Source organism: Pseudorasbora parva, chromosome 5 (genome assembly GCF_024679245.1).
Source record: "Pseudorasbora parva isolate DD20220531a chromosome 5, ASM2467924v1, whole genome shotgun sequence".
Taxonomy (NCBI): Eukaryota; Metazoa; Chordata; class Actinopteri; order Cypriniformes; family Gobionidae; genus Pseudorasbora; species Pseudorasbora parva.
In genome coordinates, this window is record NC_090176.1 from 2,655,719 (window position 1) to 2,727,807 (window position 72,089).

A 72,089-nucleotide genomic window follows, 5' to 3' on the forward strand; every position below is an offset into this window, starting at 1 on the left:
GACATGATGCTTGAACAATGCAAGCCAAGTGTACTGCACTTCAGGAAACTCCCCCATCACACAGGAGGAAAGAGATAATCAGCTCTCCACCCAGCAGATCTACTGCCAAAACATATGTACACATTCAGTGCTGCACATTGTTTCTGTACCCTTCCCCAGAGCTGTGTGCCTTTTATACAATCCTGTCTCAGAGGTCTAAAGACATTTCCCTGGACTGATAACTGTGGGACCTTATATGGATAGGTCCGTGCCTTTCCAAATCATGCCCAATCAACTTAATTTACTACAGGTGGATTTTAATCAAGAAACATCTCAAGGATGATCAGTGGAAACAGGAGCACCTGAGCTCAATTTTGAGTGTCATGGCTTCATGTTCTCATTATGGGGAATTGACTTGAGGAAATCAATAAATAATTTAATACATTTTGGATAAGGCTGTAACAGGAAATTGTGGACAAAGTGAAGCGATGTGAATACTTTCGGGGTTGACTGTATGTGCCTGGGCTATAACTCTAAATGGCTTAACTCTAGTGATCTAAAGCACACATCATGTGGGGGATTAATAAATAACAGATTGCAGGCTAATAAAGATGAGAAAAGAAACTCTGAAATCACCTGTATTTGATAATCATCATTGTCAAAACCCTCTATACTCTTATTTGTAAATGTAGAGGTCATCTGGATAACGGATGAATAATAAAGCATGACTTTAACACACGGTTCAGATGAATATCAGCCTGAACAAACAGTAAATAAAACATCTGCCGTCCCCCAGGATCAACACAAATGTCCGCATTCGGTCACACCACAGGGAAATGCACTGCAAACGAAACGACTGACATTCTCCTGCACACACAGATACCAGGAGCGAATTACATGGAAATTCAGCCTTGCAAGCTCTACGTAAAGTTGAAATGATAATTATCATTTTACGTGACAGCAATGACATCTACTGTTACTGTCGATATCTGATGTCAGCATAAATTGCTGTTGTCCTGTAGTTATGAAAAAGTATAGCAAATAAAATTCTTGTCGACATGCATCTGCTTGCATACTTTGCATGTAATAAAGGTGAATACATTGTTTGCATTTAAAATCATGATAATGTCCATATAGGTTTGTTAGCCAACACGACTCATCTCACTCACACGAGCAAACGCAGTGTTTATAACCGCGGCGTCTGCTAGCGTTTTATTGCTGTTGATATTTCCTAACAGCAATCTGAATTTGTAACACACGCTACTGCTGCTATTGTACTAAATGAATAGGAATAGCTGTAGCTTCTTTAGATTTGAGAACACGAAAGCTATTTCACTTAAAAGAGTTCAGCAAAACTTTTCTCAGTAGGCTATCCTTATGACAATTACACTGCCTGCTTGCTGCTGTATAAAATGCACATCTCTAGTGCTAATATGCTTAGTAATTCAGCTACCAGAGTATTTGAAGGTTGAGCACACAAACTCATTGGCTATGGATACATCAGGAACCAATCCGCTGTGCCCTAAAGAGGACGATGTGATTACGAGCAGGTAGTTAAAGGACCTATTAGCCTGTGTTCATGAAAGAACTTTGTATTTGCACTTGCACCATGGCGGATTCGCTATTTACATGGAAGAATTAGCAAATGGAAAGACTGATCACTTCTCAAGAGAGGAATCCTTTTATTTTTAATATTTAAACGTGTGTAATATCAGAATGCATGCGTGTTGTGCTCCGCCTATAGGCTCATATTACTAACGCACTCTTTAAATAAAGCCCTATTCGGACGGGATTAGATTAACATGGGGACGTGGGGGTAAATGAATTTTAACTCAGGACGTCTGTAATATTAATGGCCAATTCACACAGGATAAGACATCTCAGTAAAACTAGCAGAAGTGGGAGGAGTAACTCGGTAACCTCTGTGTCATCATGTGTGTATGACTTTGCTTCTGTTATCACATGAGCAAACACAACATGAGCCCCAGTCTGAACTCCGTCTCAGGCTATATATATATATATATATATATATATATATATATATATATATATATATATATATATATATATATATATATATATGTGTGTGTTTTAATAAACGATTAGGTCTAGTCTAATGATTCTGATTGGATTGTGTTGGTAATAGACACTTTCCTAGAGCTAAAATAAGTGTTGTGCCTCTAATAAGTGCTTTTGATCTTCTTTTTGCTTTAAAGGGATACTTCACCGTTTTTTCATATTAAACTATGTTATTCCCTTAACTAAGATGAGTTGATACATACCTCTGTCGTCTGAGTGCGTGCACTTAATCTCTCTGACGCGGGTTGATGATCTGATAGCATTTAGCTTAGCACACTAATCACAGTTCATTCCTATGGAACCAAACAGAGATCAAGTTAGAAGCAACCAATCAACTCCACGTTTCCCCTATTTAAATACAGTTACACGAATAGTTGGACGATCAAGTATGGTGACACAAAATAAAACGTTGCGCTTTTTTAACCGAGTTAAAAAGGAGAACTATAATGTATGGCGGAATAGCACTTCTGAGAGTACTTCAACTCGGCGCAGTAAAAAGTCCCGGCCGAAACATCCTCCCTCACATCTCCCCCTCCCTCTCTCATTTCCGTAAATAGAACCAACGTGACCTGCACGCCTGCATCAGTATAAGTAGTTTGAGCAGAGTTGACGAAGTACCAGTTTGTAGGAAGATAGTTTGAACAATCATGGTTATAATGTGCGTCGTAAAGGGTTGTGAGAACAAGGCGAAGGTATTTAGTGCCGTCATGTTTCACCGATTTCCAATTCACCACAAACGGCGGAAAGCTTGGTTAGCTGCTTTGAACATTGATGCAACAACACCGCTGGAGATTCTGAAGAAATGGCGTGAAGTGGCTAGGGAGAAGGAAGTCTGGGCAAGCGCCAATTTCTGTTCTAACAGACTTTGGAAGATGTACAATGTACTGTTTCATCGAGTGGACACATCCTGGCAGAGTTTTTTAATCGGCTGGCCGAGTAGTTAAAGTCAGCAGATGATGTAGTGGAACAGCTGATGATGTAGGCAGTGCAGGAACCCAATGGACAACCCAAATCTCCGATACCGTGAACCGTGAAGTGCCGAACCTGGTGAGTGTGATGATCCTCCGTGAGGAAAGCGGAGAGATTCTCCAGCCAAACTGCAGACTAGATCCACAGCAGATCAGGCAACACGCACTGGACTATACCTCTGTGAAATACATTTAATCATTTAGCAGACGCTTTTATCCAAAGCGACTTACAAAAGAGGAGAGCAATAGAAGCAACGAAACAAACAAGGTAACAGCCTGCAAGTGCTGTAAGAAGTCTCAATTAATCGACCACCGTACACAAACAATTAAAAAAAACAAACAAACAAACAAACAGAACATTTAACTGGATAGTTAAGTGCTAGTCTTTATTGGTCAGGTGCAGTTGGAAAAGATCCCTCCACTAGATGATAGACATGTCGTACTTCATCCCAGACTCATAAAAACATCATGATTCTACACAAAATCTACGCATTGAATCAGTTAAAACAAAAGCGGAACTGGTGTGCAAGTGAGCTGTTTTATCAGAGCATTGTCAACGTCAGCGAGTATTTGCATTAGATTACTATTACTATTATTATTTTATAATGGCATCAATAAAGCTTACCCGCAATGAAGTGTTGGGTCTTCTATTCGCGGACCCTGATTCTGAAGGGAAATATGAGATGACGGTGATTCTGAAACTGAAACTAAACCTAACATTACACTAAGCACAAACGGTGGATCATTTGCCCAATGTAGATGGACCTTTGCCCAATGTCAGTGGTGGGAATAATGTTTCCCGGGGTCAGAGTGTTCATCGCGAAGTTAGCAGGTGTGTTACGCTGCATTCACACCAAACGCGAATTGAGCGTCAAAATCGTGTCTACCGCGTCTAGTTTGACCCATGAACATTTTGAATCCATTCACGCGTCCTCAGCAAATTGGATACGCGTAGAAATCGAGTATTTGAAGCGAAATAGACGGGCGTAAAGGCGTTCCAGGTGAAATATGTCCCAAAACGCCACTCTGACTCTTTTTGTTTTCCAAAAAAAATAATATATATATTAGATATATAATAATATAATAATATATATGGGGGGGGGGGGTGCTGTTTCATGAATACTGAGATTTTTACACTGTTAAAGACTTGGATTCGCATCCTAAACAGAAAAAAATTCAAAAACTAATGTTTGATGTTTGATTAGGTATTTCTGTGTCAAAAATACTCCTTCCGGTTTCTCACAAATTTTGGAGAGTTTTTTTCGAGTGTGGGTCGGCTTGACTTCGACAGAGCGGAAGGTCCTTGTATGGGCCGTACGGGCTCTTCTCCCGGTAGGGAGCGCGCGCGTGACTAGAGCGAGAGAGGAAATGCATGGACCATAAACACTCTCTCAGCTGCAGATCCAGTCGTCCGTGAACACTTATGTTGTTATAGTCCGCGCCGCGCTCCACTTTATTCCTATGGGTGACATCAAGCATCTTCAACGCTTCAGCACAGCATTCCAGGAAGGCAGCGCTGCATTTGAACGGATTTGAACGCAGAAATGACGGGAAGCTTCACAACATCGCTTCAGTCGCGTCGCAAAGCGGATCTCCACGGTCACTGCTGTCACAGGACTTCACCAAATCATACCAAAGAAGTGTGTTTTTGACAGAGCGGTCCCAGCGATAAAGGTTCGGTCCTGCTTTGGAAGCAGCCGGTGAGTCAAACTGCTTCAAATGTCTGTGCTGTCGGCTATCGTCGCGTGAGTAAACATCAGTAAACGACAGGATCGTGTATTGTTAATTCATCAATGGAGCATGCGATCTATGGTGTGTGTTTAACTAATTTGTTTAGCTGACCACTATAGGTGTCAGTTTGTTTTTTATTGTAAAACCATCCAAACATAAACCTAGCGTTCTCACAAAGTGTGCTTCTTCATTCAAATGCGCTAACGGTTACTCCATTGTTGTTCTCTGTATAACGTTACACTAGTCTGACGTGCAAAACCGTTCTGCTTGCTACTGCTAAGGTTTAGTCGCATACAATAGTCCATAAACCGAATCATGTCCTCATAAACTGCGAGTAAAGACACACAAATGTTGACAGGCCACTAAATACAGTCCATACCACAGAGACGGACGTCCTGCTGTTGCTGTTTCTCCTATTCAATTTATTTCAGCCTCCGGATCTGATTCTGGATCATATCTGTATTAGTTGAATCTGGGTAGCGTTTTCTTCTCCACGCTTGAGGACGTCACCGCTTTGTGCGCACTCATCATTCTTTAGCTCCGCCCACACGATACGCCTCCAGGCGCTTGGTTTTTTCCGGAAAGACTCGGTACAGCCTATATTTCTTTTATAAATATAATAAAATTAAAGACTTTTCGGTGATATGAAGGAGGCAATACTACTCTATGGATACTCAAGATTGACATGAGATTGACTGAAACTGAGTGTTTCACCCCCCCCCCCCCCCTTTAAGCATTAACAGCCACACATGTGGTTCAGCCAACGCACTACTTGGATTATCTTCCCACTACATGTATAAATAAAATATAAAGTTATGAAACTTCACTTTGCCCTCAGTCAAAATGATTTGGTAGGCAAAAATAGATTAATTTTGACCAAAGATCGCCCATTAGATGTACACAAGACAAATTATTTGTCATGTTTAACCTCTACAAAGACATCCGAGCAAGCGGCAAACACCAGAAAGACTGGCAGAGGAAAGGCTGCTCTCGCAGGGGTTAACGAGCGCTGAGCGCCCGATGATCACCTGGATCTCACAACTCCAAAAATGCAAGAGCATTCTTTTTAAATAGGCCCTGTCTTTACAATTAAACCACATATTTTAGCTTTAAACAACTAAATTATCAAACATGAAAAGCATAAAAAATAAATTTAGTGACTAAATAACAGTATTTTTTAATTATATGCAGGGTTTCTCATCACGTCACTTTACCACGTGACAGCAGCAAGCAGGCTCCTCATTGGTTAACGGGCCGCGAATTGACGGCAAAGTTCAAATTTTTCAACTCGGGCGTAGACGCGAATTCGGTTCAAACGCGTGAATGCACAAAAAGCACCACTCATGCGTATCGCGCAAGACGCCTAATTAATTTCAAATTCGCGTTATTCACGCGTGAATGAGGCGGAAACGCGTCCATTGCGCCGCAGGACCTCCAGACGCGCATCAACGCGCCTTTCCATTGACTTAACATGGAAATCATTCGCTCCAGACACTCTATTTACGTTTGGTGTGAACGTACCTTTAGTGTTGGGAACGAGGCGGCTGCGGGAGATTTTTTGGCGTGCTCACAATGAAGCGCGCGTCTTCTCACTGTGCGCCTCTCCACGATCACGCAGATAGTATTGTGGTGGAGACTTTATCTAATGCCACTGGGTATGTTAGATGAGGTCGATGTATTCATAGAACAGTTCAGGGGCAACGTGGAGGCAGGGTGGGGAGTCAAAATGACAGTAACAGTGGTCGTGACTGTGCACACTCGGCCGAGTGCAAGGCAGATCTGGACGCGCTGCTCTTAGGAACAGACGCGGTGTGACAAGGGGCAGGGGCTATTATGCATAATATATAATGTATAACATATATGTGCCCCATATATGGAATCAGAGTGCCTACTGTATGTAGTAAATGGAAAATATCTACTGCAAAAGGCAAACCGCTACATGCATTCGGTTTGTTTCTACCATCTACCATTAGTAATGATTTACACAGTTTGTTTACTATTTACCTGAACATTCAGTGTTGTGCAATATAGCACACAGAAGGTGAGGGACATTTTGGGGGGAAATAATTGTTGCATTTTATCATTTAAACATGTGGCTTTTCATTAAAATTCTATAATCCAAGATTGCCACAACATTATGACGTCATAATATGCAAATTAGATGGGGAAATATAATCCCTACATACATTTTGGGTCATCCTTAATATTTCTCTAATTTACAGAAAGTTTCTATCTTTTTTCACTTTTAAGATATAGCCTTTTGAAATTAAGATATCAAAATTGAACGTTTTAGGAAAAAAACTCTGGTGCCTAAAGGGTTAAGATGTTTTTTTGAAAATGGCTACAGACTCGGCTGCTCAAACTGAGATCGGCAGGTTGTTCCAACTGGAAGGAACGGTCCACGAAAAGGTCCGTGAGAGTGATTTCATGCCTCTTTGGGATGGCACCACAAGCATCAAGAATGCAACCTTCTGGAGAGTGTTAGTCTGAACAAGCGAGTTTTGGCATATTGGTGCAGAGCCGGTGGTTTCTTTGTAAGCGAGGACCAGTGCCTTGATCAGAGCAATCCTCCATGAATCAGCCAGAGCGATACCCGTGGACTGGCAAACCACAACACAGGACCTACTGGAGAATGAGCACCCACCACACTGAACAATGAATTGCCAAATGATCTGACAAACACAAGACACCCAACAATGGGTATAAGTAGACCCATGAAATGAGTGGCAATGAGTGATAATCAGAGGCCACAGACATCTACACTTATGTACCACGACACAGTACAAGACGAGTCAGTGAATTCATGAACCGTGACACCTTTCAACAAAACATGCATGTTCAATTCAATATGGAAAACAGAAGCTCAAGTCAACTGACCTTTATTTGACTCTAGTGCTTTATACAATACAGATTCAACAATTCAACACAGCTTTACAGTGGTAACAGGAAAATAATGATTTAAGGCTGCTCTAAAGAGAAAATAGTGTCAGTGCTGTCAGATCAATACATTTACATTTATGCATTTGGCAGACTAAGCAAACCAGACAGAGGCAGGGAATCAACCAATGCAGCATTGAAGCTTCTGCAAGAGCAATGAGGTTTGTTCAACAGAGTTTAGCTCCAGCTGTAAGTGAACACACCTGAATCAACTAATAAAGGTTTTTGCATTTGCTGTTGTATAATCTGAACTAAGCTGGAATGAGGCGTTATGTCACTTGATAGACTTGCAGATAAACCAGTTCTGCACACGTCACACAAACACAGAACCAGGAAGCAGGAATCACATGAGTTCAGGGATAGAGATACTGAAGTGTGGTTCAGCTGGTGTGTGTTTGTGTGTCTGTATTCATTCAGTAAAATGACAGAAGCCAGATTTGCTCAGTATGAGTTGATGTGTTCAGTGTGTCTGGATCTCCTGAAGGATCCAGTGACCATCCCATGTGGACACAGTTACTGTAAGATCTGTATTACAGGCTGCTGGGATCAGGAGGATCAGATGAGAGTCTACAGCTGCCCTCAGTGCAGACAGACCTTCAGGCCAAGACCTGCTTTAGCTAAAAACACCATGATGGCTGAACTGGTGGAGAAACTGAAGAAGACTAAACTTCCTGCTGACTGTTACGCTGGAGCTGGAGATGTGCAGTGTGACGTCTGTACTGGAAGAAAACACAAAGCCGTCAAGTCCTGTCTGGTGTGTCTGAACTCTTACTGTCAGAATCACCTTCAACAACATGAGAGTTTGTTTAAAGGAAAGAGACACAATCTGACCGATGCCACTGGACGAATGCAGGAGATGATCTGCCAAACACACGATAAACTCCTGGAGGTTTTCTGCCGCACTGACCAGAAGTTTATATGTGTGCTGTGTACGATGGACGAACATAAAAACCACGACACTGTATCAGCCGCAGCACAGAGGACAGAGAAACAGGTATGAAATCACACACTGATCAAATAATGCTGACACTATTTATACAGACACCATATGATCAGGAAACATCATTCACACTGCAGACGTCAGCAGAAGTGAACAAGAGCTGGAGGTGGACTTACACCGCTGAGCGAATCTGTGCTCCGCACTGAATATAACAGGAAATATGTATATAATATATACTTACCTATTTATTAGATTTTGGTAATTTTACAGTTTATATGAATAAAATGTGATTTCCATTATGAATGTGTGGCGATCGATTTCTCAGATAATGATCAAGAGGCATGGGTACCATAACATTTATACATCTTTATTGAACAATAAAATAGTTGTTTAAAATGTATCTCAATAAATCATATATGACAGAGGGAGAATCCCACACACCGAGCAACACCCCCGGCTGTAAAACAATGATCAAACAGACAATCACAACACAAGAGTCACAACACAACACAAGAGAGGAGACAAGAGTGATTAAGCCAATCATTATATGGGGATTATTAGAAGGCCATGATGGACAAGGGCCAATGGGCAAATTTGGCCAGGATGCTGGGGTTACGAAGGACATCCTGGGATTTTTAACGACCACAGAGAGTCGGGATCTCGGTTTAACGTCTTAATCGAAGGACAGTGCTCTTTGTCAGTATAGTGTCTCCATCACTATACTGGGGCATTAGGACCCGCACAAACCACAGGGTGAGCGCCCTCTGCTGGCCTCACTAACACCTCTACCAGCAGCTCCTAGTTTTCCCAGTTAGTCTCCTATCCAGGTACTGGCCAGGCTCAGCCCTGCTTAGCTTCAGTGGGAAACCAGTCTTTGGCTACAGGGTGATATGGCTGCTGGTAAAGTGATTTTGGCGTGGAGTGGACGATTCATGGCCACGCCACGCCACACCATTCTGGTGAATAGTGAGATAACCACACGGGGAAGGTCAGCATGCCCTCTCCAAGCCCCAGCTCCAATACAGGAAAAGAAGAAAGCAAAAGAAAAAAAGGTTACAACATACAAACAAAAGAACCACAAATCAACAAACAATTAAATAAAACACAATAAATAAACCAAACAAAATAAGTCAATGGATACAATGCAAAGGCAACATTAACACAAAACAAATGGATCCAAAACAAAAACAATAAATGAAAACCAAATTAATAAAACAAACTAAATAGAAGCAAAACAACCATTACCAAATGCAACACAAACTCAATGGATACAAAACATGCATTTAACAAAATGGAAAACAAATACACGCTACAAAATAGAAGAGTAATAAAGAAAGAAAATGAACAAAAGAAGCACAAATAAAAAAATGCAACTCAAATTATTGAACTAAAATAAAGTTAAAGCAAAACAGCAGTGTTGAATGTGCAAGCCATGCTGAAATCACGATGTTACAGGATGCAGACTGGAATCAAAACGGGCAGGCTCACAGAATGGTTTAAACTCCTAAAACGCACAAAATAACTATAAGCAAATTACCTTTATAAGGGTGTTATACATACCAGTTGTGTTACCAGGTGTTATACAAGTTAAGAGTGGGTTATACATACCAGATCGTGCCAAACACATCATCTATCCGATCACATGCCGACGGCAGAAATCACATGCAGTTCGGCAGTACAGCAGAGCAGCGACAACAACTGTTAAGTTGTTGATCATCCTTGGGTCAACAAGCACTTACCCGAAACGCCAGCCCAACCAAAATCCCTGTTAACAAACAAGCAACAGCTAAAGGGACATTTAGCATCTACCATATAGAAAGCCACAGAGAAAACACTCACACATACACCTCGTGTGATGTACCGAAACGCCGGAAGTGCGATCAGCCGAGTATGACGCGATACCCGTTTACCATACCTCGCCTTATCTATGCTCCATCGCAAATTTTACCACCCAGCAATCGTCTGCAGCCGAGTATGACGCGATACCAAAGTTGCCCTGACACACCAAGCCGATGCTCGACATCCGACGGCCAACAGTTCGTCCGTTCTGCACAATGATGTCGTGCTGCTTCTTGCACATCACATAACAGCAGTTTGGAAGTGAAATCTCCAGTGGCACAGAAATGTTCATGAAAATAATGTAACACTAAACCATACACTGAATTTAACTGAGAGTAACCATGATAACTATTAGTTTACAGATATTGCACTTTGATAACATTGTATTGTGGAAGTAACACACAATAAAAATGTCTTTATTAATCGAAAATCTATTTATTCTTAAATTAAAACATATAGATGTGTTTATTTACCCTGTTAGTTAGATGTCAAATTGCAAAATAAGGGTTAGAATTCTACATCATCTTGTGTTTTGTGATCCTTTTTTACATAAAGAACTGTGAATGCAAATACCCAAAGTCAAAGTTTTTATTTTCCAATGTTCAGTACAATGGGCACAAAAAAGCTATATAGACAATAGCTATAAAAGTAGCTATAATATAGGTAGACTCAGCCAAGGGAGTACTGGGCCGTAGCTCAGCCGTAATGAAGCTGGGCTCCTCGTGGGTGCCAATCCAGGTGTCACTGTTGGTACCATCTGAGGGGGAACAGGATTCACTTTCAGACAAAGGTTCCATAAAGGACAACTCCGGCAAATTTTTAAGTTTATCTTGATCGTTATATCTTTGTGAGTACAGTCTATAGAAGAAAAAAAAAACGAACCGGATTGGTGCTTGCAACACGGAGTTATTACAGTTAATGCCCAGAGCCCCCCCCCAGCTAAAACGGCAGCTTTGGGGGCATGCATAGGGCCCTATAAAATCCGTTTTATTTTTTTCCCAAATTCCGTTTTTTCCGTTTTAATGTTTGCAGATTCCTTTTTTTCCGTTAAAATGTTTGGCAATTCAGTTTTTTTTACCCTTTACTGTTATTTTGGTGAAAAGAAGAGTGTGCTTTTAATGTTAATATAATAGAACATAAAACAAAAAATAGGAATGACCTTAAATTTATTGAGGTAACAAACATCACATTTACTTTATAGGACAAATACTGCATGATGCAACATAACACTGTACTTCAAGTACTTCAAATATTAATGGTTATTAGCTTTAAACTTTCTGGTAAAAGACATTATAGTAGTTTATATAAGTTAAAATGAAAGTGCTCCATTAGCTTTTTCTTTCAAATAAAAAAAAAAATCAAAAATAACTAAAAAAAAAAAAATCATAAGAATCATCTTTTACATACAGTACTATTAAGTAAAACATTTAAAGCTGAAAATGAACATGAAAAAAAATAACACATTACACCATGAAATCATGTAGTGAAATGTTCTGTGTTTAACAATCACCATTATGATATCCAGAGCACTGCCAGAAGTTTTTTCCCCCAACTTCAAAGGCCCCTTTAAATTATTAAAACTAGATGCTTATCTTAACTTTAAGGTTACTTTTATCATGTAAACTACACATATAGAGCATGTTAAATGCATTTGGAACAGAGGGGAAACCGGTCGCATTTGCAGCAGATATGCATTGCTGCCTAATGTGACCATTATAAATTAAAGCACGAGATGACAGGGGTCGAGAAGAACACCGAAAAATCTGACAGAATGGACAATATTTGTCTGTCTGTGCAATACACGAGCCGCGGTTTAGCTGCGCACGTGACCAATGCTGCCTGAGCACAATGAGTGCGCGGCTCCCACTCTCCATACGCAAAGCTTCTGCGCCGCGTGCAGTGTGAAACTGCCGTTAGCGTCGAGTTTCTTAACTTTTTAAGAAAGCAGAGCCGTGGAGACCAACTTCACCATACTTTCATTGTTTTGAAGGGCGAGCTGAAATCACGGGAGGGGTTGTGTCGCGAAGATTTGCTTCCCCCGGTCTGCACTTGCCAATTCCGCGATTCCGCAGAAATTATAGGGCCCTACATGCACGTAAAGGGTGTCTTTGTGCCTCTTAACAGACACAAAATGCAATTAAAATGTCTGTCCAACATGAACAGGGCTCTTACATGACAACGAGATGTGTTTAGCCACTTAGCCATTGTTTAAATTCACCTGTTTTAGCCGGCTAGCTGTGTCTCGACACCCAAAGCACTTTACATAGAAGGGGGAATCTCCTCAATCACCACCAATGTGCTGCACCCACCTGGATAACGTGCCGGCAGCCATATTGCGCCAGAATGCTCACCACACACCAGCTTATGGCGGAGAGGAGACAGAGGGATGAAGCCAATCAGGAGAGGGGGATTATTAGGAGGATTATTGTATCTGAACCACATAATTTTTTTTATAAATCATGAAAATAGCACTATTTGGCATTTGGCGTCATCAGAAATAAAACACACAATTACCCAATATGCTTACAAAATCTTTTAATAATATTTTAATAAAGGTTGTCGAATCTCAAAAAATGTTCATTGTATTAACTAAAAATTTTAATTTCAATGAATTCAAAATTGGCTGCTTCCATAAACCAACTTATTTTGGTACACACACAACAACCTAACAAATGCAGTCATTTCATTTTATATATGGACTACTGAAGAAAAAAAAAACTATTGCAAAAAAGGAAATCTTACCTGAAATGACAAGTTTATTTGCGATCTCACACCACAGTTCTTCTTTCCCCACACAGTTGACATAACATTTTTCCATAGTGTGATACAAAGCCGGTCTTTCCTAGATCCTGCTTATCAATTTGTCTTCACTTGCCTCTGTCCACACAGCAATATCTTATTTATGTGTATCGGAATGAGGAATATAAACAAATGAGACAGCTGTTCTGTGTTCCCTCTTGACTCTGTCGTTTACTTGCTTCGTCACTTCCGGGTTATTTTCTCGTGCACCGGTTCGCTAGCTGAAGAGCAAATCAGAACGATCATATGTCCCGACTGACCGACATGTGGCAACGTCGAATCGGCTGAAAAACAGCCGACGAGAACCAACGCCAGCCGACGGTGTGGAACCGTGCAGAAAACACAGAGGAAACTTAGTTGGCAGATGCAAAAAAACTTCCCGATGGCCGACCGTTGACTTGGTGTGTTCCGGCCTTTATAATCACTTCATGATTGTTACTTTACTTAAAGCAAATACCAATGATAAATATAATGAGTACATTATAACGCACTTTAGACATTTAAAAGACTTTCTTTGTGTCACTTAAAGTAGTAAAAGACTCCTAAGATCTAGTTTGAGACTCTGCAGATCTAAAGGAAACAATGTCAAGATATCAGACTTGAGAAAGTAAAATACATGAATGGGATTTACACTCTTTTACACTCTATTTCTTTATGACCACCATGTACCCATCCTCTGATGGCTACTTCCAGCTGGATAATGCACCATCTCACAAAGCTCGAATCATTTCAAATTGGTTTCTTGAACATGACAAAGAGTTCCCTTTCTTTCAGTCACTCCAAGTGACGTCAGTGACTGACGAAGGGGGGTTTCGCTTAGAAGCCTATCACCTTCGAGGTCTAAGAAAGCGCCCAATGGCAGTGCCAATGCCATGGGCATGCGGAATTTGCATAGCGGACTCCGCCCCACAGCGTGGGTATAAACAGGAAGTCGCTGGCATGATCGCATTATGTTTCTGCTTCAGAGCCAAGAGCTTCTCTTCACTCCTGCAAGTCCTCGAGACAAGCGGTTCTCCAGGGTGTTGTTGTAACGGCACGTTCCAGAGATCTCACATTGCCTGCCTGCTGATCTGTGCAGTGATCTGCAACAGCTGTGTGTTTTCCTTGGGCTCTTCAGCACTCTGCAGAGCTTTCCTCTCACAAAAAGAGTGTGGCACGTCTTTTTCAAGACGGTTTGCCCGCGCACTTCCGGTTGCAGTCGATATCCACTCCCGCCCTCTCGCACATCACTTCCAGCAAATGTTGGACTGAAGCGGCGGGACCGTCTGCTGACGCCCCATACGTTTCGTTCACACTCCAGATAGTGGCGAGAGGTCGATTGCCTCATCTCAAGGTGGGCTAGAGTCCTTTGGGGATGACGATTTGGCTATACCCCGCCTCACAGTGTGTTAGCACAGTAGAATCTGACCTAGAGTTGACAGCCATGTTTCTCGGGCAGCCACGGGCCTCGGGCTGGTGTGGAGCTCTGTCACGAGTGCTCGCGGTTGGGCGATTGGTTTTTGGGGGCAGCACCCGACAGCTGCGAGCCCCGCCCCCAATGCCATTTAGCTCCAGAGATCCATGAGGAGTACATGCGGTCCAGGAGAACTCTGGGTCTTCCCGTGACTGTTCGGTAGCCTCCTCCGCCTTCTCTGACCTCGATGGGGTCGCGGCCTAAGGGTACACTGGGATCCCTCCCCCAGTGGAGGACGCTCTGCTGCGCACCACGGTGTCCACGGAGTGCTTTGATCTGACGTGGTGAGGCTATCCTAAGCGCCCTCCCAAGCCTGTAGGCTCGTATACTTCGGTGGCGTAGTCCAGCAGTGAACGAGGATAAAGCTGATCCAGGGCTATGAGCTGCGTGCCGCCACTGACCCGGCCCCCCGGACGGTGAAGGTGACCACACGCCCCCTGGGTCAGGAGATGTCCACAGCTGTGGTCCGGGAAAGACTATTGGCCTCACCCGGTTGATATAGGAAGGCTGAGTAAGCCCGCCTCCTCAGTTCGCCCATATCCCGGGCTGGCCTTTTCGGCGACGCAGTCGAGGACTGCGCCCAACAGTTCTTGGCCGTCCCCAAAGCAGACTGAGGCATATTTCCCCCGGCTCAGTCGCCTCAGCCTGCATGTCGCAGAGGGCGCCCTCCCGCTGGGTCACGAAGACTATCAGGCTCGGCTACGCGATTCAGTTTGGGGAGTCTATGGTGGGTTTTACCATGGTGGGGCCATGATGTCATGCGTGCGGAGGTCGCTACCTTGCTGGTGAAGGCTGCGATCCAGTCTGTCCCTCCAGCCGAGATGGAGTCGGGGTTTTCAGCCCCTACTTCATTGTACCCAAGGAAACTGGTGGGTTACGGACAATCCTGGACCTGCGCATCCCGAACCAATCCCTTCACAAGCATCCGTTCAGGATGTTGACAGTGAAACGTCTTTTCGAATGCGTTCATCCAGCCGATTTGATTGCAGCGATCAACCTGAAGGACACGTACTTCCATATGTCCATCCTTCCTCGACGCAGGCCGTTCCTGCGGTTGCGTTTGAGGGGCGGGCATATCAGAATGCGGTCCTCCCATTCTGGCTGTCTCTGTCCCCTCGTGTCTTTAAAAAAAAAAGATAGCCGAGGCAGCAAGGGGTACGCATCCTGAACTATCTCGACGACTGGCTCTCATACTGAGTCACTCTCGGGAGCAGGTGTGCGAACACAGAGATCTTGTTCTCCAGCATCTAACCTTCGGGTCAACTGGGTGAAGAGCAAACTCTGCCCAGTGCAGATGATCTCTTTTCTCGGTATGGAGATCGACTCGGTCGCCATGTACGCATAGCTTACAAGTCACTGCTGACTTGCCTTCATCAGATCGAGGGCAAGAGTGCAGTTCCATTGAACTTTTTCAGAGGCTGCTTGGATTGCTTCATATAAGAACTCTTCAGCACTGGCTTCGCGATCGAGTCCCAAGATGGGCATGGCAGTCTGGCATGCTCCGGGTCCAAGTGACTCGGGCCTGCTTACAGACCTTCACCCTGTGGTCGAACCTCAGTTTCTTCGGGCCGGAGTGCCCTTAGAACGAGTTTCCCGGCATGTTGTAGTATCAACCAATGCCTCTGCTACGGGCTGGGGAGCCATGTGCAATGGACATGCTACCGCGGGACCCCAGCACCTCCTGCATGTCAATTGCCTAGAGATGCTGGCAGTACGGTTCGCCCTGCACCGCTTCCGAGCGCTGCTGAAGGGTCAATATGTGCTAGTCAGGACAGACAACACGGCCACAGTAGCGTACATCAACCACCAGGGGGATCTACGCTCCCGCCGTATGTCTCAACTCGCCCGCCATCTCTTTTATGGAGTCAGAAGCATCTGAGGTCCCTTCGTGCTGTCCATATCCCAGGAGAGCTGAACCGGGCAGCCGACGACCTGTCGCGGGTTCAGCCTCTCCGAGGAGAACGGAGATTCTATCCCCAGACGGTTCAGCTGATTTGGGATCAGTTCGGCGACGCACAGGTAGATCTGCTGCCTCCCACGACTCGTCCCACTGCAGCCTGTACTATTCCCTGACAGAGGGCACACACGGCACAGATGCACTGGCGCAAAGCTGGCCTCGGGGCCTGCGCAAGTATGCAATCCCCCCAGTGAGCCTTCTCGCACAGCTCTTGTGCAAGATCAGGGAGGACAAGGAGCAGGTCCTTTTGGTCGCCCCCTACTGGCACAACCGGACCTGGTTCCCAGAACTCTTCCTCCTTGCGACAGCCCCTCCCTGGCCTATTCCTCTGAGAAAGGACCTTCTGTCTCAGAAACGAGGCTCTGTGGCACCCGCGTCCCGATCTCTGGAAACTCCACGTGTGGCTCCTGGATGGGACACGGCAGGTTTGAGTACGCTCCCACCTGCGGTGGTCACTTCCACTAGGGCAGAATCTACTCGACACGCCTATGCGTTAAAGTGGAACCTCTTTGTCACCTGGTGTTCTTCCCGCCAAGAAGATCCCTGGAAATGCCTGATCGGGTCAGTGCTTTCATTTCTCCAGGGAGGGTTGGAACCAAGGCTGTCTCCTTCCCCCCTCAAAGTTTATGTGGCCGCAATATCTGCCCACCACGATCTCTTGGAGAACAAAAAGGTAAGTAAGTACGACCTGATCATCAGGTTCCTGAGGGGGGCAAGGAGACTAAATCCTCCTCGCGGCCCCCTCGTACCCTCTTAGAACCTGGCAGTAGTCTTAGATGCTCTGCAAAGGCCTCCCTTCGAGCCATTGCAATCAGTCGACCTTAAGTTCCTGTCAATGAAAACAGCGCTTTTGATCGCTTTGGCCTCTATCAAGAGGGTAGGGGACTTGCAGACATTTTCGGTTGATGATGTGTGTCTGGAATTCGGACCGGGCAATGCTCACATGATCCTGAGACCCCGGCGTGGATATGTGCCCAAGGTTCCCACCACTCCGTTCAGGGACCAGGTGGTGAACCTGCAAGCGCTGCCTTGGAAGAGGCAGACCCAGCCTTGGCACTGCTCTGTCCAGTACGCGCTCTCCGCGCTTACGTAGACAGGACGCAGTGTTTCAGGACCTCAGACCAGCTCTTTGTCTGTTATGGTGGGAAGCTGAAGGGAAAGGCTCTCTCAAAACAAAGGTTGTCTTACTGGATAGTGGACACCATTGTTTTGGCATACCAGCAGCAGGGGCGCCCATGCCCCCTTGGGGTTAGGGCACACTCCACTCGGAGTGTGGCCTCCTCATGGGCTTTAGCGCATGGCGCTCCGCTAACAGACATCTGCAGAGCTGCAAGCTGGGCGACACCGAACACATTCGCTAGATTCTATAATCTCAGAGTGGAGCCAGTGTCTGACTATGTACTCGCCTCGACAAGTGGCCGGTGATGGACCAGGCTCAAGTGTCTTCGCTTGCTCGCCATTCCACTCCACGGACTGGATACGTGCGACATTCTTCTCAGGTGAGCTTCTCCGAAAGCCCTGAGCTCCTCCAGTACTGTTGACGCCGACACCAGTAAATCTGCCCTATCCAGCCCAGACACTTGTGTCCGGCTAGGTGCCTCCGTTTGCATGGTTCCCCCTCTGGGTGACCCCCACATGTGTATTCCACCGTAAGCCTCCCTGAGCAGGTGTCTTTCCCTTGGCAAGGCCGGCAGCCTTGCCCCTCCTGGGGTTAAAAATCCACCTTCAACTGGTACCCAAGTGTTCTTCCATATGCAGCCCTTTCCGGTAATGTGTTTTTTTTTAGCATACTTCCAGCCCGGGAACAAATGCCGGGTCGCATTATCCGTGTATTTGCCGGAATCGCAGTGTGAAAGGGGCTTTGGATGTATAAGAGAACCTACAGGAGTGCAGTCCCAAGAAACTGCACCAAAGCAGGAGTCTGATTAGCTAATGTAGATAATATTGAGTGCCCATTAGATCAGCCTGTGGGTCGGCCAGTAGTTACTGGTTCTTCCTTTAGACACTCAACTCGTATGACAGCAGGCCAACACCCAAACCCTTTTTTTTTATCGACCCCAGGCTGTAGCACAGCATGTTTACATTAGTATAGCAGAGGTTAGGTTCTACGTTTGTAGAAGGTACGCTTGGCCTTTAAAAACAGGTCCTTCTCAAAAAATTAGCATATTGTGATAAAGTTCATTATTTTCCATAATATAATGATAAAAATTAAACTTTCATATATTTTAGATTCATTGCACACCAACTGAAATATTTCAGGTCTTTTATTGTTTTAATACTGATGATTTTGGCATACAGCTCATGAAAACCCAAAATTATCTAAAAAAAATTGCATATTATGAAAAGGTTCTCTAAACAAGCTATTAACCTAATCATCTGAATCAACTAATTAACTCTAAACACCTGCAAAAGATTCCTGAGGCTTTTTATTCAGAAATCAAGGTGCCAGAGTCTGGAGGAAGACGGGGGAGAAGGAAATGCCAACATGCCTGAAGTCCAGTGTCAAGTACCCACAGTCAGTGATGGTCTGGGGTGCCATGTCAGCTGCTGGTGTTGGTCCACTGTGTTTTATCAAGGGCAGGGTCAATGCAGCTAGCTATCAGGAGATTGTGGAGCACTTCATGCTTACATCTGCTGAAAAGCTTTATGGAGATGAAGATTTGGTTTTTCAGCATGACCTGGCACCTGCTCACAGTGCCAAAACCACTGGTAAATGGTTTACTGACCATGGTATTACTGTGCTCAATTGGCCTGCCAACTCTCCTGACCTGAACCCCATAGAGAATTTGTGGGATATTGTGAAGAGAAAGTTGAGAGACGCAAGACCCAACACTCTGGATGAGCTTAAGGCCGCTATCGAAGCATCCTGGGCCTCCATAACACCTCAGCAGTGCCACAGGCTGATCGCCTCCATGCCACGCCGCACTGAAGCAGTCATCTCTGCTAAAGGATTCCCGACTAAGTTTTGAGTGCATAACTGAACATAATTATTTGAAGGTTGACTTTTTTTGTATTAAAAACACTTTTCTTTTATTGGTCAGATGAAAAATGCAATTTTTTTTGAGATTTTGGGTTTTCTTGAGCTGTATGCAAAAATCATCAGTATTAAAACAATAAAAGACCTGAAATAGTTGGTGTGCAATGAATCTAAAATATATGAAAGTTAAATTTTTATCATTACATTATGGAAAATAATGAACTTTATCACAATATGCTAATTTTTTTTAGAAGGACATGTATGCTTCCCAGTGTACCTTGGTAATCCTGTGTTAGATAGGAGTCCTTCATCCATACTAGTCTTACGACAGGGACCTCATATCTACGCAGGGCACTGGAAGACAGCCGAGTGGCGTGATTGTATTGGACCCCCATTTGTCAGTCACTGACTTTACTCGGAGTGACTGAACGAAAGGGAACGTCTCGGTTACGTACGTAACCCTCGTTCCCTGAGGAGGGAACGGCGATGTAACATCCCTCTGCCACATCAGGGAGACCAATGACCCGGGAGTTCAGTCTTGGCTCCTCAGCAGGTAAACATAATGCGATCATGCCAGCGACTTCCTGTTTATACCAATGCTGTGGGGCGGAGTCCGCTATGCAAATTCCGCATGCCCATGGCATTGGCACTGCCATTGGGCGCCTTCTTAGATCTCGAAGGTGATAGGCTTCTAAGCGAAACCCCCATTCTTCAGTCACTGACGTTACATCTCCGTTCCCACCTCAGGGAACGAGGGTTACATACATAACAGAGACGTTCACTGTACAAAAATGGCCCCCACAGTCACCAGATTGCAACCCAATAGAGCATCTTTAGGAAGTGGTGGAATGGGAGCTTCGTGCCCTGGATTTGCATCCCACAAATCTCCATCAACTGTAAGATGCTATCCTATCAATATGGACCAATATTTCTAAAGAATGCTTTCAGCACCTTGTTGAATTAATGCCACATAGAATTAAGGCAGTTCTGAAGGCGAAAGGGGGTTAAACACAGTATTAGTGTGGTGTTCCTAATCCCTTAGGTGAGTGTATAATCCATTAAAACTTTAGTGGATAAAATTATCTTCATTGTGTTATAAATCACCATAATCTTGATAGTTATAATCACAAACAATTAGTACCATCGTTATGATTATTCATTAGTTGACAGAACATTTTATAAAGTTGTTTAAAAGGCATTGTGCAAATCAAGAAGGCAAGTATATCCTTATAATGGATTAAAAACACATGATAGCAACAAAATGATGCTCTAGTGTGCGCAGTATAAAGTGACGTCTCTGTCACTGGTTTGTGCTGCAGAAGCGGCTCAAGGAGACGCAGAGGTCGTTCCAGCTGAGAATCCAGCAGGGAGAGAAAGATCTTCAGCAGCTGAGAGAGGCCGTGGAGGCTCATAAGGTGAGTCTGGAGAAGAAGAGAAGTTTGAGGAGTCTCAGTCAAGACTCACTGAAGCCACTGTGTGATTGTGATGTGTGTCCTAACAGCGCTCGGCACAGACAGCAGTGGAGGACAGTGAGAGGATCTTCACTGAGCTCATCCGCTCCATTGAGAGAAGCCGCTCTGAGGCCACACAGCGGATCAGAGATCAGGAAAAGACTGCAGTGAGTCGAGCTGAAGGACGACTGGAGCGACTAGAGCAGGAGATCAATGATCTGAGGAGGAGAGACGCTGAGCTGGAGCAGCTTTCACACACACAGAATGATGTCCATTTCCTGCAGGTAACAGAGATCTAGAAGAACAAGAGACTCACAGAGGAACATTTCATGAGAGCAGAATGAACCGTTGATCTGTGTGTGCGGTTATTATATGATCATCAGTCAGACTCGCCACAAAACTCCTTAATCACTCCATATCACCTGAGGGGGGCGATATGTTAGATAATAAAACCATGTTTTTATTATATTAAAACCATGATTTGGTCTATTTGCCATTTCGATTTGATTCATTGAAAAAATAATCGGGCAACTAATCGATTATGAACTAGTTCACACTTACATCAAATTTAATACAGTAAAGATTATGCATATTTGGCGTGCTGTCCGGGGGAGGGCTCCGGGCTCGGAATTTGGCCCGAACCCAGAAAGGGAACAGCACTGCTGCGGCAGTGGTGAAATTAGCCAGAGAAACTGAGCTCCTGTGGGAGCAGAGGAAACAGGACTGATGCAGCTGAGGAGAAAAGGTTAGACAGACAAACGGAGAACCACATTCGTATGAGGGAAACAGCAATTACATTTAAATCTAGCATATTTTGTGTATGAGCCCAATGCAGTATCCTATTGAAATAACTATCTATATTTTCCCCTGAAATTGTAATTGCGATTATTACAATCACAATTTACATTGAATGATGTTTTGAATAGCTTTATACTAGGGGTGTAACGATATGTGTCGATATAAACCACGATACTTACCTTATCGATGAACTGGACCCACAAATATTCCCCCATTGCATCATTATACATTATATTTCATTATATATAGTGGTTTATTGTAGTAATGTAACTCACACTTTCAATGCAGGCAGCATTCTTTCCCGGTCGCTGTGACTCTCCTCTCCCACTACTAATCCACTATATACATATAAAAATAACCATCTAAAATGCTTTGAAATACCATACTACTAAACCAAAATGTGATCTGGTGATTTAAATGATGTTTGCACTTTCACTATAAAGAGTGCCACTTTAAATGATGTTTGCGCTTTGACATTGAGGAGCGCTATTCCAGCAGCGCTCGCGCTGCAATTTATCTGTGCAATCCGTCACAGTTCTAAATGCAAGAAAGCGTGTCAAAATGACTATTGCTAAAACGGTATATGTTTAGCTCACCTAAAAAAAATATTCTGCATGTACTCATGTTGTTTTCAAGCGTCTCGCAATCATTTGAACGTCCGTGTTTACTACAGTATGTGCATAGTGTTAAATATATTCATTAAGCCATCGTCCCTTCATTAGACTTAAATTTGGATTAGACACTCAATTAGTTATTTTTACAATGCTTTTATGATAGTTATTGGATCTTTTTGATACAAAGTTTGAGAGGAATGTACAGTCCCACCGCTGGCCGTCTTGATGCCCTAGCGTCAATACTTTATGATGCACTGGGAATGGACTTTAATGTACTGGGAATGGGAAAGGGACAGAAATCACAGGTTTTATGACAAACATCTTCATTTGTGTTTACAAGCTAAAACGAAACAACGCTGCTTTTAACAATTACATAATCTTAACATCAAATCGTAAACACGATTAGAAATTTGATTAGAATTGTGCAGCAATACCACGGATATCGAATGACCATGTCAAGCCAGCTTTACTCCAGTTAATTTCACCTGTAGTAAGCTAGTTTGGCCAGTAGGAATGTACTACAAACTTTGGACCGTAAAAAAGCCTTTAGGTTTAATTATCTGAGCTTGCTCCACTTGTGTTCAATTAGGTTTAATTATCTGCACGTGATCCTCCCGAAATTTTGTTAATAAAAACTTCACTTAATAGTACTACAGTATTGTTTCTTCACTCTCATTTATGCAACAGTTGCCTAAGTGCTTTATTAAAAGTTAAATGAGCCAAAATTCAAGCATATAATAAATTATTTAGTAATACAATTTCACATTCATAGTGAATTAAATTAACAAAAGCAAAAATATCACATATTAATGCCTTTTAATCACACAAGTCTTAGACCTATTATTCTGTAAATAAAAAAAAAGGCTTTAATGACATTCCTGGTGTTTTAAACAGTTTAGAGTTCATTTTACTCAATATAATACTGCTAAGATGGAGACTGATGCTCTTGATCAGTATAACGATGTGATTATGTGAGAGAGATGTCGGTATATTACTGACCTCTAGATTTTATATCCATATTTATGTGAATGGATCACATTCATGTTTATTTCACCATTATTCATTTGTTAAATAGATAATTTAAAAACACTAAATATTTGGATTTATGATCACACTATTTCTAATAAGAATCATGGATTTCTAAGGCTAATGTTGAGCTTAAATGTGCTTAGCATGTGGTGAATGTTTGCTAAAGTGCTGCTTTATTGTGTTGCCGTGGTAACGGGGAGTTGAGGTGCTCATTGGCGCCCCCTCCAGCTGGTGGGACTCTAGACAAGCGTCTGGTTCGCCTGTGCCTATAACGGCCCTGAATATCAACCTTGATCTGTTACATTTATGTAATTGGCAGATGTTTGATTAGAAACTTCACATATAGTGTAAGTGTCAAACGCTAGAACTTCTCGCTATAATGTGATTTAATGAATATGAGAAGAATGAAGCTGATGCTGTGAAAGTGCTGGATTGAGGAGACTCCCTAAAGATCATCAAGAGCTGCTCAAATCTGACAGTAGTGCAGGTTATTGGCTGAAGTGTGGAGGTGATGAGCTTTGATTTCTGTTTTCTGTAGAGTTTCCAGTCTCTCTCAGCTCCTCCTGAATCTACAGACGTCAGTGACGATCCCTTCAGTTCTCTCTCCTCTTTTGATGGAGTGAGAGAATCGGTCCGTCAGCTGAGAGACAAACTGGAGGATTTCTGCAAAGAGGAGCTGAAGAAGATCTCTAACAGAGGTAAAGTCCTGGGCCCTCATTTATCAAGGGTGCGTACGCACAGTTCTGTGCGTACTGAGTGCGTAAGAACAGTTTCACGCAAAGTGTGGGATTTACTAACTTGTACTTATACGTAGAAATGTGTGTAAATATAAGCACACCTTTGAGCATGCTTACGCAGAGAATCTAGTGGTAGAGCAGCGATACTACACATAAAACAGCATTTAAAGGGTTACTTCAGCAATTAACGTATGGCTTTGTATCAGTAGAAACCTGGGAGTATATTCAAATGATCGTGCTAAATTTATTTGACACTAAATTTATATATAAAATTATGAATTGTCTTTAAAATGACTATATATCTTTATCTATAGATGGATGGATGGATGGATATATAGATATAGATATAAAGTCATTTTAAACACAATGCGTAAATGGTTTCTAACCCTAAAAAAGACAGTTGTGACAAATGTTGGATGCAATTATTTCCTTGGACCCAACCCACAGTTCCCACTGAAATCCTCAACAAGCCAAAATAAAATGGGGCTTGCATGCTATCGCCAGATTTCCAAACAGTATTGGAGCCACAGACTGCACCCACATCGCCATAAAAGCACCATCATAAACCAACAAATTTAATTATGTAAATAGAAAAGTGTTTCATTCTGTTCTCTGCTAGACAAATAATCATTTGTGTTGCAAATTTGTTGTTGTTGTTAAACGTCATTATCATTGCCATCAACGTCAAAATGATTGACTCATTTTATGTTTGTGAAGTTCCTCTTTTTGCCATAATTGCGGTGACAGAAAAAAAAAACAATCTCGTGATTTTTAAAGGGATGTGTTGTCACCATATATGGTTCTTTGGAGGCGTTTCTGAATGCTAATGACTGTGAACGTGAACGAGCATGGCACTTACGCACATGTGGGATTTGTCAACAACGATTGCTTACTCATGTGCGTAAGAACTGTGTACGCACATTTGATAAATACGGATTTTTTTGTACTTATACACATTCTAAATTTCAGTCATACGACGAAATATAGAACCTTTTCTACGCACTGTTGATAAATGAGGGCCCTGGAGATTCATCTGCTCTCAGAAATACTCCTCCATCATCTCATATCATGTAGAAGATCATATTAGAAATGTCTTAGGAACGGATGCAGGGATCATTTTCTCTTGACATGATAATCACACTCTTCCTGTCTGTTGATTTCCACAGTCATTGTTCCCAGGACCAGGAATGGCTTTCTACAATGTAAGTTACTGAGAAAACAAGCAGAAAAACACACTGAGTGTGTTCATGTTCTTCCTGGAGAAGGAGAAAGAAAACATGACAGAAGAGTTTTAGAGTTGATCATGTCAATGATGATTTGCACAGGATCTGGTAAACTGTACTGAGACACTGATGATATTTTGAACATGAAGAGTGGAGCGATATATTGAACATATATTGCTCCATTAAAAGTTCAGACAGATTCATAATTCCTGATTCTGATGTGTTTTATCTCCATCAGATTCTCGTCCGCTGACTCTGGATCTGAACACAGTGAATAAACGCCTTCGTCTGTCTGAGAGGAACAGAGAGATTACTGGCACAGTCAAAGTCCAGTCATATCCTGATCATCCAGACAGATTTGATAAGTGGTGGCAGGTGTTGTGTAGAGAGAGTGTGTGTGGACGCTATTACTGGGAGATTGAGTGGAGTGGTGATAAAGGTGTGTGTATATCAGTGTCATATAAGAGCATCAGCAGGAAGGGATCGGGTAATGAGTGTCGGTTTGGATCTAATGATCAGTCCTGGAGTTTGTGCTGCTCTTCCTCCAGTTACTCATTCAGACACAATAACATACAGACGGAACTCTCTGTAGAGCCCATCGGCCGTAGAATAGGAGTGTATGTGGATCACAGTGCAGGAACTCTGTCCTTCTACAGCGTCTCTGACACAATGAGCCTCATACACACAGTCCAGACCACATTCACACACACACTCTATCCTGGGTTTAGGGTGTTTTCTGGATCATCAGTGAAACTGTGTTGATGAATCAGAATAGACTGTAGAGAGATTCTACCCATAATGCTTTGAGCTGCATGATAAATCATAAACAATGAGATGTTATAGATTCTGTGTGTCTTGTGTACAGTCTTGTTCAAAATAATAGCAGTACAATGTGACTAACCAGAATAATCAAGGTTTTTCGTATATTTTTTTATTGCTACGTGGCAAACAAGTTACCAGTAGGTTCAGTAGATTCTTAGAAAACAAATGAGACCCAGCATTCATGATATGCACGCTCTTAAGGCTGTGCAATTGGGCAATTAGTTCAGTACAATCTACTAAACCTACTGGTAACTTGTTTGCCACGTAGCAATAAAAAATATACTAAAAACCTTGATTATTCTGGTTAGTCACATTGTACTGCTATTATTTTGAACAATACTGTATAAATGTATGTAGATGTATATGCACATGGATTGAGAGAATGTATGTCTAATCCTTTGCTCTTTCGTTCATAAAATGGAAACTGTTTTCACACTATTCTTAGTTGTAAATATCCTATATCCTAAATATTCTAAATGCACATTTTATATAATGTGTCTGAGAAGAAAAAGACAGAAGTAACCACAGTCGGACAAAAGCCCTAAACTAAATTCTGCAAATAATAATAATCATATTAGTTAAAGCTATGAAATGAAATGGTTTCTCATATTAAATATCTGGTCCAGACAATCACCTTCTTGCTGCTCAGTGGATCTATAGGGTTGTAATGGTATACCGGTATGATGGTTTATCGTAATATTGACCTGTACTAGGGATGCCAATATTTTTTAACTCACTTTGGCCGATGCTGATATCGATACCGATATACGTTTATTTTTTCCTTTTGTTTGGAAACAACAACTTTTTGAGCAAAATCTTTTTTTTAAATCTGGTTTCAGATTTGAGAGGTCTCCTTACTACATTTACATTTAATCATTTAGCAGATGCTTTTATCCAAAGTGACTTACAAAAAGGGGAGAGCAATAGAAACAACTAAACACATAAGGGCAACAACCTGCAAGAGCTGTAAGAAGTCTCAGTTAATCAAGCACAGTACACAAACATTTTTTAAAATTTTTATAACTTGCATCTTTATGAAAATTTTGAAATAACAACAAAATAAAGTAATTACAAAAAAATATATCCTACATTGAACCAAATCAACTGAGGCCTAGGAGGAGGTATCTAGTACAATTGAAACAAAAAAATAAGTCAAATTATGATCTTCGGAAACACTGAAAAATAAACCACATATATGCATTACTTCTTTCATCTCTTGTGCAAAATTACCAGAACCCAATCCGTAGAGTCTCACAGACTCAACACACAATGTATAGTTATATAATGAGGAACAGTTATGCAGTCTACATTTTTCCTTAAGCATTAGGTATGTAAACACACAAACAAATTGGGGTCATGATTCGAGCATGCTAACTGGTCGTAAAAAAAAAAAAAAAAAAAAGCAATGTCCATTGTCTTCGGTCATAAATGACTGACCGTAGGAAATGAATGGGAAATTGGCAAAAACACAAAAATTCTCAGAATATTTGTGTGTACAATCTACAAATCGGCCACAATGCTGAAAAAAAAAGTACACAGCAGTAAAGGGGTGACACTCTAAACATCAGTGTGATATTGACACATCGACTCACACACACACACACACCCAGAGGAAAATTTTACTGCTCAAAGCTTGCTTTTCTATAGCTCAGGAGACAAATTTGAGATTCTCATCTAAGCCTTATTTTAATCTCTATTTTGTCTAAAATGTTTCTCATATATTTCTCCTAAAATTCACTAGGAGCAATAGGTGAGACAGAATAATCAGAGGGAGTCATACCTGAGACTAAAAGGAGATGCCTTGCTAATCTCAATTCTGTGTTTTTAATGACTCCTTTATTTCTCCTTTGAAAAAGAAAATGAGCAATACTGGAGCTACTATGGAGCAATATCCGAGTCTCTCGCTCACTCTCCCTCTCATGCACACAAACACACACGCACGCACATGAATTACTTATTCAATCATATGACCTTTTCCTCCTACCAGACTAGATTCACCATTCTAAACAACACAGCTCATCCACTTCAGAACATCTTGATGGACCAAAGAAACAACGGACGGGAATGCTACTCTCTCTTCACTGCAGGACAGACAGAAGATCTATCCACAACCATCAGGCTTTAAAAATCTATAGCAAATGGCAGATTAGCTGATGTAATAAAGAAATAAAGAAATTTGAATCTGAATCTTTATTTAAATCAAAATAACATTAACAAATTTAAAGACATTTTAAAGACAGCAAAAACGGTTTAAACATGGTCATTACAAAATATGAACTAAAGTGCTTTTTTTTGTAAAATTATATTTTTAAAACAGTAACAATTTTAACAATGTTATGAGCAGTGGCAGGCCAGGTTTACAACAATTTACAACAATAAACTTGAGTCTCTGACGCCAACATACATCATTTGAAAACAAGGACTTTTTGTGAACATTGTCATTTCAACAAATGTCTCTGTGTGCCCCATCCGATAGTTACAGTGTTGTGGCCCTGATGCGGCATTTGTTTATGAAGGCTTTTTTGACCTTACTTTTTTCAACTGGTGTCCAACCAGCCTGTGTACTACAGCGCATGACGTAAGCTGCAAGAATAAAAGAAAGCACAAATTACAGATTGCATTTAGTAACCGCAGTTACCAAAACAGTTTTAACAACTTTTTTCATCCTGATACGACAAAATTCACATTGTAATATCTCTATGGATCACACATAAGGAAATGCAGCAAAACTGTGAGGACAGTGAAACAATCATAACATTTAACGTAGCTATGTGATATATGGGTATCCAACACCTCTTATTGGGTTCCCACACATTTTTTACCTATGAATTTTCACAACTTTTTCCACAAATTGTTAACAACCACATGAGCAACATACTTACTTAGAATTGCATTGACTTTGAACTTATCCAGGACTCTCTTCCCATCTGGCACCTTTCCGTGTTTCCCAAATGCCACAGCATTCTGGCACTCCTCTGCAGTAAAGAATTCATCAAAAAGAAGATGGAACAAGCGAAGGCAGTCCTTCTTTGCGGTTGCATGGATTGCAGCCAGGTGAGTCGAGGACAAGAAGAGGCCACTTCCTGGATATAGCTCCTGCTGCCGAGATCTGCCTTTTGGAGCCCAAACACCAGCCTGAGGTTGGATCTGTTCCACTTTGTCCAGAAAACTTCTGAATACCTCGAGGTGCTCACCACCTGTGACACAAAAGATGTATATTACCTTACAGGGACACAGCAGCATTCATAAAGTAAAAAAACAAAAACAAAAGACAAGTTTTTAAAAAGTCCAAAAGATTTCATGATTGGATAAGAGTTTTACCAAATTGTTTAAAGCTTTTAAGATTTAGCTTAAGCATCAAATAACTCCCAATGTCCAAAGTAAGACAATGTAGTAGAACTTTAACAGGGCTCGACATTAACGCTTGTCCGCTTGTCCGGGACAAGTGGATTTTTTGATGGGACAAGTGAAAGAGAATTTTACTTGCCCGACGGACAAGAGACTGATTAAAACGCCAATAACTAACGAATTATCAAAATGCAAGAATGATTCTGCATTAATTTAGTGTAAGTGGTGATTGATAGTGGATATGGATAATATATAATGTAATGAACTGACGGTAACAGCACGCTGTTGACGCTCGCGCATCTCAAGGAGAAATCAAAACAAATGAGTGCCGCTCAAACAGAGAAATTGCGGTAAACATTCAAAATGTGAAATTTTTACATTTAACATATGATTAGGGCTGGGATAAACGATTATTTTTTAAACGATTAATCTAGCGATTATTTTTCCGATGCATTGATTAATCTAACGATTAATTTTTCTTGTCCGATTCGGTTACGATTCGATTCGATTACCGATTATCTCCCCATTAATTGCCTAATAGCAATTTATACATGTTGATTTAATTATCTGAATGAAAAAACGAATTCCTTAACATTGCAATATATGTTTATTGCTCTTAAAATTCCAAAGTAAGACTATACAAGAGCAATGCATTCAATAAAACCTTGAAAACATAAAGTAGGCTACACACACACACACACACACACACACACACACACACACACACACACACACAAATAAATAAGTATTAACCTACAACAAAGAAACATATTATACGATTTTTCTATGTATGCAACTCAGCCTACAGGCTATGCCCATCGATTAAATATCAACAAGTTGGTTAATCAAATCCGGGGACACACTGCAAGCGTGAGCGTCTCGGCTGCGTGGCGTGTCCGTTTTTGTTTCGGCTCACATGTTTGACACGAATACATATTATTAAATTACATTTTCATGTTTGAAAGTCTGTAGGTTTACATAAATAGGCCTAATTGTAATAATAAAAAACGTCAATTATCGATTTTGAAATATTGCAACTGTCAATACAGAACGAAATATTCTGTAGCCTATTTTGCCGTCAATACCATAGATATGTGGCTACTCCCGACGTTTTCTTTGCTGTATCAGTAGGCTATTTATGTTTAACATTAGGAATAGGGCTTCCCTCCGCATCAATAGCAGCAGCAGCGCCGCGTCAGACACGCTTCTAGTGTGCAAAGGCAGAGAAAACGCCACGCAGCCCCGTGGCTGATCCGCAACAGAAACGCCACGCGCATCCGCGGCATATGACAGTGAAAAAAGTTACATGTAGAGTGCATTATGGGCGCCAATACTCCGTTTAAAACCGGAATAGTCCTGGGATGAAACTGCTCACTTAGAGGATGGATACCCTCGGTCACATCAGCGCGATTAGACATTGAACATTTTTAAATTTAAAACAGCTTATTATGTAGGTAACGTAGCCAATGTGTCCGATGCTTTCACTTGATGCAAACGTTTGTTTTTGTGATTAAAATACATCAAATATTACCAAAACATCTGTCTTCCTGTGTGCAGAAATTTGTTTATGTAGCCGTGACAACAAAACGCGTGCGCGCATGCCTGTGATGCTCCGTGCGCACCGCGCGCCAACCCCATAGACTGTGGCCAACCCGCAAGCCTTGCACTTCTGAAAGTCTGAGGAGCCACTCGTGTTGCTACCATAGATATACATAATAAATAATATACTTAATTACATAATATACTTTATTATGTACATCTATGGTTGCTACTACTCTCCGGCGCCGCCATCTTTATTTTGAGTCTGACGAATCGACGCGCATATTTTGCGTCGACGTATTTTTTGCGTCGACGTCATCGATGACGTCGACGCGTTGTCCCAGCCCTACATATGATACAGTTAAACAACATCACACAACCAAATGTGCTGTTTTCCTGAATACCATCACTACTGAAAATGACACTGATTTCATGACAGTTCCATAAACAATTAATTAACATTTAGTCACTTACATTGTTTTGTTCTATTTCAGCAGCGAAAATATTCCAAACAAAGATTCCAAGCAACAAAGTTCCAAACAGCAGAACCATAATGTGTCTCACAGCAACAGTGTTACTGAATGATTCAGTGTTTGAATGAATCGGTTGAATCAAAGATTCAATGAGCTATTCATAAACGACTGCCACATTCTTGAATGAATCAGTCGTTTGAATGAATCGTTTAAATGAATGACTCAATGACTCACTCATTAAGACTCACCTGCTGCCACCTACTGGTGGTTTAGTTTCAAATACTTTTCAAAATTTGTTTTGTTTATTAAAAAATACAAATCTCAAAACATTATTTAATGCAGTTGTAATTTTTCAGTGTAAATTATTTAATTTGATTGGTAACAGCCCTATAGTGTCTTATTTTAATTTAATGTATAGATCAAATTTAAGAATATAATATAAAACCTGAAGCATAGCCTATACAGGGTATATGCAGGGATCCTGAAGTTAATTTCAATACCTTTTTAAGACTTTTTAAAGACCGTCTCAAAATATTTTAAGACCTCATCGCACTTCAAGTTCTAATCGGCAACAAACCTTTAATAAACAGTTGTAGTCGAATGTAGACTTAAAATCTCTATCGTGGGCCAATTTTGTATCGTTTATATTGCTTATCTATTTTACAACATATGGAGGGCGACAACATTACCTAACTGCGCATTTCACAAAATACATGACGTCACCCTTAGACAGCGCTTGCCAGGGATGGAAATTAACTTTTTTCAAAGTCTACCACTCAATGTTTTTACCAGCCACTTTTTTACTTTTAACAAATTAATACTACAAGCTCTACAATACTTTTACAACAGCTCTACAACAGTTTATTTAATCTCAAGTCTCAATGAAATACTGACTTTTTCACGATGATTTGTGGTCTTTTATGGCTTCCAGTTTTATGGTTTTTAGTCCCAAGAATGAAACTATTCGTTTTGGCATCTTTGAAGCGTGTTGACAACATACTGAGCAGAACATTGTCAGTAGGGATGCACCGAAATCAAAATTCTTGGCCGAAACCAAAAAAGAAGAAACCAAAGCCGAAAACCGAAAGAAAAAAAAATTCAAACTAGAATGTTTAACTCGACCTCACTCATGTGTACATTAAATAATAATGTACAGGCCTACTGGCCTGCAGAAAGGTACAGAAATTGAATAAAGTAATCAAATGTAAAATAACTGCATATTTAATTGTTTAAATGAAAGATTAATCCTTATTAAACTTACAAAAGCTATTCAATCAAGAGCATTGATTAATGTCAAACTAAACATAAGGACATCACTCAGGCAGCAGTAAAGGCTACTGCGCCTTTAAGACCTGAGGCAGGGATATGCTCGTCTTTCTCGACTGTGCATACTATACACAGGGTATCTGCAGGTTTCACCAAGTCAAATTTAAGACTTTTCAATACCTTTTTAAGACCATTATGAATAAAATTTAAGACCTATATCACGCAATAAAAAAACATGCATAGGAAATGCAGAATCCCTCAATTAGGCTATATATATATATATAAATTGACAAAAATTAGTTTTTATTTTGTGGTGGTCACTTCCATAGATTTGCAAACATTTTTATTTTTTTAAATAATTAGGATGCAACATTAACCATATTATTATGTTAGATGCACAATAGTCACACGGCAAAAAAACTGACAAAATGCATGAATCTTGTTTTGTTATTATCAAAAAAGGCTGGTCCAGTAGTGCACTATCTATCTTTAATAACACAAACGCTTGGGGTGGGAACCAACATCTTAAAAGTAAACCACTGCAATAATTGCTTAATATAAGTAAAACGTTTTCAAGTGATTACGTAATCAAGTAATCGGTCAGTAATAAAATGTATACTTATAAACAAATGACAATAGGACAAATAAATACAACATAAAGAAGCATATCTACAAAGAGGAACACCCACCGTTTTTAGAAATAGGGTTTATTCAACTTAGACATTTAGATATGTGGGCAAATGCATTTATCTCAGTGCATGCATTGTTTTAGTTTGGCAGGGTCGCCGCTAGCTTAGCTTAAAATGCATTTCCCCACAAATCTAAATGTAGCAAAGTACCAAAGTTGAATAAGCCATATTTCTAAAAGCCCTGTTGGAGTGTTCCTTTAAGTGTAAGTGCTGTTTCCCCGTTTGTTTTGTTGTTAAGCTATATTAGTTTGCTTTCAATTTGAGAGCTTACTAATGCGCAGATCCAATGCTTACTGACACGTCCCAAACTTTTTAACTCAAATCAGGATATAGACATATGCATAATGTGTATATTTGATCGTTCAAGAGTAACCTTAGAGTAATGAGCCAAGAAATAACACATTCAATACACTCGCGCGAGCGCTGACAGGCAGCAAACACAAGCAGCCTGACATCGGAGTTCGGAGTTTACATCACTGTTATTAACTCTTTTAGTTCAATCGGGTATATTATACTTTTATTTGGTCATTAAGCAAGATGGTAAGAAAGATTCGCCTTCGCGTTCACGATCGCGGAACTGCAAGGACCGTCAGACTCAGCTGAATAATAAAATCCGTTTTATGCGTCTGTGGGGTACGATCAGAAAGAGGCTCGTGCCAATAACACGAAAGCTGATTTGCTGCAATACACGTGGCATGCTTGTCTAATTTGTAGTTGTAATAGAGCGAACAATAGTTGGTCTAGCGAAAGAAAGAACTACAAACACCACAGAACAAACACACGTACGTGCGCGCGTGCTGCGGGAGGCGAGAGCATTTCAATAAGGTAGCGTTACATGGACGTAGGAAAATTAAGACCTGTTAAACATTATTTAAGACCTAGAACCCAGTGCTTCCGCGAAATTAAGACTTTTTAAGGCCTTATATTTTGATTTTGAAATTTAATACTTTTAAGAGTTTTTAAGACTCCGCGGGGACCCTGTATACAGTCCTCTTAAGGCATATTCAGACTATGTCTGCTAGGATACTCATCAAGATCGACATGTTGACATACTTCTTGTGTGAGTTTGTCTGTTTAAGTGCAAGACTTGAAAGAGAACTCAATATTTGCGCGCTGTGAGACGAGCGCGCGCTCTCGGATGATGCACAGCGTCAGATCTTCTCTCAGCGCGCGCGAGTCTCACAGCGCAGAAAATGACTGGTCATATGCGCACATACGGCAGCACTCGCATCCATTGAACATAGTTTACAAAGAGGTGAAACAACTCGGTAGGTGAAGCGAGTTTACCCGCCACAACTCAAAATCAGCCGCATTTGGCTGGTGGCGGTGCTAATGTCCATCCCTGGCGCGCGCTCCGAGCCGATCTCAGACTGAGCGCCCCATTGTTTTTTAATACTTATGGGGATGAAAATAAATATATTCATTAGGGCTGCAACGATTCATCGAGTAACTCGAGTTAATCGAATCAAAAAAATCCTCGAGGCAAAATCATCTGCCTCGACGCTTCGCTTAGTCCATTTAACTACACACAGATATTGCAGAAAGACATTTTTTGTGTAAGGACTCGGAGTATGAGCGGATTGCGGTTATATCCGCGGTTCAGGTGCATAAACATCCCAAACATTGCAGGTGGATGAGAGAAATCGTTAATATGTTGATTTTAATAAAGACGCGGAACTCTCATATCACGCTAAAACGCAATGAATGCGTGTCGTTCTTTAACTTTCGTTTTCAGCTCATGTCGAGATCCAAAGACCGCAATGTGTGAGAGAGAGAGAGAGCGGGCGAGCATCAGCACTGGTAATATCATTTAATATCGCTGTTTTTAAATGAAGACAACTGTGTGTTGAGCTTCAGGATGCGACGCTGAACATTTAAGTTTCATTTGCGGCAGTTCACGCGTCAGCTGAGGAGATACGAGCAACTCCAAACACATGAACGCGATGGAGTTTGCAGCTTTGCACATGGATCACCGTCATTGTGATGTGTGTGAAATCTTTAATGAGACTTTATATATCCTACTTGATAATATCTTCGAAATGCACCATTAGATGTTCTCAATACTAGGCGCAACAAATATCAGAACAAGCTGTAACGCGCGCGTGTGTGTGATGAGCAGCGCTCGTGCTTTCAGAGCTCAGAGCTGCGTGCTTTCATTGATTTGTGTAATTTAAATATCACACTTTAATCATATTTATAGCTACTAACTTAAAACAAGCTGTGTTACAATGATGAATGATTAGCTCAAAAGATCAGCATGTGAGATGTACTTTAACTGAATTAAACATATCTCGCGTTTGATCACGTTCTAGCGGTTATTCCTCCGTGTGATGTATAGGTTGTCGACCCTGGTTTATGTAAATGTAATTTTGCCAAAATATATATATTTTTTTTTGTTTAGCAACCTACTTCAGTGTAGCTAATATGTGACGATAGCATCGCGCTTAACACGGAGGATTTGAAGTTGTGACCACCTGGTGCGGGTGGATGGTTTGATTCTAACAGCTGATTCGATGACGATAGAGCTGATCCGCACATCTCTTGCTCCAAGTTAACCTGTCCAATACATTTTGCTTCAGTAAAGGAGTAAATAAGACAGTAAATGCTTATGTCATGCCTGAGCTGAAGCTGATACATGAAAGTTAAGTTGCACAACATAAATACAATGTTTAGTTATTTATATTATTTATAGAATATTTATAGAATATTAGAATATTTATATTATATAGAATTTATAGAATATTTATATTATTTATATTGGCATTATTGTTATTTATATTACTACTATTTAGATTTATTGGTTGTAGGTTTAGTTTTAGATTGAACTATGTTTACCTTTTTAAAGTAATTTGAAATAGATTTTTATTTAATATAATATGGCAATTGTATGCATTAAAATTGTTTAGTTTCACAGTTATTAATGTATGCAATTTCAGCAATAAAACTTAATTTTTCTAAAAAGAAGACCAATTAGATGTTAATTTTAAGATACGCGTCTTAGTGTCTCTTATTGCTCTTTAATAAAGAAAAAGTAATTATTATCCGATTAATCGATCGATTAAGTGGTAGATTAATCGATTACAAAAAGAATCGATAGCTGCAGCCCTAATATTCATAAATACTTTTTGGAGTCAAACTCTTTTGACAAAGCTTGAACAAAATACTTTCAAAATTTAAGACTTTATAAAGCCGTGATAAGACTTTTTAATACTTTATATGGGTCTTAATTTTCCCAAAATTGATTTATCACCTTTTAAGACTTTTCAAGACCCCGCGGATACCCTGCTATATTTAATAAGATTAGGGGGAAAATGCCCTTTATAAAAGGTAAAAATATCACATATGCAGATTTTAAATATGTCAAAGCTGATTGAACACTGGTGAGAATATTGCTTAAGAATAAGTTATATTTACAACACACACACCCACACACAAATCAAACTTTTCCCGGACAAGCAAATATTTTACTCGGACAAGTGAAAGACCGATTTACTTGTCCGAAGGACAAGCACATGAACATGCTTAATGTCGAGCCCTGTTTAAACATATACAAATATAAAAACATAATTACAATTTTATGTTGCACAATTTAATACACTAGATTATTACCCACGTTTTTTTTTTTTACACTTCTTCTTAACTTTAACTCTTCTGAATAGATATTAGGTGTGTTAGAAAAACTTTGAGAGAAAAAAAGAAGTGTTAAAAGAATAAGTAATTGCAACAGAGAGACAAAACATACTTACTTATACCACACAGCACATCATGCAGTTTGGCCTTTTCCTCCACTAATTTTTCCACCTCTGTCTTGCATGCTTCGCATGGCTTCCATGATCTGTCTTCTGCTGACTCAGGCGAAATGAAACATGGTTCTCCATATTCTGGAATTGGATCACGCTCGATGATTAAAGCATCTGCAGATGAGCTTGAAGTCTCATGTTCAGAGGTGCTTGTCTGGCTCTGGTCCCCAAGAACAGCAGGTTTTTGATGTGTATTAGGACTGTACAACATTTTGAGGAAGCTTTCTTTGGCTGTAGGAGCTGGTGGCTGTCTTCGCTGATCCAAATCTGCCAAAACAGGCTGCTGTTGTGTTTGGTCTGAAGGTGTGGGTAGTGCTGTGTGAGGCTGGTGATGCTTTGAATACTGCGAAAGGCTGGAATTGTGTGGAATTGGAGACAGAGTAGTTCGATAGAGCGACTGGAATGGTGAATGCTGGTAATGTTGTTGCATATTTGTTGATGACTGGGAAACTGGAAGTTGGTACTGTGGCCAGGCAGTTGCATGCTGGTGCTGTGGCTGGACAGGTAGAAATGACTCTGTAGGTGGAGGCTGGTACACTGGCCAGGTTGTTGGAGGCTGAATGACATTTTGGTCCACAGTATTTAGGTGATCCTGTGCAGAGGTGGACTGGCCTGCTTGAGGTAGGAATGGAAGGTTGTAGAATCTTTGAGCAGCTGCATCTCTTTTTTTCATGCCCTTCTTTGTCGTCTTCTTGGTATCCACCGTTTTGTCAGCTGTTCCAGTGAAGTCTACTGTAGCTTTGTAGAACTTATTGTCAGACCATCTTGCAAGTACTTCTTCTCCTGGTGTCAGATCTCTAAAGCAAGCGATGGGTTTATCATCTTTGTTTAGTATATCACAGAGATTAAAAATCTTTGCTGTGTATCCATCTTCAAAGGTCAAAAATACAAAAAGTCCTGAAAATTAACACAAAGAAAACAAAAAGGAGATTGTGAGTAAATCAGTGCAGGCTAAAAATCAGTCTTACTTAAACATGCTACTATATCTTTATTGTCTTATTTCTAACCCTCTTAGCAAAGCAACAAAATTACCTCTTCACTTTAGCGTTCAACTAGGATTAACGGTAACGCTTTAGATTACGGCCCGGAAAGTACTGCATAATTAAAGTGAATTTACAGCATAACTTTCGGTAATTATAGTGTAACTATAAAGTAAGTATATGGGAACAATATGTAATACTGGGGGAATAAAGGGGTAACTATCAGGAAAATTTACAAATTATTTATACTGTAAGTATTTTTCATTAAGGGGTAATTATCCATGTAGTAGGGTAAGTATGAATGTGCGGGCTGTAAATTAAAGTGGCTCTTGTTCTCCTCTTGTTTCGTGTAGTTATGGGGTAAGTATGAATGTGCTGGCTGTAAATTAAAGTGGCTCTTGTTCTCCTCTTGTTTCGTGTAGTTATGGGGTAAGTATGAATGTGCGGGCTGTAAATTAAAGTGGCTCTTGTTCTCCTCTTGTTTCGTGTAGTTATGGGGTAAGTATGAATGTGCTGGCTGTAAATTAAAGTGGCTCTTGTTCTCCTCTTGTTTCATGTAGTTACGGGGTAAGTACAATAAAAACACAAATACAATCTGATATCACTCGGAAACCTTTATTTAAAAAATGAAAAATAACAAATAAAAACTTTTTTTTTAAAAACAGATTAAAAAAAAACAAACACACTCATTTCTCTTGCTTGGCTTCATCCTCCTCTTGTTCCTCTTCTTTTTCGTCCTTGCCACAGATGAATCTTAAGAAGGATCCCACATGTCTAGCTAGTATTCTGTAACTGTTACACTGAAAATACAGTGCGCGCAGAAATATCCTCACCGTTTACTCGTCTTTTACCCTCATGCCATCCGAGATGTATACGACTTTATTTCCTCAGATGAACACAGAATAATAAATAATCTCTGCTAATTAAAACTCATTTGGGTTTCTAAGAGTTAAGGCATCAAATAGCACATACAGCAATAACTACAGTACTCCATACGATCCCAAAGGATAAGAGTTAAATAACAAACGTACAAACAAATGTAAAAAATAACAAATGTAAAAAAAAATAACAATATATCGCATCCGACCAGCAGTTTTCTGCGTGTGCATTAGTTTTAATTAGCAGAGATTATTTATTATTCTGTGTTCATCTGAGGAAATAAAGTCGTATACATCTCGGATGGCATGAGGGTAAAAGACGAGTAAACGGTGAGGATATTTCTGCGCGCACTGTATTTTCAGTGTAACAGTTACAGAATACTAGCTAGACATGTGGGATCCTTCTTAAGATTCATCTGTGGCAAGGAAGAAAAAGAAGAGGAACAAGAGGAGGATGAAGCCAAGCAAGAGAAATGAGTGTGTTCTAAATCTGTTTTTAAAAAAAAGTTTTTATTTTTCATTTTTTAAATAAAGGTTTCTGAGTGATATCAGATTGTATTTGTGTTTTTATTGTACTTACCCCGTAACTACATGAAACAAGAGGAGAACAAGAGCCACTTTAATTTACAGCCCGCACATCCATACTTACCCCATAACTACACGGATAATTACCCCTTAATGAAAAATACTTACAGTATAAATAATTTGTAAATTTTCCTGATAGTTACTCCTTTATTCCCCCAATATTACATATTGTTCCCATATACTTACTTTATAGTTACACTATAATTACCGAAAGTTATGCTGTAAATTCACTTTAATTATGCAGTACTTTCTGGGCAACTCTTTGATTTATGCACTCTCTATTCTATTTTTTTCAATATTTTTAATCCCTTTCAATATTTAATTATCACACATCCCTTTCATTATTTAATTATCACACATTTTATTTGTTTATTTATTTATTTTACACATTGTCTATGAAGAGTATGCAGGAATACTTTTTTGTAAAGAACTTTGAGGTGCAATTCCTATACAAATTATTTTACCCCTTAAATTTTAAGATGATTCGCAAAATTCAGTCACTAAAATGTACAAATAAGTTTCACTCCTTTTTCATGACATTCCATAAAAAATTCCTGTAGGCTATATCCCGGCAAACACACAACGTTGGCACAACGTACACAACTTTCTAACAACGTTGACACAACATGGCCAAAAGGTTGCTATAACTACGTTGTGTGGTGAAGGTTGTTACAGCGTTGTCACAACGTTGACATTGATCCACCGTCCAGGGCCATTGCTTAAGGTTGTGCCAAGGTATCTGGACAACCACTGGACGACCTGTACTAGTCATCACTGCCCTGAAGCGCGAATCAGCCTTTTAAATTTCAACTGACAGTTGAGTTGAACCGTTTCATTCTTCAACAAGTACTGAAGTTAAAGGTCCCGTTCTTCGCGATTCCATCTTTCAAACTTTAGTTAGTGTGTAATGTTGCTGTTAGAGCATAAATAATACCTGTAAAATTATAAAGCTCAAAGTTCAATGTCAAGCGAGATATTTTATTTAACAGAAGTTCCCTTTCAAAGCCTACAGCGAACAGCCGGTTTGGACTACAGCCCTGCATTTCCTTCAGTAATGACGTCACTAGAACCGTTTGTTGACTAACCCTCCGCCCACAAGAACACGCAAAATAGGGAGCGTGGTCTTGTTGCTCTCCCACATGGAGAAGAGCCGCATTGAGCCCGTGCATCGCCCCGTTATGGTAAGGCGGGACCTTTCCGGGCAAAGTGCGCTATGCTGCTGTCCAATCACAACACAGGAAGCGCTGGCCCAATCAGAACTCGTTACGTGTTTCTGAAGGAGGGACTTCATAGAACAAGGAAATCATCAGGCCGTTTTTAGGACAGAGGAAACAGCGGTGTACAGATAAGTAAATTGTGTGAAAAATACTGTGTTTTTTTACACGCGAATAATGAACTCATGTTATGTTGCACACTGTAAACATAATCAAAGCTTCGAAAACACACGAAGAACGGGACCTTTAATAACTTGATACGCGGATACGTGAGTATTGCTTTTAATTTACCTCAGCTGATACGTAAATATTCAAACATACAATTTCCGTGTCTACGTGACAGTCATTTGTTCTTTCTGCAAACTACAAAAAAAAAAAAAAAAATGAACGGACAAATTATCTTATTATTCATGGAGTTGCGATTTTGTGTATTACAGTACCACCATAACGCTATTTTTAACGTTTAACGTTACCAGATTTACTCAGATCCTTACCGTTAAGAAAAGTGTTATACATCTTCTGGTCAGGTAAACAACAAATATTTTTTTTATTGTCTAACTTGCCTGGTTTCGGACTCATACCTGCCTACTGGTTTCTGGACTTGCATTTCTCCTTTGGATTTGTTGATGTTTCCTGGACTGATTCCAGTTACCGATCGCCCGGCTTTCGAATATGATTTTCTACCATCTACAAAACCTGCTTTTGCTCATTAAATGTTCTGATCTTTTCTTTTCTTTTTTTGTGTTTGATGTATTAAACTAAATATTAGTTTATTCTATTTTATTTATTTTTACAAAATGTATCTGTATGTATGTTCTATCGTCACATGCTGTTTTAATAAAGTTGAATTAGTTAACCTTGTATGTCATTTTTACTCTTCAAAAGTGTGTTGCAGGTGTTGATTATAATTAATTTACTGGTAGGCCCATAAATAATAGGATAAACAATATAGGCATATAAAAAGTATAATGTCTGATATTAAAAATGAACCACAAAATGGTTAATGGGGAATATCTATATCTAGCATTAAAAAAAATAGTTGTCAGAATGTCGTCTCGAAGTTGCTGAATGTCGTGCAACAACGTTGCTACAGCCCTGTTGCATCTTACAATTCTACGTTGTTACAATGTTGCGAGCACGTGGACATGCGACGTTGCCATAGTAGAAATGCAACGTGCCACAGACGTTGTGGCAACGTAAACGTGTTTGCTGGGTAATCAATATGTGTGCCTCAAGCTACCAATATACCGTATTAATAAAAATTCCAGTAATAAGAGACCAAATACTGACGAATATTTTGGTTAGTAAAGTGTCCAAAGTACGTTAAAAATAACCACTTAAACCAGTTTTAATACTTAACAAAATTAGCGAAGCCGTAGTATAGTAAAATAACTCAATTAACGTTACCATCTTGGTCATCTCTGGGGGAGCTGCGGTCTGGTTCATACAAACTCATCTTTTTCGGAGGGTTTCGCGCTCTTCTGGGCAGTTTTGTATTAGTTCCTTCTGCACTCATTCTGTAAAATAAACAAAAGTACAACACATTTCACGTAACGTTAATTATTGGGGTCTCACTGCACGAGATCAAATTTTTTCAATCATACACAATTTATGTAACTTCAAGAATGTATAGCTACAAAATACGACAAGTTTCTTCACAGAGTATCAGAACCCGCATACACTCGCCATTTAAAATGCCCAAATTTTAAGTTTAAAAAAAAAAAAAACATGTTGCTTACCTTCTTTTGAGTCCTGCAACTGTTTTTTCCTCCATTCCCGCTGCCTGCAACTCCATACGTTAACTAACTCGCGCCTTAACCTCGTTGATTCAGCAACGCCCCTCCACTGTGAATTAACCAATGACGATGCAGCATTTGTGACTGATGGCGCTCTCTTCTAATGCTGACGTTGGGGCTGCATCATCTATAAGGTTCAAGGTTCACAGTGTTTTTGCGCCAACTGAAGCTCAAAAAAGAAAACAAAGGTGGCGGTGCAGCATCTATAAGCGGTGAGTGGATACAGCGACTTTTTAATAATAGAATAAACTTACTTGTGTTTTATTTGTAATTTAAGGTTTTTGTGAGCTTTGTAAATGTACAACACATTATATTTTAGTACTTTATTTTTTTGTTTTTACATTAAAAAAAATCTAGTTTTATTTTTATTTCAGTTAACTGAAATAGTTCTTACACGCCCATTATTTCAGTGTCATATAATTTTGTTTTCATTTACTACAATAACCTTATGAAACCCTAATAATGAAATGGTTTGTAAAATAAGTGATTGTCACATGCCAAGAGTTTTCAATTGTGCATTCTGTACCAGCTAATAAATGTTACAACTGCGATAATTTTCATTATGATCATAATTTAGTCAACTTTATGTTAAACAATTTAATAGGAAAGGTTGGACGTGTGTATAATTATTCATTTAATGTAACCTTTTTCAGTCTGAATAAATTTAATATATTTCGTGCCCTTTATGAACTATCTGTACCTTTTTTTTCTGTCAACCACAGGTTATTTTCCCTGCAGCCCCCGACACCAGTCAATATTGCTCTTCCATAGAGGTTGCTGATACATTTGATAGTAGGGGGGGGGTAAGTGTAACACTATTTAACACTGTGTATTAGATTGCACTGTCTATACCACCATCCTCAAAGAAGAGCAGAATGGCGCAGAAATACAACTCACGCTGGAGGAGAAAGGTGAAGAGCCAGCAAAATACTTGCAAAAGATACAGAAGAAAGGTTGGGAAATTTACATTTTATTGTTTTTATATTGTCATCTGCAGTGATTGATTATAAGCATATTCACCCAAGTTCTGTATTTACGTACGATTTGAGGTGTTGGTACTTAACTTGCCACATGATATTTCCACTCCACTACATTTTAGGGAAAAATAATATTTTAATGTTTACTACACTACATTTATCTGATAACTACCGGTATAGTTTCCATTTGCTTTACAGATTACATTAAGCTTCAGAGTCAAAACAGCACATTTTTAGATTAATTTACATGAATGATTTAACTAATTCAGGTCAATAACAAATCTGCTTATTGGCCAGGACATAATCAACCAACCCATACATGTAAATATTATGTAATTTACTTACACTTTTGAAACTGAAGTACATTTACTGTGATATCATATACTTTAAAGCTACACTGTGTGATTCCCCCAGTTAGTGGTGAAAAGGTATATGACCATCCAGTGAATAATAGTTTCTGTTCCTCTCAATTCTAATTTCGTTTTAAAGGGATACTTCACCGCTTTTTCATATTAAACTATGTTATTCCCTTAACTAAAACGAGTTGATACATACCTCTCTCATCTGAGTGCGTGCACTTAATCTCTCTGACGCGCGGTGACGATCTAATAGCATTTAGCTTAGCCCACTAAGCCCAGTTCATTCACTATGGTACCAAACAGAGATCAAGTTAGAAGCGACCAAACACCTCCACGTTTTCCCTATTTAAATACAGTTACACCAATAGATGAACGATCAAGTATGATGACATAAAATAAAACATGGCGCTTTTCTAAGCGGATTAAAAAGGAGAACTATAATGTATGGCGGAATAGCACTTCTGAGAGTACTTCGACTCGGCGCAGTAAAAAGTCCTGCCTGAAACATCTCCCCCTCCCCCCTATTGACAGAAATGAGAGAGTGAGGGGAAGATGTTTCAGGCAGGACTTTTTACTGCGCAGAGTCGAAGTACTCTCAGAAGTGCTATTCCGCCATTCATTATAGTTCTCCTTTTTAATCCACTTAGAAAAGCGCCACGTTTTATTTTATGTCACCATACTAGGTCGTTCAACTATTCATGTAACTGTATTTAAATGGGGAAAACGTAGAGGTGTTTGGTCGCTTCTAACTTGATCTCTGTTTGGTACCATAGTGAATGAACTGGGCTTAGTGGGCTAAGCTAAATGCTATCAGATCGTCACCGCGCGTCAGAGAGATTAAGTGCACGCACTGAGACGAGAGAGGTGTGTATCAACTCGTTTTAGTTAAGGGAATAACATAGTTTAAAGGATCCGTTCTTCGCGTGTTTCGAAGCTTTGATTATGTTTACAGTGTGCAACATAACATGAGTTCATGTTTCGCGTGTAAAAAAACACAGTATTTTTCACACAATTTACTTATCTGTACACTAGGGCTGGGACAACGCGTCGACGTCATCGATGACGTCGACGCAAAAAATACGTCGACGCAAAATATGCGCGTCGATTCGTCAGACTCAAAATAAAGATGGCGGCGCCGGAGAGTAGTAGCAACCATAGATGTACATAATAAAGTATATTATGTAATTAAGTATATTATTTATTATGTATATCTATGGTAGCAACACGAGTGGCTCCTCAGACTTTCAGAAGTGCAAGGCTTGCGGGTTGGCCACAGTCTATGGGGTTGGCGCGCGGTGCGCACGGAGCATCACAGGCATGCGCGCACGCGTTTTGTTGTCACGGCTACATAAACAAATTTCTGCACACAGGAAGACAGATGTTTTGGTAATATTTGATGTATTTTAATCACAAAAACAAACGTTTGCATCAAGTGAAAGCATCGGACACATTGGCTACGTTACCTACATAATAAGCTGTTTTAAATTTAAAATGTTCAATGTCTAATCGCGCTGATGTGTCCGAGGGTATCCATCCTCTAAGTGAGCAGTTTCATCCCAGGATCTTCCGGTTTTAAACGGAATATTGGCGCCCGTAATGCACTCTACATGTAACTTTTTTCACTGTCATATGCCGCGGATGCGCGTGGCGTTTCTGTTGCGGATCAGCCACGGGGCTGCGTGGCGTTTTCTCTGCCTTTGCACACTAGAAGCGTGTCTGACGCGGCGCTGCTGCTGCTATTGATGCGGAGGGAAGCCCTATTCCTAATGTTAAACATAAATAGCCTACTGATACAGCAAAGAAAACGTCGGGAGTAGCCACATATCTATGGTATTGACGGCAAAATAGGCTACAGAATATTTCGTTCTGTATTGACAGTTGCAATATTTCAAAATCGATAATTGACGTTTTTTATTACAATTAGGCCTATTTATGTAAACCTACAGACTTTCAAACATGAAAATGTAATTTAATAATATGTATTCGTGTCAAAATGATATATAAACATCTTTTCCTAATCTATTTGGCCCGGAGGAGACGCTCCCAACACACGTGAAAAATAGGCGCTCTTCTATTTCCAGCATGCACGCGTTTTCCGCGCGTCACAGTCAGTGTGCAAACTCCAACCTGTTAACTTGTGAAACAAAAACGGACACGCCACGCAGCCGAGACGCTCACGCTTGCAGTGTGTCCCCGGATTTGATTAACCAACTTGTTGATATTTAATCGATGGGCATAGCCTGTAGGCTGAGTTGCATACATAGAAAAATCGTATAATATGTTTCTTTGTTGTAGGTTAATACTTATTTATTTGTGTGTGTGTGTGTGTGTGTGTGTGTGTGTGTGTGTGTGTGTGTGTGTGTGTGTGTGTGTGTGTGTGTGTGTGTGTGTGTGTGTGTGTAGCCTACTTTATGTTTTCAAGGTTTTATTGAATGCATTGCTCTTGTATAGTCTTACTTTGGAATTTTAAGAGCAATAAACATATATTGCAATGTTAAGGAATTCGTTTTTTTAATTCAGATAATTAAATCAACATGTATAAATTGCTATTAGGCAATTAATGGGGAGATAATCGGTAATCGAATCAAATCGTAACCGAATCGGGCAGGAAAAATTAATCGTTAGATTAATCGATGCATCGAAAAAATAATCGCTAGATTAATCGTTTAAAAAATAATCGTTTATCCCAGCCCTACTGTACACCGCTGTTTTCTCTGTCCTAAAAACGGCCTGATGATTTCCTTGTTCTATGAAGTCCCTCCTTCAGAAACACGTAACGAGTTCTGATTGGGCCAGCGCTTCCTGTGTTGTGATTGGACAGCAGCATAGCGCACTGTGCCCGGAAAGGTCCCGCCTCTTCCCATAATGGGGAGATGCAAGCGCTGAATGCGCGCTCTTCTCCACGTGGGAGAGCAACGAGACCACGCCCCCTATTTTGCGTGTTCTTGTGGGCGGAGGGTTAGTCAACAAACGGTTCTAGTGACGTCATCACAGCAGGAAGTGCAGCGGTGTAGTCCAAACCGGCCGTTCGCTGTAGGCTTTGAAAGGGAACTTCTGTTAAATAAAATATCTCGCTTGACATTGAACTTTGAGCTTTATAATTTTACAGGTATTATTTATGCTCTAACAGCAACATTACACACTAACTAAAGTTTGAAAGATGGAATCGCGAAGAACGGGACCTTTAATATGAAAAAGCGGTGAAGTATCCCTTTAACTCCTACGGTGGCCGATTTAGTCCAACATTAACATGGCAATCCCCCTCTTCAGATTCGACACGGTGCCATCGAGTGTTAAAACGCGAAAGGCGAAGCTTGAATTTACGGGTATGTCCCTCTTTGGCTAATGTACTTTCAAGATGGAGGGGCAACATGGCGACCGGCATTCGAACCCCTCACCCGCTTGTATTTTCAATGGCATATTATAAACTTACGAGAATACTTTATTACTTGAAAGAAGTAAATATACATTAATGAGCACATATATTTTTGAAAGAACTAAGTGTTTTTAGCTAAGAATAAACTAAAAAAGTTACACAGTGTAGCTTTAATACTTCTACTAAAATCTTTTTCATGTGGGTAACTAGCTTTTACCAAAGTCATATTTTAACAACTTTTTACTGAAGTGTGACTTTCAGGTAATTTATAAAAAAAAAAAAAAACATTTAGCTGCTATGTTCTTTACTCAGCTACATTTCATCAGCTCCATTTTATATAGCAATAAAATATTTGTTTGAAATGACAGTATGTTAAGATCACCTTTATATGTGGAATTAGCAAAATATTAAGAACATGTCTGACCGTAGTGTTCAACAGCACCACAAAGTACAGTTTTCAAAATGGCTATCCAAGTAAATAATCACCTCTTTTAAACAGATCCAATAAAATGTTAATATTATAATACCATGAGGGGAGAATTTATAGCAGGATTTCCTACAGTATATACTGCATTGTTGTAACCTAGGTATGCCTTATAAATTTGCATGCGAGTGTTAAATATGCTTAATGTATTATCATTCTCGGTTTTCTGCAGGACACACAAGGACAGGAAAATAAAGGTAAAACGTGCAAAAATGTAAAACAATTAACTCCATTTCCTTCAGTCTCCAAGATGGCATGTAGTTTATTTATTCTGCGGAAATCGCATTTTGCAAAGCTTTAAATTTTGATCGACTGGAGGGTTAATTCAAATAAATGTTAATGTGGCCAATAAAAACCTCACTTGGGTTGTCAAGGGTTTACTGACAGCTCAGGTGATTATTAAAACACTTTAATAGTCTAGTAATTAGTAATGTGTTTAGCATGAGTATAATGAAAAATAAACATGTTGAGACTAGTAAGCCATAAATTCACCAATCAAGTAAAAGCAAATTAATCAATTGATTTTTTTTTCTAAAAGCAACAAACTGGAGGTCAGATGATTGCAGCACCGAGCAAGTGACCAGATCTGCTAATTTGGAAGACTCTTCAAACACAAATGTGTGTAACATCCATTACGCCAACCATTCATCCCAGTGCTATGGACACACAAGTGAGATGCATCACTCTGGTCTTAATGTTGAATCAGAGCCTGAACAGCCTATTTACATGGATACATTTCCTGAGCACCTACCTGAATTTGTTGAAGAAGGGACTTTAGATGACAATGCGTTATTTGATGAAGACTTTTCAATTGATGATGACCTATCATTTGAAGACAGTTTTGAGCTTAACCAAGAAGAGGGAACAGAACTTGAAAGCTCTACAAACACTGTAGATCATCCACTGTACAGAAATGCACCAATTTCTGTTGCAGAGAGTCTTCTCCTCATAATGACTTTTGCAAACAGACACAAATTAACAGGAAAAGCTCTCAGTGATTTGCTTACATTAATATCTCTGCACTGCCCCTCTGATACACAGACTGAGTGTCTTAAAAATTTACACAAATTTAAACAGTTTTTTGATGATCCCTCCTCTCTGCTTTTGCACAAATATTGTAGCTCATGCTTCATGATTGTTGAGAGTACAGACACCCAGTGTAAAACCTGTGAAGCCAATGTGTTGATGGAGGGGTCAACCTCCTATTTCATTGAGGTTCCCATTGAAGCACAACTGAAGAGATTGTTTGCTCAGGAAGGTTTTGAAGAAAAACTTAAGTTCAGGTTTAATAGACATAAAAAGTGTCATGACAGTATTGAAGAAATATATGACGGAAAAACCTATCAGAAATTTACTACTTGCAATGGGCCTCTCAGTGATTCCAGAAACATTTCATTAATGTGGAACACAGACGGTATACCTATTTTTAAGTCTTCAAAGTTTTCTGTTTGGCCTTTTTATTGTGTCATAAACGAGTTAAATTTTGTTGAACGCACGAAACGAGAAAACATGATATTTGCAGGTGTTTGGTTTGGGGATTCAAAGCCGTCAATGTTGACATTCCTTGAACCACTGTGTGGCACTCTGAACAAAATTGAAAGAGAAGGAATTTCTCTTCAGTTTGCAGGAGCTCAAGAACCTTTCATATGCAAAGCCTTTACCATTGCAGGAACCTGCGATTTGCCTGCAAAAGCTTTGGTACTTAATACTGTTCAATTCAATGGACATTTTGGATGTCTAAAGTGTGAACAGCCAGGTCAAACAGTGAAGACTGGAGAGAGAGGTCATGTCCATGCCTTTCCTTTCCAGAAGACAGATCCAAAAGGCCCGCCTCGTACTCACAAGGGGTTTGTAGATTATGCTAAGATGGCCTATGATTCCAACAGTGTTGTTCATGGGGTGAAGGGACCTACGTTTCTCAGCAGACTAACAAGCTATGATTTGGTCTTGGGCACAGGTATAGACTACATGCATTCTGTACTACTGGGAGTAATGCGTCTATTGATGTTTTTGTGGTTTTCCACAGAGTTCTCTCGATGTGCATTCAGTATGGTCAGATCAATCAAAGAAGTTGACAAACGTCTGAAAGAAATAAGGCCACCATTTAGGATTCGATTCCCTCGTTCTGTGTCTTCTCACAGGATGTTCTTTAAAGCATCTGAGTATCGGTCCATTTTGCTGTTTTTCGGGCCAGTTGTATTCCGGGGCATTCTTGCAGGACTGTATTACAACCATTTCCTGCTCCTTAGTGAAGCAATCTTTATTCTTCTGATGGAGTCAATAACCCCTGCTCAAATAGATCATGCTGAGAAACTACTCTGGAATTTCTGTTCTCAAATGAGTGGACTCTATGGTGAGCGATACATGACAGCCAATTTGCACTTACTTGTCCATTTAGCTGATAGTGTGAGAGCTCTTGGACCTCTGTGGACACACTCTTGCTTTCACTTTGAAGACAAAAATGGGTACTTGCTCCGTCTTATACATGGAACCCAGAATATACCTGCCCAGATGGTAAATGCTGTAAAGACTATACAATCTCTCCCTAGCATCACACAAAACATAAAGCTGAACATAGTAACTACTGAGTTTTTGGCCAGAATGACAAATAGCAATAGTTATCAACCAAGTAATGTTGTCAATATTGTGGCCATGTTAGGGGCATCATTCAATAGATGTCTTGAAACTGATGATATTTTTCTTCTGGAACGGTTTCTTGGTCAGGCTTTACATAGTGATGTCGTCAAGGCATATAACAGAGCTCAAATAGGGAAAATAATTTACACTTCCCAGCAGTATGTCAAAACCAAAAGACGAAACAATTACACAGTGTTATTTTGTGATGGTGCGCAGATCAAATATGGACAGATTAAATTATTGTGTTCCTACAAAGAACCCAATGAAGGTCAGAATGAGATAAAACTTGCATTTTTGAATGAATTTGCAGTTGCAAGCATAAATCTTCTACAAGATACTTTGACAGGTGGAACGTGTTTCCATATTGTTAGCCTCCTGGAAGTTCCTGTGAGAAAGACAGTGGTAGGACTTGAAAGTATTTTGGGCAAGTTGATGTTCATTGATTTGTCCTCGATGCCTGGTATTGTGTTTGCTGCACATTTCCCTAACAAACTTGAAAGGGACTAAAGGTATTATAAAGTCAAAGATATGATTTTATTTTGAACAGAAGAGCCCATGATTTTTCCAGGTAGTTGAAAGTCCTTACTGAAAATGTAAAATATGTTGATGGACAAATAGTTTATACTGTGATGCCATCTCAACTGTTTTATATGGGAAAATCTATTGTCATACAAAAAGGTCACTTTGGGGCTAACATGAGAAGATGCATACATCTGAATATACAACATTAAATTTATTAATGATATGAGTTTTTGGCAGTTAAACTTTGATACATCTGAAATGTTGAAATTGTAATTTCTTTGCTCTCAAGTTACCAATAAATTACTGTTTTTATTTTACAATGTGTTTTGTGTGGTTAATACAATTATTTTACTGAATTACATGCAGTGAAATATTTCAAATCATTTATAGAAAATAATATAAAAGAAGAGGGTCTTTGCAGCCTAAAATAAAAGATTTACAAATAATTTATTCATACAGTAATACATTATATTTAAAAAATCATGTGGATTAAGATATCATATATATGAAACAACCAAGACAGTGATCGAAGTCTGAGAATTCAATGAGCACTTGTGGAAATCTCTTCCTTTGCTCTATCTGAGTTGAGCATGAGATGCATGAATTGAAGCTGGGATGAGAGTATATTGAGTTCATGGAGAGAACTCTCTGATTTCTCTGTCTGAGATCACAAAGAGACACAGAAGTTGAGAAACTCTGAGCATTATATTAGAGCTTGTTGAGATCTCTTCTGAAACTTAAAAGGAGACTAAATTGAGATTTAGTGCATCTTATTGCTCCAGAGAAAAGCCTGAGACACAGGAGAAATACACCTTTGTCTCAGTTTGGTGTCATATGGATCTCAAAGTTGTCTAGGAGAAATAAATGAAACATTTTGGAGATCTCTTTTCAGAATTTATTTTCCTCTGGGCACTTATGAAAAACTGAACCTATGAACCACATGGTGACTTTTCTAGCATTGGTATGTGTGGTGTGACAGGCAGTTGGCACTCGTGAACATTAATCACCGGCCCGCTCTCGCGGTCCCTCGCCCCGCTGCCAGTCACACCACAGTATGTAAACACACTAAAAAAATCAGGGCATGATTCGGGCATGCTAAGTGGTCGTAAAAAATTACTTCCACTTGTGCTCTTTGGTCAAAAAATGACCCCCACAGGAAATGAATGGGAAATCTGCAAAAACACAAAAATGTGCAGAATAACAATGCTGAAAAAAAAGTACACAGCAGTATAGGGATGACACTTTAAAACTTCAAGAGTGTGATATTTAATTATAATTTAAGCATCACATGTGAAAAGATGATTTATTCATCAATAATTAGCCTACTTAATACTATTTATCAGTACTACAACTACACAGTTTAGAACATCATCTATATACAATATTGATCATACATGTCACTTAAGACCAGCGCATACGCATTAAGTTAACCTAGAGATCGGTATGACGTCGCCATAACGATCCACCATGGGGTCTGTCCGACCCGGTTAGGGGCGAGAACACGTCGGCAAAATCTGCTTGCAGTTTTTTGAGGTCTATGAGCTGGGAGGGCGAGAGGTAATCTCCTCCCGGGACCAGGGCGTGAGATTGGGTCTTTTAAAGCGCCTCTGGTCCGAGATTCTCCTCTCCATTCACCACCATCGCCAGCATCACAGCTTCGACCTCAACCCATTTTTTAAAAAGATTGAGGTGATAAATTTAACGTGACCCATCCCTATCGGATCGAATTACCTCATAATTAAGATTGCCTACTCGTCGTGTGACCTCAAAAGGTCCTTGCCACTTGGCGAGTAATTTGGAACTAGAGGTGGGAAGTAATAGAAGGACTTTATCTCCCGGTGAAAATTGACGTAGCCTAGCCCCTCTGTTGTATATTTGTCTCTGTTTGTCTCGAGCCTGTAACAAATTCTCCATAGAGACCCGCCCCAGCGTGTGGAGTTTTGTTCTCAGGTCCAATACAAACTGAATTAGTTTTTTACTAGCAGGCGGTCCGTCCTCCCAAGCTTCTCTGATGACATCCAAAATTCCTCGAGGTTGGCGACCATAGAGAAGCTCGAAGGGGGAAAACCCTGTGGAGGCTTGGGGGACCTCACGGACAGCAAACAAGAGAGGTTCTAGCCATTTATCCCAATTTTTGGCGTCCTCATGAACAAACTTACGAATCATCGTTTTTAAAGTGCGATTAAATCTTTCGACCAGTCCATCTGTTTGTGGGTGATAGACGCTTGTACGAATAGATTTAAGGCCCAATAATTCATAAAATTCGCGGATCGTCCGTGACATGAACGCCGTGCCTTGATCGGTGAGAATCTCTTTTGGGTTCGAGAACAGCGCACTCGCAACACTTTTTGCCGAAATTTTGCGCAGTGGCACTGCCTCTGCGTGTCTTGGGTCACCGGATACAACATGTTCTTTAATAGAGTAAAATATGGAAAAGTACGTGGTTGAATAGGGCGAAGTAGATGCCTGTCGATGGCGCAGACCTGATTAAACGCATTTTTTAGCGTCTCATCCTGGGACTGTTCCAAGGGAAAGTCACTGGCATTTCCGGAGTGCTCTGTTCCCCCGGATCAGTGCCCAGTAGTCTTGGCTCGACCTCCCCAGCCTGAGCGACCGCCACCTTCCCACTCTCTTGTTTTCCCCAAGAGGCATCCCCACATAAACATCCCAATAATTTATTAAAATCTGGCCAATTGGTCCCCAAAATCAGTGGATGCCGGAGGTGTTGGTTAACTGCCACTTCAACTCAACTATGTTTTTGACCCCGGAATTGAATATCCATTGGCGCTAACGGATATTCCACCACCTCCCCGTGCACACTCACCTTAACCACAGCTTTGGCTTTGGTGGATAGAGGTCTGGTTACAACCTGAATCCACCAAAGCTTGATGAGTAGCCCCCTTGATACTCACAGGTATTTGGTACCAGCCTGATTGCCGCACGCCGACCCAGGTTTCCCCGCGGCCCTACTGGCTGGCAGTAGGCCTGTGTATTGGCACGGAGAGATTGCGGGCCAGGAAGCCGGCAGACCGGGATCCTGGACTCCTCCCCCTCCTCTCACTGACAGCTGGTACCCGGCGGAAGGTTCAGCCGAACCACCTGTTCTCCACCGTGGAGCCAGCCGGGGCGTCAAACCACTGCGCGACCTGGGTTGAGGGACAGGTTTAGAGAGAGAGAGAGAGAGAGAGGCCGATGGCAAGGGTTCGCCGACTCCTCGGCACGCCACCATTTCGTCCTCCGCCAGTTGGATGGCCTGGCCTAGCGACGTCGGGCAGTGGCACTGGACCCATTGAGTCATTGAGTCCATTTGTCTTCTTCGGCAAACGTGCCATGAACTCCTCCAGTGCCACACGGTCGATGATGTCCCCGACGTCACTCCCGTCGGCCATCAACCACTTACGGCATGAGTCCCGGAGCTGGTGCGTGAATATGAAGGGCCGACCGAACTCATCCAGGGTTAGGGCCTGGAACCACTACCGATGTTGTTCTGGGGTCCGGCTGACCCGCTGAAGGATGGCGCGCTTCAGATCGTAGTAGAGCAGGAGATTCTGGACTGGCAGTTGGTGGGCGGCTACCGCATTGGCCAGTCCGTCCGGGGCCATTCCCGGTACCTGGCCACCCGCTCAAACAGATCGATGAACGCCTCAGGGTCGTCATTGGGACCCATCTTGGCTAGCGGGACTGAGGCGGCCGAGTCGATGGAGTGTCTTTGGGGAACGGCCCGAATCTCCTGGTCCATCCAGCTCGCGGCCTTCATGCTGGGCCGTGAGGGAGGAACAGGAGAAATGTTTTGAAGGCCAAAAGGTCTTGATGGTGTTCTTGGTGAAGACCGGCGAGCGATTGTACAATGTACGATGTCCGCAAGTGGGGTCTTCGGCGGAGTTTGCTTGGCGGCGGTGATCTTCTCCCTTCCCAGGTTTCGGCACCAGTGTAATGAAGGTTTGTGATAGATTCAGGAAGGAAGAAGACAGGGGTCCGCTTTGACTGGGACTCGCTCTCTTTATTCAGACTTCACAAAAGTAAACAACAGACGCTCAAAGCGTGTCTCTCTATATCCTCAATATGGATCGCTCCTTTTCTCTTTCAACAGGTTCAGTTTCTCAGTTTCTCTTTCACAGCCAACAGATACTCGCGAAGTCCCAATCCAACTCTCTCTCTCAACTCTCTCCCGGCCGCGGCTTAAATGCGCTCTCTCCGTGCCAATCACTGCAATCAGAAACAGGTGTTCGTCATCTGTGCTTGACCTACTCACCTGCCGCTCCGCTCTGTGCTCTCTCTCCTGCTGCAGACCTCACAGAACCACACCCCTGGTTGTAGTCATTATCTATTGGAATCAGTAATAACATTTGCAGTATGGGAATACTTTGAGTATCCAAGACACGAATGCGGGAATGAACACATGACTATATCCACGGCTGCTCTGAGAGACCTTAATGAGCATTTCATCACTTTATTTAAAAGAATAATCATCAAATACACTGAAACTGAAAAATACACTGGGTTGTTTAGAATAGTTTGGCCTATCTTGAAGAAATAATGACTGAAATATATTACCATTGTACTATTCAATGTACAATAAAACAAAGTACTATCTACATATAAAGGGTACAGGAATGGGGAAGGAATTGGCCCCCTCATACACAAACATCTGCATAACACAATGGAAGGAAAACGTCTTCACTAAATGCCCTCTTAAACCTCAAAGCTACCACAGATACCTGGATGACATCTGGGGAATCTGTGAATATGGGATTGACGAATAATATATATATATATATATATATATATATATATATATATATATATATATATATATATATATATATATATATATATAAATATTATATTGTGGCAAGGGGGGCGTGGTTCAGCGAGGTCTGCAGCGGGAGAGAGAGCCGCGGGACGAGCAGTGAGTGGGTTGGACGCAGATTGATAACACCTGTCTCTTATTCCAGTAATGGGCGTGGAGAGAGCTTAAAACGCTGGCAGAATCGGAAGCATGGGAGAGAGAGACGGACTGCTGATGTTCCCCCCAATGAGACATTGAGCTTGCCGGAACCCGGAAGTGAAACGACCCGGAAGCGAAACCGAAACTGAGCATATGAAAAGACACACGCTGAAGTGTGCACATTATTGTTTTTGAGCTATTAAATAAAAGAGACGTCAGCAGTCCAAGCCGACCCCTTGTCCTCTTCCTTCCTTACCTACGAACTCTTTACACTGGTGCCGAAACCCGGGAAGGAAGCAGGACCAAGCCGCCGCCATGCAAACACCGTCCTCCAGCCCACTTGCGGAGATCATCTCGTCCCTCGCGGTCCTACACCGCGAGCAACATCAGGCACTGCTGGACCTTAGGACGGACCAAGAACGAAGATTCGCAGCGATCGTCCAAGGCCAGCAGGAGGACCGCAAGAGGTTCCGGAGCTGGCTCGACCGGGAGGCTCGCGCCGAGGCCGCTGGGCAGACCAGCGCACGTGCCGATGCACAAGATGGGGCCACAGGACGATCCCGAGGCCTTCCTGGATCTATTCCAACGGACGGCGGAGGCCTGCGGGTGGCCCCGTGCACAGTGGCCGGTGCGCCTCATCCCCCTTCTATCCGGAGAAGCCCAGGCGGCCGCCCAACAACTACCGGTGGCGAACCTCCTGATCTATGAAGATCTGAAGAGGGCCATTATCCAGCGGGTCCCTTCGCGATGGCCCAGCAGCTCCGGGACTCCTGCCGCAAGTGGCTATTGGCCGGCGGAAGCGACGTGGACCATATTATCGATCTGGTGGTGCTGGAGCAGTTCATCTCTCGGCTCCCCAAGCGAACCGCCGAGTGGGTCCAGTGCCACCGGCCCACGTCGCTGGAGACGGCCATCAACCTGGCGGAGGACCACATGGTGGCGTGCCCTGGGGTCGGCGAACCCCCTCAAACATCTACCTCTCTCTCCCCCACCTCTACTTCTCTCTCTCTCCCATCTGTCTCTCTCTCTCGCCCTGTCCCTCTCCCTAGGTCCCGCCCACCGGGCCCCCCTCGTATTCCCCCCCGAGGCCGGGGCGGGATGGGCCCGGGGCAGTTCGGGAATTCGAGGGCCCCGCCCAGGGGGGCGGGGCTGACGGGGGCGGGAGGGGATCATGCTTCCGGTTCCTCCCTCTCTCCACGTCCATTGTCCAACCCACTCCCCGCCACTGGGGCGGCGGGTAGGCCTGGGTTGGCCTGTTGGCGTTGCGGGGACCCGGATCATTTTGTGGACCGGTGTCCCATGATGGACATCGGGACAATGATCCAGGTTCCGGACGTCCCGCAGGCCACCCCCGATCAGGCAGGAGAGTACCAAATACCCGTGAGTATCAAGGGGGGTACATATCAGGCCTTTGTGGATTCAGGATGTAACCTAACCTCTATCCATCAAAGCCTGATGCAGCCGGGGGCATTGGATACAAGCCGCGTGGTTAAGGTGCGGTGTGTGCACGGGGATGTGGTGGAGTATCCAGTCGTCCCAATCACGATTCAGTTTTGGGGAGAAAAGCATAGTGTAGAGGTGGCGGTTAGTCCTCACCTCCGGCATCTGCTAATTTTGGGGACAAATTGGCTTTATTGGGGTCGTTATGTGCGGATGCCGCTTGGGGGAAAAAGGCTCGGATAGGGGCGGCGCGAGTACAGGTTAGGGAGACTGAAACGGGACCGCTGGAGACGGCTCCAGAGGAACTGAGCGGGATCGAGAGACTGATTCTCTCGGACCGCGATGACTTTCCTCTGGAGCAGTCACAGGATGAGACCCTTAAGCACGCCTTCCAACAGGTCCGATCCATCGACGGCCAGTCTCTCCAAACCGCCTTGCCCGTCACCTATCCCTATTTTGCCATATTAAAAGAGCGGTTGTATCGAGTGACCCAAGACACTCAGACAAAAACGGATACAACCCAGTTGTTAGTTCCGAAGAGCCGCCGGTAAATGCTTTTCCGGACGGCTCATTCTAATCCGATGGCGGGCCACTTGGGACAGGCGGCCACGCTGAATTGCCTCATGACCCGATTTTTTTGGCCAGGCATTCATGACAACGTGAGCAGGTGGTGCGCGTCTTGTCCGGAATGTCAGTTGGTAAACCCACTGGCCGCTCCAAAAGCGCCATTGCGCCCTCTCCCATTAATGCAGGCCCCCTTCGAAAGAATTGGGATGGACCTCATCGGGCCATTAGAGCGATCCGCACACGGGCATCGTTTTGCGTTAGTCATCGTGGACTACGCAACACGATACCCGGAAGCAGTGGCTCTCCGCAACATTTCGGCGAAAAGTGTTGCGGACGCACTGTTTCGTCTTATCTCCCGGGTGGGGGTTCCGAAAGAAATCCTCACCGACCAAGGCACGGCGTTTATGTCACGTACGTTACGCGAACTGTACGGGTTATTGGGCATTAAATCCATTCGAACAAGCGTCTATCACCCACAAACGGATGGCTTGGTCGAGCGGTTTAATCGCACACTTAAATCCATGATCCGGAAGTTCGTTCAGGAAAACGCCAAAAATTGGGACAAGTGGTTAGAACCCCTCTTATTCGCTGTGCGGGAGGTTCCGCAAGCCTCCACGGGGTTTTCCCCCTTCGAGCTTCTCTACGGGCGCCAGCCTCGGGGGGTGCTGGATGTCCTACGAGAGACTTGGGAGGAGGGACCTTCTTTGGCGAAAAACGAAATTCAGTATGTACTGGACTTGCGAACAAAACTCCACACACTGGGGCGGCTATCCAGAGAGAATTTGTTGCAAGCCCAGGACCGCCAGAGCCGGTCGTATAACAGGGGTACTAAATTACGCAAATTCACACCGGGAGAGAAAGTGCTTGTATTACTCCCTACGTCAAGCTCAAAGTTAATGTCAAAGTGTAAAGTTGAGTGTAAAGACTTCAACTTTTCCCAGTGCAACTCCTCCCGAGCAAGGACCCCGGCAAGGCACTTGAGTATCATCTTCCTTTTCATTATTTGTGTTCGGCTCTAATTCCTATCTGGCCTTTTCACCATGTGCTTTCAAATCTCAACTATAACTACTAGCACTCGTAAATCACGCTCCGTACGCACGAGACGCCGTAATCCTAATAATTTGCGCTATATCCTAACATCCTCTGCTACTTTACTCTTTATTCCAATTGGTCTCTGGAATTGCCAGTCGGCTGTAAACAAAGCAGACTTTATTTCATCTATTGGGACTCATTCTCAGCTTAGCCTCATGGCCCTAACTGAGACCTGGATCAAACCAGAGGACACTGCCACTCCTGCAGCACTCTCAAGCAATTATACTTTTTCACACACTCCTCGGCCTATTGGGAGGGGTGGGGGTACTGGTTTGCTTATCTCAAATGATTGGAAATTTGATCCATTACCGTCTCTACCGGCCAATTCATTTGAATCGCACTCAATCACTATTACTCACCCTGTTAAAATCCATGTGGTAGTGGTCTATCGTCCTCCAGGTCACCTCGGTAACTTTGTGGAGGAGTTGGATGTGTTACTTTCTAGCTTCCCTGAGGATAGCACTCCACTGATTCTGCTTGGCGACTTCAACATCCATCTTGATAAACACCTAGCTGCAGACTTCAGCACTCTACTGACTTCATTTGACCTTAAGTTAGTATCTACTACGGCTACTCACAGATCAGGTAACCAATTAGACCTGGTCTACACACGCAACTGCTCCACAGACAACACTTTAGTTACTCCATTACACACCTCAGACCACTTTCTCATCACTCTTAACCTCATACGGACTCCTGATACAAAACATACTCCTACACAGATTACCTTTCGGCGTAATCTACGCTCACTCTCTCCCTCTCGCCTATCCACTATGGTTTCATCTTCACTCCCTCCACCTGCTCAGTTCTCAGCACTGGACACTAACAGTGCTACTGACACTCTTTGCTCCACTCTAACATCCTCCTTAGACAGTTTTTGCCCCCTTTCATCCAGACCAGCCCGCCCCACCCCATCTGCCCCCTGGCTGTCTGAAGTTCTCCGTGAACATCGCTCTGGACTCAGGGCGGCAGAGAGGAAATGGCATAAATCTAAAAACAATACTGACCTTGCCTTTTATCAGTCTCTTCTCTCTTCTTTCTCTACAAATGTCTCCACTGCTAAAACAACATACTACCACAACAAAATCAACAATTGCTCTGACTCTCGCCAACTCTTTAAAACATTCTCCTCTCTCCTTTGTCCACCTCCTCCCCCTCCTTCATCAACTCTTACAGCTGATGACTTTGCATCATTTTTCACCAACAAAACAGCTCTCATTAGCAAACAGTTCTCCTCATCACTAACTGACACGCACATCTCAACAACTAACACGAACACGCTTCCATCCTTCTCTCCACTCTCCGAGGCAGATATTTCTAAACTCATCCTTTCCAATCACCCTACTACCTGTCCACTTGATCCTATTCCCACTCACCTCCTTCAGGCTATTTCTTCTTCAATCACTCCTGCACTCACTCACATTGTCAACACTTCTCTTCACACGGGAACCTTTCCCACAGCATTTAAGCAGGCTCGGGTAACCCCACTGCTTAAGAAACCCTCTCTGAATCCAGCACTTTTAGAAAACTACCGACCGGTATCCCTTCTGCCTTTCATTGCAAAGACCCTTGAGCGAGTTGTGTTCAATCAACTCTCTAGGTTTCTTGAACAGGACAACCTCCTAGACAACAACCAATCCGGCTTCAAAAGCGGCCATTCGACTGAGACGGCCTTGCTCTCGGTAACTGAGGCACTGAGACTGGCAAAAGCAGCTTCCAAATCCTCAGTGCTCATTCTGCTGGATCTGTCTGCTGCTTTTGACACAGTTAACCACCAGATCCTACTGTCAACACTTAAGAGGACGGGGATCTCAGGATCTGCTCTCCAGTGGTTCAGGTCTTACCTCTCTGGTAGGTCCTACAGGGTGTCATGGAGAGGTGAAGTGTCTAGGTCTTATAATCTAGCTACTGGGGTTCCCCAGGGCTCAGTCCTTGGACCACTTCTCTTCTCCATCTACATGTCATCATTAGGTTCTGTCATTCAGAAACACGGCTTCTCCTATCACTGCTATGCGGATGACACTCAACTCTACTTCTCATTTCAACCAGATGATCCTACAGTCAGTGTTCGTATCGCTGCCTGTCTGACAGACATTTCTGACTGGATGAAAGAGCATCATCTTAAACTCAATCTTGCAAAGACAGAATTACTTGTTTTCTCAACCAACCCAGCACTTCATCAAAATTTCTCCATTCAGCTTGGTTCATCGACCATAACTCCATCAAGGACAGCAAGAAACCTTGGAGTTGTGATTGATGACCAGTTAAACTTCACTGACCACATTACTGCAACAGCCCGGTCCTGCAGATTTGCTTTATACAACATTAGAAAGATTAGACCCTTCCTATCAGAACAGGCTGCACAACTCCTGGTTCAAGCTCTTGTTCTCTCCAGACTGGATTATTGTAATGCTCTTCTGGCTGGGCTTCCAGCATGCACTATCAAACCCTTGCAGCTGATCCAGAATGCAGCGGCGAGAGTGGTCTTTAATGAGCCGAAGAGAGCGCATGTTACGCCTCTCTTCATCAAACTGCACTGGTTGCCAATGGCTGCTCGCATCAAATTCAAGGCACTAGTTATCGCCTACAAAACAACCTCTGGCTCGGCACCAATATACCTAAATTCACTTGCTCAGACTTACACACCCTCCAGAAGCTTGCGTTCTGCGAACGAGCGGCGCCTCGTGGTTCCATCCCAAAGAGGCATGAAATCGCTCTCACGGACATTTTCCTGGACCGTTCCTACTTGGTGGAATGACCTGCCGATCTCAATTCGTGCTGCCGAGTCTGTAGCCATTCTTAAAAAACATCTTAAGACACATCTTTTCCATTTGCACTTGACCAATACAGAATAGCACTTACTGATCACCACAGCAACGACCAAAAGCGTACACTCCGGGATCATATCTACGTCTCTCATCCGGATTTGCGCCTTCAGGCGGGTATGTTACATAGTAATCATAACTATCAGAATCCAGTGTTCTGTATTTTGCGTACGTGAGTTTTTGTTGTAGATGGCTATTGCTGCGCGTTTAGCTAGAATACAAAACCAACCCATTGGGCCACTGAATCTGCATTAACGACAACAGCTGGGGCAACAGCCTTAGTCCTAATGGGTTGTAGCTATCTTAGCTATCAAAATCCAGTGTTCGGCACTGTGCGGACGTGAGTTTTTGTTGTAGATGTCTGTCTTTAAAAAAAAAAAAGAAAAAAAAAAGAAAAAGAAAAAAAAAAAAAAAAAAAAAATTGTGTATTGTGCTAATTAATTGAGATTTCTTACAGCTCTTACAGGTTTTTGGCCTTGTCTGTTCCGTTGCTTCTATTACTCTCCCCTTTTTTGTAAGTCGCTTTGGATAAAAGCGTCTGCTAAATGATTAAATGTAAATGTAAATGTAAAGTGGCAGGGGCCGTTTGAGGTCACACGACAAATTAGGGATCTCGATTATGAGGTGATACGGTCCGATAGGAACGGGGCTCGTCAAATATATCACCTCAATCTCCTTAAAAAATGGAATGAGGTGGAATCAGTGTTGTTGACAACGGTGATCGGGGGAGAGGATGATCTCGGGCCAGAGGCGAGCATCAAAGCACAATCAGTCGCGCTGGCCCCTGGTGGAGATCACCTCTCACCGTACCAACTCGCTGATTTATCTAAATTACAGGCGGAATTTGCTGACGTGTTCTCGCACCTACCGGGACGTACCGACCTGATTCAGCACCATATCGAGACCGAGCCGGGCGTGGTAGTTCATAGCCGGCCATATAGATTACCTGAACACAAGAAAAAAGTGGTTCAGGAAGAATTGGGTGCCATGCTTGATATGGGAGTAATAGAAGAGTCCAACAGTGACTGGGCGAGCCCGATAGTTTTGGTTCCTAAAACCGACGGCTCGGTCAGGTTCTGCGTGGACTATCGCAAGGTGAATGCTGTGTCGAAATTCGACGCCTATCCAATGCCGCGGGTTGACGAGTTGCTTGATCGGCTGGGCACGGCTCGATTTTATTCGACATTGGACTTAACGAAGGGCTATTGGCAGATCCCCTTGTCTCCATTGTCCAAAGAAAAAACAGCTTTCACCACGCCGTTTGGATTGCACCAATTCGTCACACTTCCATTCGGGTTGTTCGGGGCTCCCGCCACCTTTCAGCGACTCATGGACAGGATTTTGCGTCCCCATGCCGCATATGCTGCTGCTTATCTGGATGATATCGTGATTTACAGTCACGATTGGCAGCGGCATATGCAGCATGTCAGGGCGGTCCTGAGGTCGCTGAGAGGAGCGGGGCTCACGGCCAACCCGAAGAAGTGTGCAATTGGGCGGGTGGAAGTAAGGTATCTGGGCTTCCACTTGGGCCATGGACAGGTGCGTCCCCAAATTGATAAGACCGCAGCAATTGCGACCTGCCCGAGGCCCAAGACCAAAAAGGAGGTGAGGCAGTTCCTAGGGCTGGCGGGATATTATAGGCGGTTTATACCCAATTATTCGGACCTCACCAGCCCTCTGACTGACCTCACTAGAAAGGGGCTACCAGATACGGTCCAGTGGACGGAGCCGTGCCAGCAGGCCTTCACCCAAGTTAAGGCTGCTCTGTGTGGCGGGCCGCTTTTACACTCCCCTGACTTTTCTCTCCCTTTTGTGTTACAGACTGACGCGTCGGACAGAGGGTTGGGCGCAGTACTGACCCAGGAGGTGGAGGGGGGAGAGCGGCCGGTGCTGTACATTAGCCGCAAGCTCTCCAAGAGAGAGGCTAAGTACAGCACCATAGAAAAGGAATGCCTAGCCATCAGGTGGGCCGTTCTCACCCTCCGCTACTACCTCCTGGGGAGGGAGTTCACCCTTTGTTCGGACCACGCTCCTCTCCAATGGCTCCACCGCATGAAAGATACCAACGCGCGGATCACCCGTTGGTATCTAGCTCTACAGCCTTTTAAATTCAAGGTGGTCCACAGGCCGGGTGCTCAGATGGCTGTGGCCGACTTCCTCTCCAGAATTGGGGGGTGGGGGCTGCAGGCCGGACGGCTCCCCGGCGGTGGGGGTATGTGGCAAGGGGGGCGTGGTTCAACGAGGTCTGCAGCGGGAGAGAGAGCCGTGGGACGAGCGGTAAGTGAGTGGGTTGGACGCAGATTGATAACACCTGTCTCTTATTCCAGTAATGGGCGTGGAGAGAGCTTAAAACGCTGGCAGAATCGAAAGCATGGGAGAGAGAGACGGACTGCTGACGTTCCCCCCACTGAGACATTGAGCTTGCCGGAACCCGGAAGTGAAACGACCCGGAAGCGAAACCGAAACTGAGCATATGAAAAGACACACGCTCAAGTGTGCACATTGTTGTTTTTGAGCTATTAAATAAAAGAGACGTCAGCAGTCCAAGCCGACCCCTTGTCCTCTTCCTTCCATACCTACGAACTCTTTACATATATATATATATATATATATATATATATATATTAATAAATATATATATATATAATTTTTTTTTTTTTTTTTTACACATTCTCAATAGCCATCAGAAATCAATCCAAATGAAAACTACCACCAACCCCACCACAATTGATTTCCTGGACATCATTAAATACAAGGGTCCTGATTTCATTTCTACGGGCAAATTAGATACAAAAGGTTTTTTGAGGAAACCTCCTACACAAAATTTCCATCCCCAGCACACATTTGAAGGCATTTTATACTCTCAACTCCTGCGGTTTTCTACAATTTGCTCAAGGCATGAAGATTTCCAAGAAGCCAAATCGACCCTCTTCAAAGCATTAAGATCAAGAGACTACTCAAGAACAAAACTAATACAGATATACAAAGCACATACACAAGACTCCGTTAGAGCGAAAAATCCCTTCCCTCTAACAGATCAGACTCAAATTCCGGCCATATTCACCTTCTCTCAAAGCGCAACCCAACTAATACGACCAATCAAAAGCAACTATGCACAAACCTTGGCCTCAACACAGGACATGAAAATATTGTGTATAAGCAGTGTATAAAAGTAGCCCCAACCTCAAGGACCTGCTGGTTCGAAGCCGTGTTCCAAAAAACAAAGAACCCTTGAGCCGTGAAACAAAACCCCAAATCATTAAACAATCTGGCCACAATAAGGCATACTACCAATGGGTTACGTCATCCCTAAAGACCCTAAGATTTTCTTGTTAGGTCTACTACCTGTTGAGGTGGTCCAAAAAGACGACATTTACCTTTTTAAAATTCGAATGATTGCATGTAAAAAAGCTATCACTCGATCTTGGGTTAGGGTTAGTTAGTAAGATCACTCGATCTTGGTTAAAGATTGACCCACCTCGGACTGAACAATGGAAAGAAATAGTGGAATAGATACACTCAATGGTCAAGATGACATACTCTCTACATATCAAAAGACACGTATATAATAAGTGCTGGACAAAATGGTTTGCATATAAAGAAGCAGAAAAATTGTAATACCTTATTTTGTTATTATACAACATATAGTGCCCCTTGTTCTTTGTTTCTCTGTGTTGTGTTGTAAATAAGAAAAATGCTAAATAAAGAGTAAAAAAAAAAATGTGCTATGCTATCACCTGTGTAAAGTGCAAAAAACACCACATAGGTCAGACAAAGAACTAGATTAAAGCAAGATCATACCAACACCAGTACAACATTCGCTCCAACATGAGGAGAAGAAGCAACCGCAGTGTTGATTTTACACTTCCAGAAACATCCATAAACTCCATATCCGTGGTATTAATCACAACCCAAACTGGACATAGACCCAAAGAAGAAGAATGGAATGGTATTAGATCAATAAACTAGACACCAAAACAACGAAATGTCTCAACTGAAGATGGGAAGCAGCACAACACGTATAATTGCCAAATTAAATTTATGTTGTGAAGGTACGTGTAAAATGTACTCTTAACCTTGTATTTTTCTGTTCAATAAAAATCTTTATATAATTTATTGTTATTGTTGGGGGTATGTGATGATGTAGGATAAGGAAAGAGCAGCAGCTCGACTGTTTTTCCTAGCCTGAATACCCCCAAAATCAATAATAAAGAGAATTATAGAAGAATCTGTCCTAAATCCATATAATTAATAATTAAAACAAAGTAAAAAACAATCAACCAGCTTTATACTAAGATTGACAAGATACCACTACAAAATAGGATAACTAACAAAACTCTGGACAACCACAGTAAATCCACCAAAAACCATTTGAACCAATATAAAACCGGTAAGACCCACCAAAATCAGTGGACAGCAAACCAATTAAACCACTGTCAGACATTTGAATTTTCTGAATAAAGGCAATGATGTTGTTTCTGGTTTTATCCTCAGTCACAATCTCCTGTAGAACTGCTAGCATGCAATCTTTCACGGTCTCTGAATCAGTAAACTTTTTTTTTTCATTTGATCTTTATTTAACCAGGATAATTTTTTTACTAATTAAAAATTACTAATATCTTTCACAGGAGTGTCCTGAACAAGAATGGGCACCAATTACAATCACAAACTTAAATAGCAAAACAAAACAAACACTTAAAAACAATTGCACATCATTGAGTATTCTTCAAGTGACCGAATAACAGATGAAAAAACTTCCATAGACACTGGAGTTTGTAATTTTAACTGAATTTGGAGTTGATTCCAATCAGGCTTTGCTGCATATGCAAAAGCCCATTTTTTAAGTTAAGTTCTGACAAACGGAACGTAAAAAAAAAAGTAAAACAAATTGAGATGGAAGGGAATATTTACCAACACTTTTCTGTTGAATAAGCCAACCTAAATATGAAGGCCCAAGAATAGTTTTATAAATAATTAGATTCCAGTGCATTTTCCTTCTAATGGACAGTGAAGGCCAGGCTACTCTTTTATACAAAGTGCAATGATGAGTTAAATGTTTACAATTGGATGTAAATCTTAAAGTATCCTTGACAAACGGCATCCAAGAAAGAGAGAAGATGCAAAGCAAATTGATACACCACATCACTGTAATCAAGTACAGGCCAAAAAGGAGAAGAAACTAGCCTCTTTCTTACATTAAATTTAAAATGAAACTTATTTCTATAATAAAAACCCAAACTTTATCTTAAATTTTTTTTTTAACTGAGTTATGTTAGTGCCAAATGATAATGTATCATTAACAATGATGCCAAGATATTTATACTCTTTCACTAACTCTATCACATTACCTTGTAAAGTCTGGAGAGGAATAAGATTATCTACTATGTTAAGTATCTATGTTAACTATGAGGTTTTATCAGCATTAAAACAAGTTTAGGCTTGCTGTTTAGAAGGTGCACCACAATACATGACAGTGTCATCTGCATTAAGTGGATCAGCCACCTATAGGTGTTTCTTTAAGGAGCGGTCAACCTGATGGCCATTCATCACAATGGGAACCACCAGCGCCTTCTACTGGTGTTCAGACTGCAGAAAGGGGGACCCATATGCCCATCAAGGGGTGCTTCCCAATTCTTATTTGTGCGTCAACGTTTCCTTTCCTACCTTCCTCTCCTCTTGCCTTAGCTCCGCCCCTTCAGTACGCGAGGACAGAGAAATTGAATCAAGTGAAATGATATATCATCGCTCCCTTTAACATCACTTGACTCTGCACCGCTGGATTTAGTCAGCATTCTTGATCATTAGAGATAATTATTTATATTTTAAGCTTCAACCTCCACAAAATATCACATTTGTCCATATTTTAATAAATATTACCAGTTATTATTAACAACTAGGGATGCACCGAATCCAGGATTCGGGTTCTGATTCGGCCGGATATTGGGCTTTTTGACTGAGTTCGGTTTCTGCCGAACCGTAGAATTTTTTTCCACCGAACCACACCTGCTTGCACTATGCGATACTGGTCAAACATGATGCCGTGGTTGATTATGGCAACGTGTTTACTAGGTGGACCATTCGAATGCAAGTAGACTGTGAGAAAGTGAAAATGGAACTTGTGAAAATAGAATGTGTTGTTTGGCAGTACTTTCAGTCACAAGAAGGCAATTCAAGTATAGCTATATGTTAAATTTGCAATGCCCATTTGTCTCGTGGTGGCAAGAACCCTAAACAATATCCGCTGGATGTCCGGTTCGCGAACGAACCATTCTTTTTAACCGAATCTTTTTAGTGATCCGTTCAAACCAGTTCACCAAATCAGACTGAATCGTTCTAAACGGTTCGCGTCTCAAATCAGTGCTGATCTCACAAGTTACTATAGTTACTCACTTTCTGACATGAGTGACAGTCCCTCAGACTAGAAATAAACTAATATCTTGAAGTATATGTTGTAACTCCAACAGTTCACTGAACTGAGACATGTGTGGGACGGCTGATGCTGTTTCTCTCGGAAAACGGATGCTGATAATATATGAGCACGGGTGAACCAAGGATTTGTGTAAACTTATGTTATGTCAATGTAAGTTTATTTAATCTGTGTAAAACATTAGTGTTTGCACGACAGTGGCTGTATTAAGTGCTTTTGCAAAACATGAATTAAAAAACGTATCCAAGATGATGATGATGATGTCAATAATAATTATTACTATACTAAGTTTTGATTATAAATTCTTTATATGAATGTGTTTTCATCCGCCGGGATGATAGAAATTACGTCATTACGAAAGGACATAAAAGAAGCGGTGATCCGTTTTTTTTAACGGGTTCATTGAAACGAACTGTCCGAAAGAACCGTTTCGCGGAAAAGAACCGAACTTCCCATCCGAGGGAATAAGAGTTGTGCATTAAGGAATCTACAGACAGCAATACGGCACAGTCATCCTGGCATAATGTTGCCTTTTTTTTAAAATTAAAATTAAATTAAAAATACACTGCTGTGGACGTTGTTTATGTCATTAATGTGTTTACTTTGATAAAGGACTGAGGATGGGATTGGATTCGGTTTCGGCATAATCCTAAATTAGTGGATTCGGTATTCGGCCGAACCTCAAAAATCTGGATTCGGTGCATCCCTATTAACAACGAATTCCAGTTATTAACTGCTTTTTATTTGTTGTATAGTATTAGTTTCTATATTTGTTTCTTTCATTTTCTTGTGCTTTGATATAATTCTGCAACTGTCAGCCGTTGTTATTTGACAAACATCTGTGTCTTGTACATGTAAACATATTAATAATAATGAATAAACTGTGGCACGATGTGAAGGGGGAGGAGAATGCTTGCGTCACGTTTAGTTGATAAAACACTTCCGCAAAGGATCCACCTGTGTATCCTCGCTCATGACTCCTCAGGAAGCCTCCTCACTCCTCGATCCTCACGGTGTAATTAGAGAATTGATATCTCCTACAAGATGGCTGAGCTCCATCGTTTTCCAGGTCATAGGATGTAGGACGGAGGAGCGAGGAAACGAGGAGGGATATTGAGAAGCACCCGAGGTGTGAGGGACATAAGCAGGCACGTGGAAGGCAAGGGACAATGAGCCAAAGAACAGGCTCTAAAATCAGCCAGCAACTTCTGTTGGAGGCATGAGTGTACAAGAGGCCAAGGTACATAGTGCAGGGAAACCAAAAGGCTGGTGGCAATGTTTGATGAATTGCAAATTGTTGGTTATATTACCATGAAAACTTATCTAATGCTTTATAAGTTATTTAAAGGGCTCATATAATGCCATTTTTAAACAAGTTAATATGATTCTTTAAATGAAAATTTGTCTAAATGAAAATTTTGTAATATACTTTAATTTCACTGGTTCACACTTAGATCAAATAGAGTAAAGATTATGCACATTTGGCGTGCTGTCCGGAGGAGGTTCTCCGGGCTCGGAATTTGCCCCCCTGAAATGCTCGATTTGAGACAGGGGAAAACATAAGGATTTAAAAAAAAAACACTGGATGGATTTTTATCATTATAGGATGGTTGCGTACAGTCACCGCCAACTTGCATTTCTGTACAATCAACTTATAAAAGTGCAAGTACCATCATATGACCCCTTTAATCAATTGCTTCTGTGGCAGACCAGGAGGGCTGAGGTGAAGGCAAGTTGCAATGGTGCAGCACAATGTTCCATTTGCCGTTGCTGACCATGTCAGCCCCTTGTACAAAGAATGCTTTAGAGAGTTCCCCACGGCTCAGAGCTTTAAGAGCGCAAGCACCAAAATATATATTCTCCTTCTCCAAAAATTAGCATGTGATAAAATTTCATTATTTTCCATAATGTAATGATAAAAATTTAACTTTCATATATTTTAGATTCATTGCACACCAACTGAAATATGTCAGGTCTTTTATTGTTTTAATACTGATGATTTTGGCATACAGCTCATGAAAACCCAAAATTCCAAAATCTCAAAAAATTAGCATATAATGAAAAGGTTCTCTAAACAAGCTATTAACCTAATCATCTGAATCAACTAATTAACTCTAAACATCTGCAAAAGATTCCTGAGGCTTTTAAAAACTCCCAGCCTGGTTCATTGCTCAAAACCGCAATCATGGGTAATACTGCCGACCTGACTGCTCTCCAGAAGGCCATCATTGACACCCTCAAGCGAGAGGGTAAGACACAGAAAGAAATTTCTGAACGAATAGGCTGTTCCCAGAGTGCTGTATCAAGGCACCTCTGTGGGAAGGAAAAAGTGTGGCAAAAAATGCTACACAACGAGAAGAGGTGACCGGACCCTGAGGAAGATTGTGGAGAAGGACCGATTCCAGACCTTGGGGGACCTGCGGAAGCAGTGGACTGAGTCTGGAGTAGAAACATCCAGAGCCACCGTGCACAGGCGTGTGCAGGAAATGGGCTACAGGTGCCGCATTCCCCAGGTCAAGCCGCTTTTGGCTACAGAGAAGCAGCACTGGACTGTTGCTCAGTGGTCCAAAGTACTTTTTTTGGATGAAAGCAAATTTTGCATGTCATTCAGAAATCAAGGTGCCAGAGTCTGGAGGAAGACTGGGGAGAAGGAAATGCAAAAATGCCTGAAGTCCAGTGTCAAGTACCCACAATCAGTGATGGTCTGGGGTGCCATGTCAGCTGCTGGTGTTGGTCCACTGTGTTTTATCAAGGGCAGGGTCAATGCAGCTCGCTATCAGGAGATTTTGGAGCACTTCATGCTTCCATCTGCTGAAAAGCTTTATGGAGATGAAGATTTGGTTTTCAGCACGACTTGGCACCTGCTCACAGTGCCAAAACCACTGGTAAATGGTTTACTGACCATGGTATTACTGTGCTCAATTGGCCTGCCAACTCTCCTGACCTGAACCCCATAGAGAATCTGTGGGATTTTGTGAAGAGAAAGTTGAGAGACGCAAGACCCAACACTCTGGATGAGCTTAAGGCCGCTATCGAAGCATCCTGGGCCTCCAGAACACCTCAGCAGTGCCACAGGCTGATCGCCTCCATGCTACGCCGCATTGAAGAGTCATTTCTGCAAAAGGATTCCCCAGCAAGTATTGAGTGCATTACTGAACATAACTATTTGAAGGTTGACTTTTTTTGTATTAAAAACACTTTTCTTTTATTGGTCGGATGAAATATGCTAAATTTTTGAGATAGGGATTTTGGGTTTTCATGAGCTGTATGCCAAAATCATCAGTATTAAAACAATAAACGACCTGAAATATTTTCAGTTGGTGTGCAATTATTCTAAAATATATGAAAGTTTACATTATTGAAAATAATGAACTTTTATCACATATGCAATTTTTTTGAGAAGGACCTGTATATATATATATATATATATATATATATATATTTAAAAAAAATCTTCAGAATTTTATGACTTCCATGTGCAAGGGTTATGCCTGGAGAGGTGTATTAGATGAATTCTACGGCAGTATGGGCCAC

The 72,089-nt window shown here is 41.7% G+C and overlaps 2 protein-coding genes and 1 long non-coding RNA gene across 4 annotated transcripts; 2 read left to right on the plus strand and 1 right to left on the minus strand.

Annotated features, from left to right (window-relative positions):
- Nucleotides 1–8,068: 8,068 nt before the first annotated feature.
- On the plus strand, nucleotides 8,069–26,326 carry LOC137074940 (tripartite motif-containing protein 16-like). Of its 2 annotated transcripts, none has more exons than XM_067443043.1 (6): nucleotides 8,069–8,688; nucleotides 20,979–21,074; nucleotides 21,161–21,394; nucleotides 24,090–24,307; nucleotides 25,468–25,490; nucleotides 25,750–26,326. In XM_067443043.1, exons 1-6 carry the CDS (start codon nucleotides 8,116–8,118, stop codon nucleotides 26,271–26,273), a joined length of 1,668 nt encoding a protein of 555 aa, XP_067299144.1. In that variant the 5' UTR covers nucleotides 8,069–8,115; the 3' UTR covers nucleotides 26,274–26,326. The 2 variants fall into 2 exon arrangements, with proteins under 2 accessions (XP_067299144.1, XP_067299143.1); XM_067443042.1 differs by having other exon boundaries at nucleotides 24,090–24,249; nucleotides 25,455–25,490.
- Nucleotides 26,327–27,951: 1,625 nt separating this feature from the next.
- On the minus strand, nucleotides 27,952–43,638 carry LOC137074943 (uncharacterized). Its single transcript, XM_067443048.1, has 4 exons — nucleotides 42,513–43,638; nucleotides 37,395–38,345; nucleotides 29,216–29,530; nucleotides 27,952–28,916 (listed from the first exon to the last, which is right to left on the minus strand). The coding sequence occupies exons 1-4, from the start codon at nucleotides 42,619–42,621 to the stop codon at nucleotides 28,810–28,812; spliced, it is 1,482 nt and encodes a 493-aa protein (XP_067299149.1). The 5' UTR covers nucleotides 42,622–43,638; the 3' UTR covers nucleotides 27,952–28,809.
- Nucleotides 43,639–43,745: 107 nt separating this feature from the next.
- On the plus strand, nucleotides 43,746–51,481 carry LOC137074953 (uncharacterized). Its single transcript, XR_010904965.1, has 3 exons — nucleotides 43,746–43,854; nucleotides 48,270–48,294; nucleotides 48,636–51,481. It is a non-coding gene; the product is annotated as an uncharacterized lncRNA (long non-coding RNA).
- The last annotated feature ends 20,608 nt before the right edge of the window (nucleotides 51,482–72,089 follow it).

Bases quoted from the DNA above. Each gene is read 5' to 3' on its own strand.
- LOC137074940 (XM_067443043.1), top strand. From the start codon at position 8,116: ATGACAGAAGCCAGATTTGCTCAGTATGAGTTGATGTGTTCAGTGTGT. The intron at 21,075-21,160 runs GTGAGTCTGGAG...GTGTCCTAACAG, and splicing joins AGGCCGTGGAGGCTCATAAG to CGCTCGGCACAGACAGCAGT. The intron at 25,491-25,749 runs GTAAGTTACTGA...TATCTCCATCAG, and splicing joins CAGGAATGGCTTTCTACAAT to ATTCTCGTCCGCTGACTCTG.
- LOC137074943 (XM_067443048.1), bottom strand. From the start codon at position 42,621: ATGAGTGCAGAAGGAACTAATACAAAACTGCCCAGAAGAGCGCGAAAC. The intron at 38,346-42,512 runs GTAACGTTAATT...GTTAATTTTCAG, and splicing joins CCCCAGAGATGACCAAGATG to GACTTTTTGTATTTTTGACC. The intron at 29,531-37,394 runs GTAAGTATGTTT...TTTGTGTCACAG, and splicing joins TGATGTGCTGTGTGGTATAA to GTGGTGAGCACCTCGAGGTA.